Consider the following 72,089-nt stretch of genomic DNA (forward strand, 5'->3'; position numbering starts at 1 on the left):
AGGTGGTTGGTTTTGAGGTACGAAGCAGAGAGCCGTGAACCTGCGGGCAGATATCGGAGGATAAACAGCAGCGGGAGGGTGCCTGGCCATGGGGATCCTACACCGCCTGTGAGTGACAGCCTCGTGTGCTGCAGACAGGGCACAGACTCACAGACCGGTAGCTTCGGGGAAAGGACTTTAGGGCAGCCCCCAGGGTGGAAACGCAGAGCTGCGGGGTCATGCCTGCGAACTGCACCCCCCAGGATGGAAACCCGGAGTGGAGGGGTCGCCCCTGTGAACTGCAGCCCCCGGGGTGGAAACCCCTAGCGGCAGAGTCGTTCGCACGTGAACTGGGAGCGGCTGGCGGTTTTAGAAGCACAAAGGGCAGAGATGTGCCCCGACCTGGAGGCAGGACTGGGAGCGCTGCGGAGGGGCGCACAACCCAGGGCGCTGCAGTTTATAGCAGCACGGACAGAAACGGAGATGGTATGGCCTGGAGAGCTCACTGAAAAACAGACAGGTCTCTCTGCTCTGAGGCAGAGGATTGGAAATGGTCTCTTCTGCTCTGACGCGCGGAAGAGATGCGGAAAGCCGCCACAGAACAAAAGCCCCCAAAACTGATTCCCACTGAGCCCATCCCCGCCACAGGGGTGCAGGGCAACTCCACCCAAACAGGGTTGCCTGAGTCACAGCATGGCAGGCACCTCTTGCAGAAGACAGGCTGGGAAAACAAGAGGCCAGCAACCCTAAGGTCCCAAGAAAACAGGTGCATCTTGCTTGGGTTCTGGTCAATAATTTGGACTCTATACATTCCCTCAAACACCAAACAACAGAATGACTAGTTAAAACAGAAAAGACTCAGAGATTATGACTTATGCTGCAGATTTACAAATGGATGCAGATATAACCAAGATGTCGGAGATGGAATTCAGGCTAGCAATTGTGAAGACAATGGCTAGAATGGAGAAATCAATTAATGGCAACACAGAGTCTCTAAGGGCAGAAATAAAAGATGAATTTGCAGAACTTAAAAATACTATCAGTGAGATCCAATCCAATCTAGATAATCTAACAGCTAGGGAAACTGAGACAGAAGAGAGAATAAGTGCCCTGGAAGACAATATAATAGATAAAAAGGGAAAAGAGGAGACCAGGGAAAAAGAACTCAGAATCCATGAAAATAGAATCAGAGAAATAAGTGACACCATGAAGCATTCCAATGTCAGAATAATTGGAATCCCAAAGGGAGTGGAGAGAGAGAGAGAGGACTAGAAGATGTATTTGAGCAAATCATAGCTGAGAACTTCCCTAATCTGGGGAATGAAACAAACATTGGTGTCCTAGAGGCAGAGAGGACCCCTCCCAAGATCAAGGAAAACAGGCCAACACCCCAGCATGTAATAGTAAAACTTGCAAATCTTAGAACCAAGGAAACCATCTTAAGGGCAGTTAGGGGGAAGAGATTCCTTATGTACAGAGGGAGGAACATCAGAATAACGTCAGACCTATCCACAGAGACCTGGCAAGCCAGAGAGGCCTGGCAAGACATATTCAGGGTACAAAATGAGAAGAACATGCAGCCAAGAATGCTTTATCTGGCAAGGCTTTCATTTAGAATGGATGGAGAGATGCAGAGCTTCCATGACCGGCAGAAGCTGAAAGAATATGTGACCACTAAGCTGACCCTGCAAGAAATATTAAGGGGGGTTCTATAAAAGGAGAAAGACCCAAGAGTGATCTACAACAGAAATTTACAGGGACAATCTATAAAAACAACGTCTTCACAGGCAACATGATGACAATTAATTCATATCTTTCAATAATCACTCTCAACGTGAATGGCCTAAACACTCCCATAAAACGACACAGGATTGCAGATTGGATAAAAAGACAGGACCCATCCATATGCTGTCTACAAGAGACTCATTTTGAACCTAAAGATACATCCAGACTGATAGTGAAGGGATGGAGATCCATCTTCCATGCCAGTGGACCTCAAAAGAAAGCTGGGATAGCAATTCTTATATCAGACAAATTAGACTTTAAACTAAAGTCTGTAATGAGAGACAGAGAAGGACACTATATCATTCTTAAAGGGTCTATCCAACAAGAAGATCTAACAATTGTAAATATCTATGCCCCCAACATGGAAGCAGCCATCTACATAAGCCAGCTGTTAACTAAAATAGTCATATTGATAACAATACGTTAATTGTAGGAGACCTCAATACTCCACTCTCAGCAATGGACAGATCATCTAAGCAGAAAATCAACAAGGAAACAAGAGCTTTGAATGATACATTGGACCAGATGGACCTCACAGATATTTACAGAACATTCCACCCTAAAACAACAGAATACTCATTCTTCTCGAGCACACATGGAACTTTCTCCAGAATAGACCACATACTGGGTCACAAATCAGGTCTCAACCGATACCAAAAGATTGAGATTATTCCCTGCATATTCTCAGACCACAATGCTCTAAAACTGGAACTCAATCACAAGAAAAAATTTGGCAGAAATTCAAACACTTGGAAGCTAAAGACCACTCTGCTCAAGAATGTTTGGGTCAACCAGGAAATCAAAGAAGAACTTAAACAATTCATGGAAATCAATGAGAACAGAAACATATTTGTCCAAAACCTATGGGATACTGCAAAGGCGGTCCTAAGGGGGACATACATAGCCATCCAAGCCTCACTCAAAAAAATAGAAAAATCCCAAATTCACCAACTAACTCTACACCTTAAAGAACTAGAGAAAAAGCAACAAACGACACCTAAGCCATGCATTAGAAGAGAAATAATTAAAATTAGAGCAGAAATCAATGAATTAGAAACCAGAAACACAGTAGTTCAGACCAATGAAACTAGAAGTTGGTTCTTTGAAAGAATTAATAAGATTGATAAACCACCGGCCAGACTTATCCAAAAAAAAAAGAAAAAGGACCCAAATTAATAAAATTACGAATGAAAGGGGAGAGATCATGACTAACACCAAGGAAATAGAAACAATTATTAGAAATTATTATCAACAACAACAACAAAAAATTATTATCAACAACTATATGCCAATAAACTGAGCAATCTGGATGAAATGGAGGCCTTCCTGGGAACTTATAAGCTGCCAAGACTGAAACAGGAAGAAATTGACAACCTGAATAGGCCAATAACCAGTAACGAGATTGAAGCAGTGATCAAAAACCTCCCAAAAAACAAGAGTCCAGGGCCTGACGGTTTCCCTGGGGAATTCTACCAAACATTCAAAGAAGAAATAATACCTATTCTACTGAAGCTGTTTCAAAAAATAGAAACAGAAGGAAAACATCAAACTCATTCTATGAGGCCAGCATTAGCTTAATCCCCAAACCAGGCAAAGACCCCATCAAAAAGGAGAATTTCAGACTGATATCCCTGATGAATATGGATTCCAAAATCCTCAACAAAATCCTAGCTAATAGGATCCAACAATACATTAAAAAGATCATCCACCACGACCAAGTGGGATTTATCCCCGGGATGCAAGGGTGGTTCAACATTCGCAAATCAATCAATGTGATAGAACACATTAATAAGAAGAGGGAGAAGAACCATATGGTCCTCTCAATTGATGCAGAAAAAGCATTTTTCAAAATACAACATCCTTTCCTGATTAAAACTCTCCAGAGTATAGGGAGAGAGGGAACATTCCTCAAGTTCATAAAATCCATCTATGAAAAACCCATAGCAAATATCATCCTCAATGGGGAAAAGCTGAGAGCCTTTCCCTTAAGATCAGGAACCGTCAAGGGTGCCCTCTCTCACCACTGTTGTTCAACATAGTACTAGAAGTCCTAGCAATAGCAATCAGACTACAAAAAGAAATAAAAGGTATTCAAATTGGCAAAGAAGAGGTCAAACTCTCTCTTTTCACAGACGACATGATACTTTATGTGGAAAACCCAAAAGACTCTACCCCCAAATTACTAGAACTCATCCAGCAATTCAGTAATGTGTCAGGATACAAAATCAATGCACAGAAATCAGTGCACAGAAATCTTATACACTAACAACACAACTGTAGAAAGAGAAATTAGAGAAACGATTCCATTTACAATAGCACCAAAAACCATAAGATACCTTGGAATAAACCTAACCAAAGAGGTAAAGGATCTATACTCTAGGAACTACAGAACACTCATGAAAGAAATTGAAGAAAACACAAAAAGATGGAAAAACATTCCATGCTCATGGATCGGAAGAATAAACATTGTTAAAATGTCTATGCTACCCAGAGCAATCTATACCTTCAATGCCATCGCAATCAAAATTCCAATGACATTTTTCAAAGTGCTGGAACAAACAATCCTAAAATCTGTATGGAATCAGAAAAGACCCCGAATTGCCAAGGAAATGATGAAAAAGAAAAACAAAGCTGGGGGTATCATGTTGCCTGATTTCAAGCTATATTACAAAGCTGTGATCACCAAGACAGCATGGTACTGGCACAAAAACAGATATACAGACCAATAGAACAGAATAGAGAACCCAGATATGGACCCTCAACTCTATGGTCAAATAATCTTTGACAAAGCAGGAAAGAACATGCAATGGAAAAAAAACAGTCTCTTCAATAAATGGTGCTGGGAAAATTGGACAGCCACATGCAGAAGAATGAAACTCAACCATTCTCTAACACCATTCACAAAGATAAACTCAAAGTGGATGAAAGACCTTAATGTGAGAGAGGAATCCATCAAAATCCTAGAGGAGAACATAGGCAGTAACCTCTTTGACCTCAGCCGCAGCAACTTCTTTCAAGATACATCTCCAACAGCTAGGGAAACAAAAGCAAAAATGAACTTTTGGGACTTCATCAAGATAAAAAGCTTCTGCACAGCAAAGGAAACAGTCAACAAAACAAAGAGGCAACCCCCAGAATGGGAGAAGATATTCGCAAATGACACTACAGATAAAGGGCTGGTATCCAAAATCTATAAAGAACTTCTCAAACTCAACACCCAAAAAACAAATAATCAAGTCAAAAAGTGGGCAGAAGATATGAAAAGACACTTCTCTGAAGAAGACATACAAATGGCTAACAGACACATGAAAAAATGTTCATCATCATTAGCCATCAGGGAAATCCAAATCAAAACCACACTGAGATACCACCTTACACCAGTTAGAATGGCAAAAATGGACAGGGAAAGAAACAACAAATGTTGGAGAGGTTGTGGAGAAAGGGGAACCCTCTTCCACTGTTGGTGGGAATGCAAGTTGGTACAGCCACTTTGGAAAACAGTGTGGAGTGCCTCAAAAAATTAAAAATAGAGCTACCCTATGACCCAGCAATTGCACTACTGGGTATTTACCCCAAAGACACAGATGTAGTGAAAAGAAGGGCCATATGCACCCCAATGTTCATAGCAGCAACGTCCGCGATAGCCAAACTGTGGAAAGAGCCGAGATGCCCTTCAACAGATGAATGGTTAAAGAAGATATGGTCCATATATACAATGGAATATTACTCAGCCATCAGAAAAGATGAATACCCAACTTTTACATCAACATGGATGGGACTGGAGGAGATTATACTAAGTGAAATAAGTCAAGCAGAGAAAATCAATTATCATATGGTTTCACTTATTTGTAGAACATAAGGAATAACATGGAGGACATTAAGAGAAGGAAGGGAAAAATGGGGGGGGGGATTGGAGGGAGAGATGAACCATGAGAGACTATGGACCTGAGAAACAAACAGGGTTTTAGAGGGGAGGAGGGAGGGGGGATTGGTTAGCCCAATGATGGGTATTAAGGAGGGCACGCACTGCATGGAGCACTGGGTGTTTTACGAAAACAATGGATCGTGGATCACTACATCAAAAACTAATGATGTATTTATTGTATGGTGACTAACATAACATAATAAAATTTAAAAAAAAAAAGAAAAGAAAAATGACAACTGTATGTATATATGCAGGTGTGTATATACACTAAATACACCCACGTATATATGTTACACGTTCAATTTATGAGAGAAAATTGCAGAAGTCATGGCTAGACACATTTTTATGGCTTTTGAAAAGGGATTTCATTTTATTTTATAAGTCTGGCACCACCATTGAAGTAATTAAAGCACTAAAGCAACCTGATCAGATTTTTAAGTTATAAAGATTACTCTGGAATCAGAGTAGAGAATGGCTTGGAATGGACAAGACTGGAGAACATTCTATCAGTTGTAAGTCTTGAGAAGAATCCATTTGAGATAAGTGTCTAAACTATAGCAATACCGGTAGAGATAAAGAATGAGAGCAAGTATTCAAGAGATACTTAAATGCAATTGCTGTATCCTACTTCTCCCTAGCCAGTAAGTCCCAATGTGTGAGATTCTTTTGGCTCACCTGAAGTAGTGTTCCCAAATAGACTATACTCAAATCCAAAGGTTTATGAGGAGTGCACATGGTGATTAAATATGTAAATTAAATGTAACTGTTAATTTTAGAGTCTTAGGTAGAAGCTACTTTTCCTGTTGAGACTTAAAGATAAGAGAATCTCAATTAAACCAAAGTTTGTCTTTTTTTATCACTTCCTTCAGCATAATCAAACATGTTATTAAACCCAGTTTATATTCTGGCTCCTGTAAGGAGTGAGAAGGCTGAGTGAGCAGGAAATATATTAAGTATATTTCACATCATACCTGAGACTACCTTTCTTTGCAATATTCTGGTTGTACCTCTTACTATAACAGACATTACCAAGGTTTTAGCTTATTCAAGTTTTTTTGTTTTTTTGTTTTTTGTTTTTTAAGAGATCTTGTTTCTCCCTTCAATTCAGCTTCCATTAGAATCCTATCTATCAAACGGGTCTGAAATCCAAAGCATACCATGTTCAAATTATTTTTCATTAGGCTCTGAGTCCCAAATACATTAATAAATAGACTCAGTTTATGTTTTACTTTTCATGTCATGTAAGTTAATAAGCTACAAAATTTGAAAGACTAGTTGGTCCAGAATAGCTTGAGAACCTCTTAAAAAGGCAATGTTTTCTAACTTCACATGCTGGCCTACCAAACTACGTTGGCCTGTCAAAATACTATTAACATGGATTTAAAAATGGGATTTTGAAAATACTATTAAGTTTACTTCCATTAAAACCAAGAAAGTAAAATCTTAGTAAATTCTGTTTTGGGATAAAAGTAAGATATTTAAATTTAAAAAATTAAAAATAAATAAAAAGTGGGTAAGAATTGAGTAGGATTCCCATATTTTTGGCTTGGGTGATTAGGTGGATGGTCAATCATCAAAAAAGGCAATAAAGGCATAGATCTGACAAGGTTTTAAAAAATATTTGCTTTTAGAAACCCTTGAGATTTCTCTTATATTAGTTATATGTACCTCCCATCTCCTCGAGACAGATTTAAAGACATGGGTTTTGTCATTTACAAACCCTTTTGATACAGGCTTCAAAGCTGTATCATCCTTATCTTTTGGGGATAGAAGTCAACCCAAATCAAATGTCAACGAGCTAGTTAGTGTACACTTAAAATTAGAAACCAGATATTTTCCCTTCTACCATTGGTATTTTGCTTCTATTAACTTTCAAAGTAATTTATTTCACACATTTTTCTCATTTGCTTCTTCTATAATAGAACTTCTAATTGTCCTCTCTCATGTCCTCTTCTTTTTGAGAAGACCTAATGTGTGTAAAATTAAGAGAAGAAATGGATAAAGTGCAGGAAGAACACACATTAAAGATATTCAACCCCACAGACTGCATGAACTCTTTAAGTTCTGTCTGTTGGTCACAGGAAATGCTGTGAAATATCCATTATTTTGAATCTCATACTATAAATTGTACTTTACTTGTCTCTATACTCACAATTTCTTTGTATAATAATTTTCTTGTAATATTGAATTAATGCAATTTGTTAAGAGTTCCATATTTATTTTTAGATTTATTGATACTCTGACAAAATCCTAATTATGGGCCATCTGAGAGAATAAAAGAGGTTCACGAACTTCATTTTACTAGACATATATTTAGAAAGGCAGACTTTTTCTATGTAATTTCCTAATATAGAATTGGAAATAATAACTGTCAGGCCACCATCTGTCTCTCACCTTCCTCTGGCAGTTGCTGTTCCAGGCATGATCTCACTCTTGGAAAGTAGTTCCTGGAAACCATCACATGCAAAAAACTGGCAAAAAAGAGACAGTGCACTCACACCTGATAGAACAGAGGAGCCAGTTTTTAAGAAGAGTCTATGTATATATTTTATCTCAGTGTCTAGACTAATAAAATTAGGTGAGGGCTAGCAAAAATTGTGGTTATTTGAAAGCTATCGCCAAGACATCTGGAAATTTAATAGACGTTCCAGAGGTCTTTGACCAAATACTACCTTTTTTAACTATAGAAAGACTATCATGACCTTTCCTAAATGATGTATTAGGCTGGCCTTTGGCAATAAAATATTAGGGCTGTTGTGCAGGGACCTCACTCATTTCTATAGAGACGCACAATACCTGGCTGCTGCTTCCTCCCTCAAGCTTCAGATAATGAAAAGCACATTGCACACCGCTTGAACAAATTTAAAACAGAACAAAGCAGTAGAGATGGCATCACATGTGCCTTTGATTGCATTTTACATTTTTTCAACTAGGGCCTGATGTTCGCTCTTTTTACTTTAACACCTCTGAACATGATGTTTATGTCTTTTTTTTTTAATGATTAGCAATTCTTAACTTGCATTATATAATAAAAGAGAAAAGAAATACTCAGGTGTAAGGTTAAACATTCTCTTTCTGCTAAATCCATTGTAAATCACTGCAACATCTAAATGTTAGAGTTCAAACGAATACATCGACTGACCTTAAAGTCCATGTTTCTGATCCTCAAAACGGACATTTGAATTTTATAAATCTCATATTTCACAAGTTTGTCTGTATAGTAAAATTGGTTTTGGAGGATGCCAATAAATATAGGGAAATCAAATTTGTTGTTTCTCTGATAGGATGCATTCTTGACTCAGTTGTAAGAGTGGTTTTGGGGCCGGGAAAATGAGAGAAGAAATAGTTTTTAAAACTATATTTTCACAAGATTTACAATTTAAATTACTCAGATAATGCCTATTAATTAATCCTATGTGCAGGGCAAGAAAGTTCTTATTACCCGCATTCTATTGACAAGGAACCTGAGGTTTAGTCAAGAAATTTCCCAAGGTGGGTGCCTGGGTGGCTCAGTTGGTTAAGCGTCTGCCTTCGGCTCAGGTCATGATCCCGGAGTCCTGGGATTGAGTCCCGCATCGGGCTCCCTGCTCCAGAGAGCCTGCTTCTCCCTCTCCCACTCCCCCTGCTTGTGTTCCCTCTCTCGCTGTGTCTCTCTCTGTCAAATAAATAAAATCTTTAAAAAAAAAAAAAAGAAAAAGAAATTTCCCAAGGTTATTCTTAGTGTTAAGTGGCAACACAAAAAGTATCACAAAAGCCTTCTGACTCCTCACCTAGGTTTTCTTTCTTTTTAATATAAAATGTATTTATGTATACAGTAGTTCCCCCTTATCCACGGGGAATATGTTCCAGGACCCCCAGGGGCTGCCTGAAACTGCAGATGCAGATAGTTCCAAACCCTACGTATACTGTGTTTTTTCCTATCCATACATACATATGATGAAGTTTGATTTATATATTAGGCACAGTAAACGAAGAATAATAACTAATAATAAAATAGAACAATTACAACAATATACTATAATAAAAGCCCTATAAACGTGGCCTCTGTCTCTTTCAAAATTTCTCATCATACTGTACCCACCCTTCTTCTTGTGATAATGTGAGATGATAAAATGCTCATGTGATGAGATAAAATGAGAATGACATAGACATTGTGACACAAAGTTAGGCTACTATTGACTTTTTGACCATACATCACAAGGAGGATTATCTTCTTTCATTTGGGCCCATGGTTGATCTTGGGTAACTTGAGACCACGTGAAGCGAAACCACAGAGAAGGGGCAACTGCTGTTATTTACACATGTGAAATAAACCTATTTTTAGGGTATGGTATGGTAAATTTTGACAACTGGCTATGTGGTTGAACCACCATAGCCATCAAGATTATAGAATATTATATTACCTCAGAGTTTTGTTGTTGCTCCTTCCTAGACCACACTCTCCACTCCAGGCTCTAGGCAGCCACTGAACTATTTTCTATTTTTTTTTATAACTATAATCTTTTATAAGGTTACATTTTTTTTCTAGAGCTTTATATTTGCTATGTGCTCTTTTACGACTGGTTTCTTTCACTCAGGATAATGTTTTTATAGCATGTATCAGTAGTTTATTCCATTTTAACACTGAGCAGTATTCCACAGGATATGCCATAGTTCGCTTACCCATCATTCAACTGTCAATGGATGTTTGGATGTGTACAAACTTTGTGTGGATATTCCTCTTTCATTTCCTTTGAGAAAAGACTAAAAGTAGAATGTTTCCCAGGTTGTATCATTTTATATCCTCACAAATAATGTATGAGAGCTCCAGCTGAGTGTGAACATGATCTGTCACTTGCTTCTAGGTCCCAGGTTTGTATTAATTACCAATTCTGTGTAACAATATGACTACAGATTTAAAACATCTTAAAACACACCTTTATTTTCTTCCTTTCCTTCTGTGAGTCAGGAGTCCAGGCATGGTTTAGACTGGTCTTTGGGCTCTACAATCTTATATAATATATCACATAATCCTGTAAAGGTAACCCCATACATTCCACCATCTTTGATGTATTCTCAAGTCAGTATTTTTAAATTTAGCTATAACGGTGAGTGTGAAACAGTATTACAATGTGATTTTAGCTTACATTTTATGTTATTTTAGTTATGAATTTTACTTTCATGTACATTATAACTTCAAAATTCATGGTTACTATTTTTGCTTTTGACATTCAACTGTCTTTATAAGCATATAAAAATAGTAAAAATGCATTTGATATTCTTCTGTATCTTAACTATTTTTGGAACTCTACATTTCTCTGTGTGGATCCAAATTTCTACCTGGTATCATATTCTTTATGACAGAAGAACTTGCCTTAGCATTTCTTGTAGTGAGGATGTGCTAATAAAGAATACTTTTTACCTTTTATTTCTCTGAAAATCTTCTCTGAAAACATCTTTATTCCTTTTTAATTTTCTGGAAGATATTTTTGCTGTATATATCTAAAATTATGGGGGGGTTGAGTACTTTAAAAACCCACCTCCCTTGTTTTCTGGGTTACATGTTTCCTGGTGGGAATTCTGCTGTGTTTATATTTACACTGCTATAGTAATATAACATTTTTTCTCTCACTACTTTTAAGATTTTTCTTTATCATTTGTATTTAGCAAGTTGATTTTGATGTTTTTTGGTATTGTTTTATTTGTATTTATCCTGCTCATAATTCACTGAGCTTTTGTATCAGTAAGTTTATAATTTTCACAACATTTGGGAGTCATTTGTTTACTATTTCTTCAAGTAATTTTTCCTACCTCTTTTCTTTCTGGGATTCACATTATATTTACATTACTTTTTTTTTATGTTTTCCCAGAAAACGCTATGACTCTATCAATTTACTATCAGTCTTTATTTTTCTCTGATCTCTTCATTTTGGATGGTTTCTACTCCTATGCCTTCAAGTTCAAGAATCATTTCTTCTGCAGTATTTCAATTAGCTATTAATTTCATCCAGTCAAATTTTTATTTCAGATTTTTAACTCAAAAATTCTATTTGTTTCTTTTTAATTTTTTCTTCTTTTTACTGCTTTTTACTGTTTGTTTTTTTCTTTGAGCATATTAAGTATATCTAAAACATTAGTTTTTTTAAAGATTTTATTTATTTATTTGACAGAGAGAGCACAAGCAGGGGGAGGAGCAGAAGGAGAGGGAGAAGCAGGCCCTCCACTGAGCAGAGGGCTGGCCCTGGGGCTGGGATCATGACCTGAGCTGAAGGCAGACACCTAACAAACTGAGCCACCCAGGTGCCCCTAAAACATTAGTTTTAATGTTCTTATTTACAAATACATCATCTCTGTCATTTCTGTGTCTGTTTCTACAGACTGAATATTTTCTTACAATTCTGGGTCACATTTCTTCCTTCTTTACATGTCTGGTAATTTTTAGATTACATACTTGACCTCATAAATTTTATGCTACTGAGTGCTAGATCTTGTTTATTCTTTTAAAAAGTTTTGGATTTTGCTCTGGCAGGCAATAAAGTGGCTTGCAGATCTGTTTTTATCTTTTAGAGGTTTGCTTTTTCGTCATTCCCCCCCCCCATTTATTGGAGTATTTATTCAGATTTAATGTAAGATCTGCTATCATTGGGCTTATATTCATTATGTTACTCTTCATTTCCTCTTTGAACCAATTTTTTAAGGTTTTAAAAGGGCAGATCTTTAGTCTTCTTTTTGGTTTAAGCCCCACTAAGGCAGGTCCTCTTGGAGGTCTGTGCTGAAAGCCCCTTGTCACCAACAGTATCTCTCACTCTGGCTGGTGAAAACAGGAATGATTCTTGTTCCTGTGTGAGCTCTGGATAATTTTCTCTTCAGTGGGCCCTGGTAATTGTTCTTTCCCTGGAACTACTTTTTGAAGTTGCACTCTACACTCATGTAGAATGGTATTCAAAGACTCAACAGCAATTTCTATGGAGATTTTTGGAACTCTTTCTGTCGAAAGATTTCTCTTCTTGGTACTCTGTCCCCACAAATTCTAGCTGTTTCAGCCTCCTTGAACTCTAATCTATGTCTCATACAATTCATGAGAAAAGTGGGCTCTATCTGGGTTCCTTTCTCTGTGTCAGAGTACAAAAAGTTACTCCAGCCAGTAAGCTAATAAGATTTAATAATTCAACTGTTGCTCCATGTTGGGCTCCCTGCTCAGTGGAGAGTCTGCTTCTCCCTTTCCCTCTGCACTCCCCTCACTTGTGCTCACTTTCTTTCTCTTTGTCTCAAATAAATAAATAAAATTAAAAAAGAAAAATCTCAATTGTTTTCCTTCTCTTAGGAATCACAAGTATGCACTGCCTATTGTCCCATGTTTGAAAACCATTATTCCACATTTCTCCAGTTTTCTATTTGTTGACAACCTGAGGATCGTTCCAGGCTTTACTACTCCTTTGTGACTGGAATTCGTCCTGAATTGTTTCAGTCAGAGGCAGTGGGGTATCCTGGTAAAGCACACAGCCTCTAGAAGGAAGTGGCACACAGTTCAATATCAGCTATTAATTATGTGAGTTTGAACAATTAATTGTTTTCTGTACCTCAATTTGTTCATCTGTAAAATAAGTATGGTAATAATGGTGCCTACTTCATGGTTCATTGCTATGATTAAGTGAGTCCATATGTGCCAAGCTCTTAGAAAAGCCAGCGCATGTAATAAGCACTTATGTAATCACTTTTATTACACAAGCTACTCCATACATCCTTTGACCTAGATTCCCAAAGTGATTGTGTCTTTCAAAGAGAATTGAATCTACAAGAATTGACAATAAACTTCATACTGCAGTTATGCCTGAGGGAGGGCTAGAAGAAATTGTGGTAATGATCAAAGAGAACTTCAACATTTATCTGTAATGTTTTGATCATTCATAAGGAGACTACATTTTATGTTAAATGTATAGCTAAAAGTGCTTTTAAAAAAGCAACAATATTTCTTTATGGTAGATACTGCTAACTGACTACCAAACTCTATATTCTTATCTTCTTTTCTGTTCAAACATTAAAATTTTATTCCCTAGCTTCTCCTATTATTAGAATAACCATATGACTAAGTTCTAACCAATGAACTTTAACTGAGAGTTTCACACCTTAATTTTGGGCATGGCCAGTAAAAATGTCCTACACATGCTCTTTTATGACCATGATTTTCTCAACTTATGGCTCGCAGGAAGAATGATGACCCTCAGATTGGCGTTAGATATGTCATGTGGGAAAGATGATTAATTCTCCTCAGTCCAGATTCCTTGAAGGAGGACCATTTGGACAATTTGTTTCTACAAATATTAATTTTAATTTTCTGCAAGTAGTTTCCAAGTTAGGAGGGGAGTCCATGGCCATCTGACCCAAAGTTTTGTTCTTTAAATTACTTATTTAATTGATTTACCTAAAAACAACAGGGAAAATGTATAAGAAAGCAGAATTGGCTCCAGGTATAGAAATTATTTTCTAAAATGAGACCAGAAAAAACTACTGAATATGGTCAACATTTCTGGAAGTTTCTAAAAAAAACCAGAATAATCAAGGAAGTTATAGAGGGTACTGTGATACTAAATAAAAGGTACCAGAAGAGGATTAATCTTTAGGATTCTGTAACTATATATTCAAGTCACTCAGACTTGAAGCACCAATATCCCGTCAAAGTACCAATATAACTTGAGAGCAGATGATCTATATTTTTACAAGGAATCAAATTAAAAGAAATTTTTATTTGGCATCATAGGTGGAAAAGAGAGTATTGATCCCTATGCTCCCTGAACTATGTTCCAGGTAGTAAAACATGTAGCTTCACCTTAAAGAGGCAGATTATGGGGCGCCTGGGTGGCTCAGTCATTAAGCATCTGCCTTCGGCTCAGGTCATGATCCCAGGGTCCTGGGATCGAGCTCCGTGGGGAGCCTGCTTCTCCCTCTCCCGCTCCCCCTGCTTGTGTTCCTGCTCTCGCTATCTCTCTCTCTCTGTCAAATGAATAAATAAAATCTTTAAAAAAATAAATAAATAAAGAGGCAGATTAGGACCTGGGTTTTAGGTAGACTCATCTAAAGATCTATCACCAACCACTAAGCTTTCACAATTTACCAAGACATCCTTAATTCTCTCATTTGAAAAACAGAGGCTAATGAGGGCTTTATCATTTAGAAGATAAATGTAAAAACAAACAAACAAAAAGAGTGTACCTATACCTTCAACACCCTTTTTAAGCTGGCACCACATAGGATTCTAGAAGGCCAAGTATCCTCACATGAAGAAAAATCTGGGTTGATATTATATGCATATTTCAAATGATCTACAATTTTGCAAAAGCCTGATGTCTCTTCACAGAGCACAGTGAAAGTGATGTTTCATACGGTTTCTCAATATATTTCCTTTACTGTATTTGATCCAAAAAAATGGTACTTTAGGGGCGCCTGGGTGGCTCAGTTGTTAAGCATCTGCCTTCGGCTCAGGTCATCCCAGGGTCCTGGGATCAAGCCCCATATCGGGCTCCTGGCTCAGCAAGGAGCCTGCTTCTCCCTCTCCCTCTCCCTCTGCCTCTCCCCCTGCTGATGCTCTCTCTCTCTCTCTCTGTATCTCTGTGTCTCAAATGAATAAATAAAATCTTTAATAAAAAATAGTACTTTAATTCAAGGGCATATATTTTTTGTAGGTCTTAAGAGAACTAAGGTAGTGTTTGGTGACTTCACACTGAGGGGTACTTCTCACAAAAATCATGGCCCTATCTGGTAGATCCTGTTAATGAAGAGTTTATTTGAAAAAAAAAAAAAATCTGTAGTCTCAACTACAGAGTCACTCTGTTGTTTCGATTATATTGTTAAACTCCAAAAACAAGAACCGCATTTGTTCTAATGTTCTTGATCCTCTTGGTATTTGGCAAAATGTCAAGGGCATCAAAAACATTCATATAACTTTCATGTTGTTGCTCTTTATTTCCTCACATACAGATTTCACTGAGAGCAAAATATTTTGAGGATTATTCTGTTGTCATCCCTCTTTATGTATAAATTTAAGGTCCTTAAATTCAGCAGTGCTCAAAGGATAGCCTGCTACAAATCCCCAACTGCTTTAAAATCTCAGTTGCATATATTTTTCAGTTTACTGTTTGACACAAGTTCAATAATCACAATATAAGCATGTCTTTTACTAGAACAACAAAATATCTCTGCTGGACAAAAATTCTTCTATTATTAGAGATGGACAGGAAGATTAGCATATTAATAAGGGAGATTTAAAACTTTGTTAAAAAACAACATTGCTTTTCATTTCTCATATACAAATAATGCGTTTCCCTATTGGATTCTTGCAATCAATTGATTGACACTATAGAAGATAAGAAGTTGAATATCTGAAGACAGAATATTATCATAAAATTTATAAGAACACAAAGTAGAATTCAATAATTGATTTAAAGCCCTTAAAGCAGAAGGATCATAGGGAGAAAAAAGAAGTGTGTTCTTATCTGTGTTTTAGAGTTTTAAAATGGATGTGCTTGTTCCAAAAACAACTTTTCAATTTCCACAGCATTTCAAAATACCATCAAGGCCAGAAAAATTGAAATGTTAAGAAGACATACCTTTTGTGGGTTTGAAAAGAGCTATTCCTTAAAGAAGAAATATGTGGAGTAATAAAATCAAAATTTTATTCACACAAAAATTGCCAAAAATTAACCCATGGTGTTTTTTAATGCAATATTGTAAAATTTGTTAAAATCATGATAATCACAGTGTTATTTGCCCATGAAAATCAGCATCAATAGAAACTGACAAACAGGGGTGCCTGGGTGGCTTAGGTGTTAAGCATCTGCCTTCAGCTCAGGTCATGATCCCAGGGTCCTGGGATCGAGCCCCACATTGGGCTCTCTGCTCAGCCTGCTTCTCCCTCTCCCACTCCCCCTGCTTATGTTCCCTCCCTTTCTGTCTCTCTCTCTCTCTGTCAAATAAATTAATAAAATTTAAAAAAAAGAAAGAAATTGACAAACATTGAATATTTCCACCTTTAGGGTCTCCTTGACATCTATTTAAAAAGCTTATTTTTATAAAATGAATCTAAAGTTTGATTCTGGTTTTAGATCCATATACTCAGCCACCCACAGAATAAAACCAAAGTTGTTTATATATCAAATCAATTAGGAAATGGCTCCATTTTCTTTCTGTCATTTATTTATCAGTTTGACTGTGAACCTCTGTGTTTTTGCTACATAAAAGTTATGAGGAAACATTATGCATTAATAAATGAAAACAATTATTCTGTAGATCAGTAATTTATTATGAACTTACAGTAGAAAGTTATGTCATATACATGGAAGTCATTCTTATTGTTAACGTTTATTTTTACCTGAGAATTGGATAACATAATTTAAAGGACGACTATACAGGAAATTTTGGTCTAATATTGTTGACTATAGTTAATTTGTAGCTGTCTACTACCACTGATGCTTCCCTTCTGTTGTACAGAAGTTTAAGCATCTGACTCTTGGTTTCAGCTCAGGTCATGATGTTAGGTTCTAAGATAGAGCCCCGCATCCAGCTCCATGCTCAGCAGAGAGTCTGCTTGAGATTCTCCCTCTCCCTGCCCCACTGTCCATCCCCCTGCTTGCACTCACTCGCATGTGCTCTCTCTAGCTCTCTCTCTCAAATAAATAAATGAATAAAATCTTTTAAAAAACAAAAAGAAGTTTTGCTTGGAAATTAGCTGTCAAGCTAGGAACTACACTTCCCAGGACCCTTGCGTTTGTGTGCTCTCACAGGTGACTTATTTTTGCCAATTGAATATGAATGGAAGTGATGCGTTTCACTTCCTTTCCCAAGCTTGAAAGAAACAGGTGTTCTTTCTCCATGCTCTTTTTTTTTCCCCCCCTCTGGAGGCAAATGACGTCAAGAGTGTATGGAAAAGTGAAGCCATCAGAAGAAAGAAGCATCTCTACAAATCACTAAATGGAGAAAGTCGCCTGCTAACCAGGAATCTCTGTTTGAGACAGCTGAATGAGCAATAAATAAATTCCTTTTTTTGTTCAGGCCAGGAAGCACTATTCTTATTTCAGTCTCCAGCTATTTGTTACGGCAGCTAGAGTTACCATAAATAATACAGTCCTGTTACAATAGTTGAAAACCCTGACGTATTATGTTAATTTTCTATCTATCTGGTAAAAGAGGTCATCTGCAGGAAGATTTTCAATGGAATAAGAGATCAACTTGGCTCTAACACTTGTCACTAGCTAATTTCCAGAATTCAACCAATTTCCAGAGATCAACCTGGATCTAGCACTTATCACTAGAATTGATTTGCCTCCTCTACCTACCGAGGTAGACATTTCTCCTTGCATACTGACTACTCCAAACATCCTTCTATATACCTTCTTTGTTGAGGATGTTTCCTCATAAGGGAAAACACTTAATTGGTGAAGAATTAAGAATTAAGATCCCCTGTTAGAACTTCCAAGGCTACAAAGCCTTGTATGGAATGGGAGAAAGCAGTCCTGTTACCTGGAACTTCATTTGACTATGTGTAATAGCCTAAAAATCATACCATAAACAAAAATGGTTATTATGATCTCATGTATAAGGACATTCAGAGTTATATGTCAAAATAACATGGCTTCTCAAGGAAGTCATCAAAGGCCAAAGAACCTCTCTCCATGTGCTCAGCCAGCTTTGTCTTGCGATTGTTATATGATTGCCCCACAGACAGATACAAGGGCATTCCAAAGAAAAAGGAAGAAAAAAGTGAGAGCCAAAAGATATATCCCCTACTGACTTTATGCCTTTATTAGGATGACAACAATAACTTTTCTGGAAACTTACCTGCTAAACTTCTGCTTAAATCCTATTAGCTAGGACTGAGTCACATGGCTACTTCTAGCTGCAAAAGAGACTAAAGAAGCAGCTACAGGGACGATCTAGAGAATATCAGCTTTGCTAGCACTTTCACATGTATCACCTCCATTCCAAAGCTCATAAAAAGAAGGACTTTAATATGCAAGCTTATTGGATATATGCATATCTCAATATATTCTTTAAGCTAAAGTATATACTTTTTAAGATGTATATACCAAAATACATATATATGTGTATACACACACACACACACACACACACACACACACACATATATATATATGGTAATGTATAAATGTGGAGGTAATTTTGAATTAGAATCCAAACACAACTTGGGAACTATGGAAATCACGTGTAGACATTTTAATAAGCACACTGAAAATTAATAAAGGGAATCCATAATTTAAAAGATGTATCTCACATATTGTTGATCCTAAAGATCCTGTGTTAACACATCTTTAAAAGCTGTTTCTTAATAACACTTTTAAATAGGATGTGATATTCCAAACATTTTAGATCCTAACATAGTAGTGTGTTATGTGTACTTACACACTCATATATACATGTGCATATATAGGCATTTTACTGTGTCTTAATTACCGTTAAGATACTGGTTGGGTTTTAAAATGCAGTACATTTTATGCAGAACATTTTGTTTTAGCAACAGATTACTGATATTTAGTGGAACTGGCTTTCTTACCTTTTTAAACTCCGTATATTACCACACTGAGTAAAATCTGGTTTCTATTAAAAAGTAGGGGCAAAGGGATATTGAGTATGTAACTAGTAGTGTAGACTACACAAACCACATGAAGTCTTAATATTTCAAAAGAAATTTCATATGGGACATTTAAAATTGCATAAGAAAGATAATTCCAATCAACAACCCAGAAATCATTGATTTTCTCAGTTTTGTAATGACATTGAGATAAAATGTTGTGGATTATTTAATCATAAATATGTTTTAAAATTGTGGAACCCAATCAGTGCAGTGGCATAAAAGTCTAAACTGCTCATAAGCAACAGTGTCTCATTTATATTGACCCAGATGGCTGGTCATAGGTATTGTGTACTTGAAATGATTTCAAGTTGATGTGCCTCTGAGTTACTCTAATGAGAATTGAAGACAAGGAAGAATACAGCTTCACATATTCACAGCATTTTAGATGCCAGCCCAGTATTAATTCATTCTATCTTTGACAGCACTTACCATGTGAGTCACATAAGTAATAATAGCCAACATTAATGCCAAACATTATACGTTTTCTTTGATCCTCACAGCAGTTGTACAATCCACTTATTCTTATCCATGTCATATACTTCAAAAGGTTACATTCCTTGCCCCGGTTCACAGAGCAGAGGGTACAGCTCTTATGTCATAAATACAGGTATCAAACCCTGTCCTTCTGTATGACTAAAAAATTATAAAAAATGATAGAATCTGTCTCCACTAAATTCACAGCCTGGGAGAGGTGGTAAGATGTAGTGAGGGCAAAGAAAGTGATACATGGCAGAAAACCTACTTCTGTATAAAGTTTGCTTTGAAAGCACTTAGAAATTTAGTTTTAGAAATCTTGAGTCCTTGGTTGCTTTTTTATTTCAGAGTTATGAAAGGAATCTGGCATGGAGTTTGATTTGTGGAAATATTAAATAGTTTTTTTTTAATTTCAAAACATATGTGAACAAAAAATTTAAATAAATAAGCATTAGTTGATATAGGGCCTTTTTTGATAACTCATATGGATATAATAAATATTATTTCTGAAAATAAGTTTTTAAAAGCAGATTTTTTCTGAAAATAAGTAACTTCTTGGGGTGGTTTTCCTCAGTGATCAGATCTGCATGACCAATCTTTTAAGAAGTAGAAGGAAAAATATAGGTCTAAAAACGAGAAAATAAATAAAGAAAAAAAGGTCTACCAATGAAAGTTAAAAACCAAAACTGAACAAGACATGTTTAAATGAGGACTTCTTGATTTTTACTCAAGACACATAAATACATCTGGGCATGGAATCTGACCCTATAATCCCTCAAGGTGTCTTCAAGCTCCATGTTCTATGTGCAAGTTCCCCAGTCTCCCAATTGATTCCATTTTCGTTTACAATAAGGATTGGCCAACAATTATTAAAGCTATTAATTATATGCATTTTCCTTGTGGTGTTATTAATCATTTGCCTTTGAAACACAAATAATTGAGGACCCAGGAGTGCCCATTAAAAACTAGTAAAAGAGGCGAGGGTTCTGGGATACAGGCAGCCTGAAGATAGTTCCCTTCTCCTGACCTCCAACGCCAAGCTGTCACTCCTGATTAAAGCTGAAACTGGGATGTATGAGCAGCTGAGTGCAGGAAAAGGATGGCCTTTAGTGGATTCCAGTAGAGAGGCCTGGAGTAGTTTTTTCCTGATGGGTGGGTTAAATTTCTACAGAACCAGTTGGACACCTCAGAAAAATATAAAAAAATAATTCTCAAAAAAAGTCAAAATAGTGAATCACATATCAATTTAAAATAAGCATGTGTTGGGGTGCCTGGGAGGCTTAGTCAATAAAGGGTCTGACTCAGTTTCCACTCAGGTCATGATCTCAGAGTCCTGAGATCGAGCCCTACTTCAGCTAATAGTCTCTCTCTCCCTCTCCCTCTGCCCCTCCCTCCCTCCCCGCCCAAATAAATAAATAAATAAATAAGCATGTGTTAAAAGTTTTATTTAATTAATCATTATTACTTTTTAGCTAGTAACAAAAACAGAAAAATGTCATGTGGTTAAAAATAGAACTCAAAGTAGCACGCATTTATAGTCAAATAAGGAATGCTGAAATGAATTTAACAAAGAAATGAAAAACTGGCAAAACTAGTCAATATTCTCAGGGCAATAATTAAATACATTCCATCAGATGCAATTTGCATTTCTATGAATAGAATTTTTTTTTGCATTATTTCCAGTTTTCTATAAATTAACATCTATCTCTGTAGAGTTACAGAACAGCCCTCTCAAAGACAAACCAGAGATGACCCAGATGGAAAATGCTTGTCAGGGTACCTTCTACATTTCAAAGTCTTTCACAATTTTTACTTATGAGGAGTAAATACAAACAAACCTGAAAGGGACAAAAATAAAGTATTTTGGAATGGACCAACACAAATTTAAATAAAATCCTTAAAAGAGGTGAAATATAATAAAGTGGAAATTCTAATAATATTTTAAAACTGACAGTATGGAACCACTCATGGAGATAAAGGACTGGGGTGTATGGGGGCAGATTTAGTAACTCTCCAAAGTTCTCCTTGGGAGAAAGGGCAGGCAGGGTAGGAGATGTAAGAAGTGAACATATTCTTAGGGCATCTGGGTGGCTCAGTTGGTTAAGCGACTGCCTTCGGCTCAGGTCATGATCCTGGAGTCCTGGGATCAAGTCCCGCATCAGGCTCCCTGCTCGACAGGGAGTCTGCTTCTCCCTCTGACCCTCCTCCCTCTCATGCTCTCTGTCTCTCATTCTCTCTGTCTCAAATAAATAAATAAAATCTTTAAAAAAAATTAAAAAAATTAAAAAAATTTAAAAAAAAGAAGTGAACATATTCTAAAAATCTCATCCTATAGAATTGGGAGCAAATTAGGAAGAATGGGACATCTTGAGAAAATACAAATATCTCAGTGGAGTAGTTGCTATTTTCTGAGTCATAGTAGAAACATGTATTTTGGATACCGAGAATAAGGACAAAGAAAAAATTCAAAGCTGCACACATTGATAGTCATTCTAATCTTTCCCTATGACTTTACTCAGACCCCCATGTAGTCATCTATTGTCATCGGTAGCCTGAGCTCTAACTTACTGATAAAGAATCTTTAGACTAAAGGCGGAATGTAGAGCTTGATTTCTTTTATGAGAAACATCTGTCCTTAAGTGCCTTATCATGAGGCTAGGGGTTTTTGGTTTTGGAGTTTTTGTTTGGTTTGTTTGGGTTTTGGCTGAGATTTTACAAATTGTTCTGACATGAAGAAAATGAATAAAGTATGGTTGTCATATCAGATCTTGATGTTGTGTACCTTCTGCTTACAACTCACACCAACTGGTCTCCAGGTAATTTTAGGAGTTAGGTCTCAGGAAGTGAAACTAATCAGGGAATCAGAGAGATAGTCTCACGAAAGAGACAAAGTGAGTTTGCTGGATATACATGTGAGATTCGGGAAACAAGCTAAGAAAAACTCAAGGAATATAAATGATGGCTTTAAGTTTGCAGCTAATGCAAACTGCTATAATTTGAATATAGCTTCTGCCAGTTAAAAGATGCCAATATTGAGTGCTATGGCATTTAACATCAGGGAAATGAGACTCAGGCACAGATGGGTTTTCAGGCTTCAAGGGAACAAATCCTTAAATTTAAATAACTGTGAGAATAATTACATAGTTTTGTTGCAAGTTACAAGGAACACATTACATTCTTTCAAATAGAGCTCTTTGTCTGCTATAATTACACCTTCTAGAAGAGTGTTGCAAAAAATACTGAAGCATATCTTGCTCAATCAGCATTATCATCATCAACATTGAAGTTTATTTATTAATGTTCTCATGCATGCTTCTGTGAGAGAAACTATTCCAAGCAACCCAAATAAGAGCTCTTAGTGTTTAAAAATTATCATGTAATTATAAAACTTAATATATAAATTTTTAAACAATGAGAATGACCACAATTGATATAAATTATTTAACATACTTATGTAATGTATGTTATATATTATTTATATGACAATGCTAGCAATCAACACATATTGGCCCTGATATTTTTCTGTCTTTATTTCACAAGGACTGGGTCAGTCTAGGTGTTTACTTTCTCTGGGAAAACGTTGAGCATGCAGAGGCATCTGGAACCCAGATGTGTGGTCAAGCACTGAATTTCATTCAGTTCCTGAGTAAGGGGAGGGGAAATGTCCTCTGAAACTGAAAAATTGGAATAGGATCCTCCACAACATTTTCATATAAAGAGATTCCCTCTCCTCTCAACTGGAAGTCAAGTAAAATATCTCCTTAAGTATTTTTGTTTTGTTTTGTTTTGAACAATTCTATTTTAAAGAAAATACCTGATCTTTAATCTTCTCAAAGGACAAAGAAGAAGAATAAAGACTAGGCAGACAGATCCAGTGAAGGAACCCCCAAAGTGTATGGAAATGTGCTCAGAGCTGTTTGGGTAAGAAATTCCAAGATCCCAGAACCTGTGGTGGATGTCTAGGAGACAGGAAAAGGTGATATCCCTGTGGGTATTCCCCAGGGCCATGCAGACTCCTCAGCCTCTAAAGTAGTTTATAGCCAGTGAACCTCCAAAATGTGGGGCTCAGAGAAGGGACCCTCTTACAGAGTCTATGGTTGGTAGTGTTTAACTACAGTTCCTATTGGATTCAATAGGCTCTTTGCAAAAAAAAAAAAAAAAAAAATATATATATATATATATATATATATATATATATATATATATATATATATATATATATATATATAAATGCAACTCCTGATCCTGATACACGAAGAAACGGTGTAGCCAGAACAGCTCCCAGAACTGGGTTCTGCCAAACCTATGAAGGTGTAAGGTCATGCAGACCCAGTAGCAGTTAGTCCCAACATAGCAGCTGTACGTGTGGGGTCATGTACACATGGGATCATGTACACGTGGGGTCATGCACAAACCATAAAGCACAAGAAAGCTGCATAAGCAAATGCCCCAAACCCTTTCTAACCACTATTCACTACACCAGTGAAAAGACAGTACCTCCCCTCAGTTCACATTTATGGCCATATGGGATGTCCTTAAAAAGCAAATAATGAGGGCCTACCAGTCTGAGCTGGATTAAGGAATGAGTTGGCTTGGTATGTGATTACAAATCTAGAACGGACTGTGGGTGCACTATGGCCTCCTGCCTCCAGGGTGACTCTGAAAGGCAACAGTGAAGAGAAATCCTCCCAATGGGAGGGGCTTTTATCATTTCACCTGGTCATCCACTTTGTAGAAAGACAAGTAGCCTCGAGGAAAAATATATTTTGATTCAAAGGTAGGCCTTAATGGCCTGGCTAGTTGGACAGGGGCCTGGTAGAAGATCAGAATATCGAGGCAAGAAAATTGTGGAAGACACATGAGGATGGACATATGTCTGTGGACATGGAATGCAAAGACTTTGGATCACTGACCAGAGGGCAGCCACGACTGAAGAGGTGTAAACCACCAAGTAAATAGAAGGACCGGCCCAGTTAACATCGCCCTGCTTATATCATAGCAGCTCCGGTGTTGGCACAAGGGGCATATCATGGAGTAGCCAGGGTGGCAGGAATGGAAGCTATGCACTGAGTTCAACCTCTATCTCTCCCCAGTCTTGCTCCCCTCACTCCTTCACCACTGTTGCTGGCAGCATTCCTCAGTGAACTCCCTGCAACCAAATCTCCATCACAGAGACAGTCTCTTGGGTAACCTGGACCAACAGAATGCTCTTCTGTTCTCTTTTCCTCCATCTCTCCGTTTCTCCCTCCCTCACTTTCCTTTCTTTCTTCTTTTTGTGTATGGGACAACATCTCTAGACTTTGAGGAGTGGAAGCCTACTGGGAAATGTTTAGTCTGTATCTAGCGATTTAATGACCTCTATTGCTTGGTGACGCCATGCCGTGGAGAAAAATTTTATTCTGTTAGGGCAGGACTGGGCAAAATTTTTCTGTAAAGGCCCAGGTTGTAATATTTTAGACTTTGCGGACCACACAGTCTCTATTATAACTACTCAATTCTGCCATTTTAGTGCAAAAGTAGCCATGGATAATATGCAAACAGATAAGCCTGGCTGTGTTAAAATAAAGGCTTGTCTATAAAAAGAGGTAGTAGGACGGATTAGGCTGATTAACCACAGACTCATTTTAAAGCACTAGAGATAGAGGGGGAGTGTAAGTGCCTAGTGGAGGCTGGTGGCAGGAGTGGATCCAGCATTTAAGATCCAGATTCTGGATATTTCTGTACATATCAGTAGGAAAAACTTTCTTGGTTCCCTCCTCTCTCTCAAGAACTCAAAATCATCAAACAAAAAGCAAACAAAGCAAAAAAGTCATGCTCTCTTGACTTCTTATTTTTATTGCCCTGATTTGAGGTTGCTGTGTCTCAATAGCCAACATCTCTTCCTGTTGTAGGGAATTTCAACACTCTTCTAATATGGTGGAGACTGACTTAGAACTACCCAATTCCACCATTGATCAACATGCAGAGACTAAGAACCCAGTATCGTCAAAATAATGAATATGCCAATAGAAAGAACAGCAGTTGAGGAAAGAAAAGGTCATGTCCCGTCAGATAGTCTGGCTTTGCTTTATTTCTTTTAAATTTTTTGAATGGCTAGTACATTTATATGGTTCCAAGTCCAGAAAACGTAATCAGGTACATTGTAAAAAAAATCCCTCTACCACCTTTTTCCCTTTCTGTCTGATTATCTTCCCCACACCCTACTAGGCAACCACTGAATGTGTCCCTTGTATGTTTCTTTATTTTGATCATGTTTTAATTAGTTTGGCTATTGTACTTTGTATTCGCTATTTCTAAGGTAATGAGATTTTCATTCTTCTCATTGCTATTCATTTTAAATTTACAATTTGGAAGTTTCTTTTTCACTTACTCTAACAAGGGATTCTAATGTGAAATGAAAACTAAATAAACTAAATAAACACCTGTTCAACCAAAACACACATGTTAGAAGTAAAATTTTAACTTTTTATATTCATAAGTCATATCTACATGAAGATAGAAAGATCACTTGATTGTCTCTGATTTGGGGGGAAAAATGACTTAGCTCCGATATACAGAGAGCCTAGCTGAGAAAACCCTATGTGACTGAATAATTACAGATAGCTGTAGAGTTATGCGTTCAAGAGACAAGTTTACACACTAAGGTGAAATGAATCAAGGCAAACAATGGGAAAGAAGAAAGGGAGTGGGTCAAAGTGACTTTCCAGATGGTGGGAGAACACAGAAGGTGTGGGTCTCCCTGAGCACTGAACTCAAGTCTAGGCAGCAGTCAAGAAAGTAATTGCCATGTACAATGTCTTTAGTTAAAGAAATCTTTGAAAGGGAAGAAAATCATGCCAGTTACCATCATTGTAGTGTGAGATCAACCCAAGATCTACAGACTTTAGGATAGCTATGTAATGGAGTGTAGAATGGTTTTGTTTATACTACATTTTCTAAAAGCAGTTAATTTATTTACTGCATGGAAAACAATCCAAGTTAAATAAATGATAGTTGATAAATATTATTTGTATCTCTCTTGGGTTTTAAAGTTATCTGATCCAAATCGCTATTTTAAATACCCCCAAATTATACTCTAGTTCTGAGAAAATAAAATAAGAATAAATTGAACGGACTAAAAAAATGGCAGTTTTCAAGAAAGCCTATAATGGGGCTTACCTTTTCCAGGACCCAACTCTTAGATCTTAACATCAATCAGGATTTGCCCTGGTGAGTTGATGATAGAGGTGATTAGCTTGATTGGGAAATCCAGGCAGGCATTGACCAAGACTAGAAGAGAAAAATGTGTGCACCATATTATAGTCAAGAAAATATGAAGCAGTCTGATGATGGAATGAACTAAATTAAGGTGGTCAGGGTTTTTTGGTTTTGTTCTTTCAAGCATAAATGAGTTAGTTACAGGGATATCTACAATGTGTCCTCTCTCCATGCAGGTTTGGCTAGGAGTAGGTTAGGGGACTCACTTAGCAGTCAATCAATAAGAAAAGAGCATATCAATGATAAAATTCTATATGTGAAAATTGTATTATATATTATTATAAATACATATAGATTTGACTATGAGATTTTAAAAAAATATATCTGATTTCTCTTTCATGCTCTATACATTTCCTACATTAAAAATAGAAAAGAATGATAAATTATTTCAAGATTAAAGCATACCATCTGAATTTGCTTTCATTCTTATTCCTTGAATCAAGTTGATTCATTGTCCTATCCTCAGAAATACCAATTGATTGGCACTTGCAGAGGGTAAAGAATTTTGAAAATAATCTTAAGAGTTTCACTTCGTTCATATGTGACAATTCAGGAAAAAGTTACACAGCATCTCTACACCATTCATGTAATTCCACGGACCTGATAACACAAAAATTTCACACTAAGTCCTATTATCAAAAAAGATGAGTTGGCTTTCTGAAACTGATTAATAGATCTTTCTTTTCTGGAAGGTACTGTGTATTTGGAGATTAGATAATAAATCAAACCTTCTTTAATTTCTGGTCTTGATGACACACAATTGGATTTGAAGGGAATTTCCACAGATTTTAAATATGTTGGGGGAAAAAGAAATCCTGACTCAACTTTTTCTTTATCACATCATCTCATGTTCTTCTACACTTTTCCTGAAGATAAACTGTTTGGGGCCAGGTTGAATTACTGTAAATGCCTCCCCAAAATGCAATTTTAGTGAAACATATTCCCTTCCCAGCTAGCACTGACACATTCTGGGCCCGCTTGTTTCCCTGCCAGCTTTCTCTTTCCTTCCTTCCCTCTAATGGGGTTGCTGTGGGTGCCATAAATTCTTAGCTTTACTAGTAAAACTGTCTCCGTATTAAGCTGTGCAATAAACTAGTCAATTAACTTCCTTTAAATATAATTGATATAAATGGCAATTCAAACAACAAACACGAGGATACATGGTCCATCTAATATATAATATTGTGCTCCAAATATTTCTATAGATTTGCACTAACACTAATAAAATTATGTAGCCAAAGTCATATATGCCATATTAACAGTATGTCCTTTCTTAATAGAGAAATGTATAGTCTAATGCACCTTCTATAAAAGGCTATGAGGTGAGTTCAAAATATAAGAAAACGAGATAATTTAATGTATTATGACATCCTCAGGTTTTGTTTTGTTTTGTTTTTTATGAGGTGAGTAAGGCTAAAAACAAAATAAGTAAATAACTGGTATGAAAATATTTCAAGTCAAACTCTTTAAGGCTAGGATATTCACTTAATTCTAGAAAATGTTCTCTAGTCACACAAATTTGAAAATGTTTATGAACTCTCTTTTCAGCTCGCTATACTAAATTAACATTGGTTTGATGTTTTTGAACTGTTCCTGGCGAAATTCATGATTTGGATGAAGACACTGCAGTAGATGTCTCAAGGCAAGTGGAATTTGCATCTGTATCTCTGTAACATTGTTAAAATTTTCTACACATTAATATTTCATTATAAAAATTGATCCATACATTTCAAAAGAACTCTAAATATCAGGAAATAGTCTACTATCTCAAATAAATATTATTTTTGAATATGCTTATAGGTGAAAATTAAAATTAATCTTCTATAGTGTATATTGAGCTGGTCATCCTTTCTAATTACCCAAACACCCATCCTAATGGAACTCTATTCTCCAACGTAATCTTTTTTTTTTTTTTTTTGAGAGAGAGAGCACGCACACATGCAAGCGGAGGTGAGGGGCAGAGAGAGAGGGTGAGAATCTCAAGCAGATTCTCCGAGGAGTGCAGAGCCCTTCTCTGGGCTCAACTCAGGGCTCAATCTCACCATCCTGATATCATGACCTGAGCCACAATCAAGTGTCAGACGTTTAACTGATTGAGCCACCCAGAGGCCTCTCCAACTTAACCTTTTTTTTTTTTCTCAGCTCTTAATTTTTTATTTTATTTTTTTAATTTTATTTTATTATGTTATGTTAATCACCACACATTTCATCATTAGTTTTTGATGTAGTGTTCCATGATTCATTGTTTGCATATAACACCCATTGCTGCATTCAATACGTGCCCTCTTTAATACCCATCACCAGGCTAACCCATCCCCCCACCCCCCCCCCTAGAACCCTCAGTTTGTTTTTCAGAGTCCATCCTCTCTCATGGTTCATCTCCCCCTCCAATATCTCCCCCTTCATTCTTCCCTTCCTGCTATCTTCTTCTTTTTTTCTTTTAACATATAATGTATTATTTGTTTCAGAGGTACAGGTCTGTGATTCAACAGTCTTACACAATTCACAGTGCTCACCATAGCACATACCTTCTCCAATATCCATCACCCAGCCACCCCCCCATCACTCCAGCAACCCTCAGTTTGTTTCCTAAGATTAAGAATTCCTCATATCAGTGAGATCATATGATACATGTCTTTCTCTGATTGACTTATTTCGCCTAGCATAATACCCTCTAGTTCCATCCACGTCTTTACAAATGGCAAGATTCCATTTTTTTATGGCTACTTAATATTCCATTATATATATATACCACATCTTCTTTATCCATTCATCTGTCGATGGACATCTTGGCTCTTTCCACAGTTTGGCTATTGTGGACATTGCTGCTATAAACAATGGTGTGCACGTACCCCTTCGGATCACTACATTTGTATCTTTGGGGTAAATACCAGGTATTGCAATTGCTGGGTCATAGGGTAGCTCTATTTTCAACTTTTTGAGGAACCTCCATACTGTTTTCCAGAGTGGCTGCACCAGCTTGCATTCCCACCAACAGGAATAAATCTAACCAAAGAGACAAAGAATCTGTACTCAGAAACTATAAAATACTCATGAAAGAAATTGAGGAAGACACAAAGAAATGGAAAAACTCCATGCTCATGGATTGGAAGAACAAATATTGTGAAGATGTCAATGCTACCTAGAGCAATCTACACATTTAATGCAATCCCCATCAAAATACCCTCCACTTTTTTCAAAGAAATGGAACAAATAATCCTAAAATTTGTATGGAACCAGAAAAGACCCCGAATAGCCAGGGGAATGTTGAAAAAGAAAAGCAAAGCTGGTGGCATCACAATTCCAGGTTTCAAGCTCTATTACAAAGCTGTAATCATCAAGAAAGTATGGTACTGGCACAAAAAACAGACACATAGATCAATGGAACAGAATAGAGAGCCCGGAAATGGACTCTCAACTCTATGGTTAACTAACCTTCAACAAAGCAAGAAAGAATGTCCAATGGAAAAAAGACAGTCTCTTCAATAAATGGTGTTGGGAAAATTGGACAGCCACATGCAGAAGAATGAAACTGGACCATTTTCTTACACCGCACACAAAATGGACTCAAAATGGTTGAAAGACCTAAATGTGAGACAGGAGTCCATCAAAATCCTAGAGGAGAACATAGGCAGCAACCTCTTTGACCTCAGCCACAGCACCTTCTTCCTAGAAACATCTCCAAAGGCAAGGGAAGCAAGGGCAAAAATGAACTATTGGGACTTCATCAAGATAAAAAGCTTTTGTACAGCAAAAGAAACAGTCAACAAAACCAAAAGACAACCGACAGAATGGGAGAAGATATTTGCAAATGACATATCAGATAAAGGGCTAGTATCCAAAATCTATAAAGAACTTCTTAAACTCAACACCCAAAGAACAAATGATCCAATCAAGAAATGGGCAGAAGACATGAACAGATATTTTTCCAAAGAAGACATCCAAATGGCCAACAGACACATGAAAAAGTGCTCAACATCGCTTGAGATAGGGAAATCCAAATCAAAACCTCAATGAGATACCACCTCATCCCAGTCAGAATGGCTAAAATTAACAAGTCAGGAAACGACAGGTGTTGGCGAGGATGTGGAGAAAGGGGAACTCTCCAACTTAATCTTAACGGCAGTTTCTCAACTATAAATAAGGATTTTTGTGAGGATTAAATGAGTTAACAAATATAGTGTGTATATTGGTATTTGATATCTAGTCTGAATTAAATAAATGTTTTGAAATCAATCTTAATTTTCTTTTTCCAACTTATTTGAGCTACTGCTCCCTTCATTTGTTTTTTCAAAGACATCTTTTATCTTCCAAACCACCTAAGCTTGAAACATTCAAGTTATTCCTAAATTGAAAAGACACCTTAACTCTTCCTGCTTCTTTGTAACCATAATAAGCTATTATATCTTGCATTTTTCCATAGGATACTGTCTACGATATGTATGTAGCTGGGAAGTGCAGGCATGGTCTTACTAAAGAATTGGACTTTCCACACTTGGGAATTTGTCAAGTGAGTATGTCAGTGGTGGAGAAAGCTTTAGTTGCTCTCTATGGTTAACATGCTACTAAAAATATTTAGCAGACCTCTATATTTAGGTGTTTTCTTTTCCAAAGACACTAAAATTCAGGTATAATTTTGTAGAAAACAGTAATATACAAAATCCTAGTAAAAAGATATTATAATATCAAGTTCTGTATAACTTCATATTCAAATAGTCTAAGACCACACATACTATTAATTTCTTACTAACACAGAAACAAATTTCTTTTTTTTTTTAAAGATTTTATTTATTTATTTGAGACAGAGAGAATGAAAGAGAGAGAGCACATGAGAGGGGGGAGGGTCAGAGGGAGAAGCAGGCTCCCTGCCGAGCAGGGAGCCCGATGCGGGACTCGATCCAGGGACTCCAGGATCATGACCTGAGCCGAAAGCAGTCGCTTAACCAACTGAGCTACCCAGGCGCCCCACAGAAACAAATTTCTTAAGGAATCCTTGTAGTGATGTCATTCACAGAACTCAAGACACCTTTCATGTTGGTAACTTGCCAGTTCATGTACAATTAGTTAAAAATAGCCTCTTATATTCTAGTGACTCCCACAGGGAAACTCCCACTCTCTTTCATGTTCTCTATTTTTTTTAAAGATTTTATTCAGAGAGAGAGAAGGAGGGAGAGGGAGAGAGAATCTGAAGTACATTTGCACTGAGCACAGAGCCCGATGTGGGGCTTGAGCCCACAACTGTGAGATCATGACCTGAGCCAAAACCAAGAGTCAGACCCTTAACAGACTGAGCCACCCAGGTTCTCCTGTATTTTTTTTTAAAGATTTTATTTATTTATTTGAGAGAGAGAAAGTTCACAAGCAGGGGAGGGGCAGAGGGATAGGGAGAAGTAGAACCCCCAGCTGAGCAGGGAGCCTGACTTGGAGCTTGATCTCAGGACCCTGGGATCATGACCTGAGCCAAAGGCAGACACTTAACCAACTGAGCCACCCAGGTACCCCTTCATGTTCTGTATTTCAGGACTTTTCACTTCTTGACACCTATTAACTACTAAGACCTACTACTACTAAGACCGTCTTGAAGCAGTATGTTTTTCCATTTCTTTCATTTTATGTCACATTTACCTCAGAGTAGTTTGAATTGTCTTATTTTCCTAATTGATAGTCTGGAGTGTGATCCCTACTGACAAAAGGGAAAGAAGGGCAAGGATAAGTCTGTGTTCCCCCTTAGCCCCCAACTCCTGCCCATTCATCAGTTTCCCATCTTCTTCATCTCTTTCCAGAAGATAATCCATGGCTCCATTTTAAAGTCTAAAGACAAAATGCCCAACTGATTATTTAAATCACAATTTACTATTGAAATACAAATGAGTCTTATTATAGGTATCTATGTCTATAAAGAATATTAATATCAACTTAGTGCATCTTTGCCTTTTCGCTAATGCTTATGAGGAAAGGAAATGGTATGTATTAGGAAGAAAAAGGATAAACATCAAAAGGCAAGAATAGAGGATGGAAACATTTAATTAATTAATTATTTTTTATTAATTGCAAAAGAGTAAATATTCCCAAACCTATATATTCTTATACACTTGCTTTAGAAACTAGAGAAGTTTAGACATATGGAGATTTCATTTTGTCCCACCTTGGGCCAAGAAATCAATGGAATTTATGAATGTCAATCATAAATAACTAGGATAACCACATAATTTGAATCCAAAACAGGACATTTTTGAAGGGAGGGGGGGCTGTGGTATAAGTCTTAAAATTAAGGCTCCAAATTACATGCTGCCTTGACATTCAGTGAAATCAGAAAACCTTGGGGTGTCTACCCATGTCTCTTCCCACTCTGCTCCTGTGGATTAGGTCCCTTGGCCATATCTCCCTCCTTCTTCGGGGGAACAGGCACAGTTTCTGCTTATGCCTGGTTTCGGTTCCCTGCCAGCCCACAGAATTTTTCAGTCAATCATATCCTTCCACTGGAACCAGTGAGCACCCACATTCCAGATACTACAAAGACTGCTTCCCACAGTCCCTGATTGTTTACTCAGTTCCCAAGTTCAGAACAGAGTGGTCTTATGCTGCATGTAATATTCTGTTGTGCTGGACTGTGAGTATATGTGACCAACAAATTGCTGTCACTCTTGTCTGTCCAGTGTCAAGTGTCATGTGTTTGGCCATCCCCAGAAGCACAGGGCAGGAATCATCTCTCACCAGTGGTTGAATAGGAACTACTTATAATGACAATAGAAAAATAAGTGTACAATAGAAACCTCCTAAGCGAACTGGGACATATGATCAACCTCGTCAGAACATTTGTCCCTGGGAACTTACACTGACAGGCAGAATAAGGAGGAGCTGGTGGAGAACAAGTTCCCAATCTGTAGTACCAGTCAGAAAGATTGAATCATTTAGACTGCACCAAAAATCACATTTTTGCCTGACTGTTCATTCGTGTATTTATTCACCCATTTAATAATTTCTCTATTCCCTAAAATTATTTTTGATTATATATCATATATTAGATACTTTACTGGAAACTGAAAGTGCAGAAATGAACACATAGATCTTGCCTTTGAAGACTGTTCGATTGAACAAAGAAAGGAAAAGAAAAGTTCTTGCCATGGGAATCTGAAATCCTAAATAGATTTTCCTTAGCACTTTTTAATTGTGATAGTTAGGAGTCTAGAATAGTTCTGTCCAATAGAAATCTGTGTAAGCCACGGAGGTAATTTTACATTTCTTGATAGCCACTTTTTAAAAAGAGGGAAACAAGGAGAAATTATTTTTAATAATACATATTAGTTAACCCAATATATCTGGAATACTATCATTTCAATATTTAATCAATATAAAATTATTAATGAGATATTTTACATTCCACAATTCATATGAAATCTTCAAAGTCTGATACGCATTTTACGTTTATAGCATATCTCAATTCAGGTGCTAAATTTCTGCTGAACTACTTGATCTGCATTTAGATTTTCTTTTGATTGTATTTATTTATTTTTGAGAGAGAGAGGTGGGGGAGGGGCAGAGGGCTAGGGAGAGAGAGAATCTTAAGCAGGCTCCACACCCAGTGCAGAACCTGACATGGGGCTCGATCTCACAACCTTGAGATCACGACCTGAGCAGAAATAGAGTCAGTTAACCAAATGAGCCACCAAGGCACCTCTGCATTTAGATTTTCTAACATTCCCTGTCGAAAAATAGATTCAGATACCCAACACATTCCAAACCTGTGTAAAAGTAACATGATATTTTAACAGTTTTTCTAATAGTTTTGATATTTCTAATAGTTTTATTATTTTTTCTAATACTGAATTGAGTACAATTCATTTTCATTTAATATTGTCCTTCATATTAACAAAATGGTTTGTCTTTTTTAGAATCGATTTAAGCAAAGTGAAAGCACTTCAGCTTCAAAATAAGTCTGTCCAAGTATATTAAATAATTCTTGTGTCAACTCAGTATTATTAACATAGAACCCAAATGGGAATTGCAAACCTGAAAAGCAACTCAAAATTTATTAATATCAATTAAATTTTCCTCAAATGTTTCTTCTAGTGTTTAGAAATTTATATAACACTATTAATTACAATGAAATTTTTTTTGCATTCATGTTAGAAAAATGTGTAATATAATTATTACTGATTTGTATTTATGGAAAATTTCAATTTCAACTGAAGTTTCATACCTGTCCATCAAAGTCACAAATAAGCTTTTCTTTTCCTTAAGGGTTTCAAACTGATCTCATTATAATGCAGTATATATTGGTGAAAAAATGAAAATCACACTCTCAGTTTGTCTTTGATTACTGAATATTTGGCAAACATTCTTTTTGTTTAGGAAAATCCTGAACTGGAGTGATGATACAGTGTATCTTTGTAAAACTCTTTCATAATCAAACCAACAAACATTAGCAACAATACAAGATCATTATACCCATTGTCTTCTATTTCTTTCAACATTTTGTATGTAATGAATGATTCTAACAACTCTATCCATGACAGTGTTTACAGAATCTGCTTCAGGAAACTGGGAATAATTTTTTCACAAATATTTTCAATTTATATCATACCATCGAACCAAACAATAGAGGGAAAATCAATTGTTTACTTTAAAATTTGATTTTTTTACCTCACATAGCCAGACCCTCGTCTACCATGATTGAAAGCAAGTTTTTCATACTAGCAGAACATTTTTCTGTGATGAATATATAGGATTTTTAAATATCTATGCCACTGTTGAATGTTTTAGGCCACAAACTGATAGATTTCTTCATAAATGTGGAAGTCTTTTGAAACAAAATGTGTCCAAAGTATTAATCACGCAATGTCTCATGTCACAAAAATCATCTAAAAATAAAGAAAAATACTTAAAAACTGTATAATGATTGAAAGAAATGATATTTGATATTAATAGAAAATTTCATATTCTAAAGGCAAATGTTCGGTGGCTTAAAGATCTTTAATTTTTTGTAAAATTCTATGTAGTCATTTCTCATAATTTTCTACCAGAATTTCTATAATTGAAAAAATAATTTATTTAACATCTTTGTACCTAAAAGTGGGTTTCTTTTTTTAAAGCAAGTAATCAAACCATATTATAGCTTAACAAAGTATAGCTTGACTCTTATTGAAAACAATTTTTAAATGTTTTGCTAGACATTTAATTCTGATCTTAAGTGACTAATTTTGTTGATTCTTTCTGGCTGTTACCAAATCCATTAGGTATTTGTTGAAATCTATTGTACATTTTATGCTAATTTTTTTACACAACAAACACCTTTTTAATTTTACTCTGTCATGACAAATTGCAATTATTATTCATTGTAAACTTTGCAACATAACTTTTTCTAGTTTCTTTTTCCCTATACGTCTGGCACTAGTACTAGCTTCTGTATTTCTACTCAGTTCTGCACCAATAGTGTACCTGCATTTTTTTAAAAGATTTTATTTATTTGAGAGAGAGTGAGTGTGAGAGAAAGCACAAACGGGGGAAGGGCCAAAGCAGAGGGAGAAGCAGACTCCATGCTGAGCAGAGAGCCAGCTGCCTATTCTGTGTCTTGATTCCGGTACCCTGAGATCATGGTCTGAGCTGAAGGCAGATGCTTAACCAACTGAGCCACCCAGGTGCCCCAAGGTACCTGCATTTTTAATTTAAAACTTTGCCCATGCTTATTCTTTTTAACTAGCAGCATAATTTAATCACATTATAATCAAAATTGTAATTGATTACATTTATAACAGAAAAAAATCATTCAAACTCATTTAATCCATTGACTAAAACCAGACTGGAGATGTGTTTATGTGTAAAAGAGAAATAATGCACACACCTAACACATGCATATTACAATAAAATAATATCTCAGATAATGCAAAAGTAAAGGTAAAATGTAGTCCCATCAGAACAAAGTTTTGTTTAGTGAAAGAATATTTTGTAGTACTAAAGTTTTTATATTTAAATTTTAATTTCAAATAATTAAAATTAAAAATTTAATTCCTCAGTTGCAATAGACACATTTTATTGGACAACATGGATATAAGGACATTTGCATCATTGCAGAATGTTATTTTGGACAGCACTGGTCTAGAGTATAAATAATATATAAATTATAGGTTACCTAGGCTTTTATGGAAGTCCTGGAAACAGAACACCATTAATAATATTATTTCAATGGGAAAATGTACTCCAGTTCCCACACATGTTGTCCATGACTTGAGGATTACCTGGATAATCCATATTTAATAATTTGTATTGGTAAGACTGCTGAATAGAACAGTAATATATATTCAGTCTAGAAAACCTGAATATAAAAATAACTGCACATCCTTTTGGACCATGTTTCATTTAATGATACAATATCATTTTCTCCTGACATCAAACATTAGCAATAATTTTTGAAACACTATCTCATCAGTTAACTTGGATTTGGATTATCTAAAATAAGCCATTAAAATAATTTAATACTCTGGTTTCTCTTCAGATCGTATAAATCTTTCACCTTTTAAAATAACTTGATTTTACAATATTTTCACTCAGAAAACCTGGACAGATTTTGATCATTTCTTCCCTTCCAAACCAACTGTTTCTTCTTTTCTTTTCTTTTTTTTTAAGATTTATTTATTTATTTCAAAGAGAGAAAGAGACAAAGAGAGCAAGAGTGGGAGGGGCAGAGAAAGAGGCAGAGAGAATCTCAAGCAGACTCTGAGCTGGGCACCAAGCCCAATGTGGGCTGCAATCTCAGGACCCTGAGATCATGACCTGAGCCCAAATCAAGAGTAGGATGCTCAACCAACTGTGCCACCTAGGTGCCCCCATAGCAACTTTTTCTAAAAAACAAACAAAAATTAGTTTTTTATTTGTTTGTTTTACTCAGATTCACATTGATTCTTGGGAAGGTCTGGCTTCAATTTGGTTGTGTGTTGACATTTTATAAAACAGATCATCACATTAAGAAGGGTCAGACCTAACAGTTTAGAGTTCTCTCACAAGACAACATTTATTTCCCCTAAATTAGCCTATGCCTTTCAGACCACCAAGCTCCTTGCAATTTCTTAGCAAGATGCTAGACAAACCATGCATTATTTTTCACCACGACATCTCTGCAGGCAAGAGGCAGCCTTTACCTACATGGTTAACCTTTGTCATATTTGAGCAGTTTTGCAAAAGAAAGGGCTTATGGGAAGGGATTAGTTACCACCTCTTGACCTTGGAGAAGGCAGGATGGAGGGGGAATAGAGAGCAGGGTAGGGATGCAAACAGCGGTAACTTCAGCAGCAAAGTGAAATGTAGTGATCTTAAGCCTCTGTTCTCAAGGTTCACCAAATGGTTGTTGTTTTTGCTAGGCAGAGGAGAACCCCAATTTAGGAGCCCTTCTTCAGAGCTGCTTCACCTGCTTACAGTACAAGCCATCATGCACCTTAATATTCTTATGTTCCCACTCTGGCCTTTACTCTTTCAAACACTTCCTCAATTACATCTTGAAATCAACATTTACATGCCCAGGTAAACAAACTACCTTCATCAGAATTTTACCTTCTAGAGTGGCAGATCCAATCTTTTCATTTTTACAGATTTTGTTGTTAGAAGGATAAAACCTTCGGCGCCTTATTATCAATTAGAAAAAAAATTAATTTTTTCTGTTGTTGACAAAACAGTCTAATTCCTTAACAGGTATGTAGTTATGTCCCTTAGCTTTGTCTAAGTGGAATGAGAAAAAGTTGTTTTCCAGGTCACCTTACTTGTATTTTGACACTGAGCAGTAGGTATTTGTCAAAATTAATGATGACCTGAACCTAGAACTATAAATGAAAAGAGGTGGGAGGGCTAACATCATTTTTTAAAATGTAAGGTGTTCAAAAGTTCTGAAAAGCATTGTGGGATTGTACCTTCTCTTGGAATAAAAGGGAATTCATATCTATTTACGTACTCTTGTTTTTCAAAATTGGCATAGTTAGAAATAAGTACAGGGCTATTTTTTTAATGGAAAGAAAGTATATTTAAAGTTTTGACAACTATTAGAACCATGAGACAGTGAAAGACGTTTTGAATGTATAACTGTTCAGTTGCCGCGTACATACCCTGTAACTAGGTGAGTAAAGGTACTTGATAGAGGGACCCATTTTGAGTTAGTCAATCTTATTAGCCTAAACTACAGACAGACATGAAATGGGAATAAATAAGAACTCTCAGGGTCCTGCAATTCCTTTTCCTGAATCATGTTGAAATTTGTAATTAAATCTGTTTCTTACCTGTAAAATCTGAAAGACATGACATATTAGTCCGTTCAGGCTGCCCTAACAAGACCCCATAGATCAGGCGGCTTAAGCACAGAAATTTATTTTCTTCATAGTTCTAGAGGTTGGGAAGTCCAAGACCAGAGGACAAGTATAGTCTGTCTCTGGTGAGAGCCCTCTTCCTGGCTTGCAGATGACCACCTACTTGCTGTGTCCTCGCATGGCAGAGAGAGAGACACAGCAATCTCTCTGGTGTCTCTCTTTATAAAGACATTAATCTCACCATGAGGGGTTTGCCCTCATGACATCATCTAAAATCTAATTATCTCCTAAAGGCCGCATCTCCAAATCCCGTAACACTGAGAATTAAAGCTTTTACACATAAAGGTGAAAGACAAACAATTCAGTCCATAACAGATGACCAAGCTGAACCTGGTATGGTTTCATTCATTTGTTCCATGCACATAAACTCTCACATGTGTGAGTATGTGTCTAAGTCTAAGGAGGTTTTAATGATAGAGGATAATCTGGATCAACAATTTGTTCACTAAATGAAAGAATGCATTGCTACCCATCACTTTCAGCCATCCACACAAATATTTTATCTGTTTGAGTCATTTGGCACTAAAAACTATGAGATTTTAATTTCTAGAATTATACTAAAATAATCTAAAGTAATGTGCAGCGTAAATTGTGTACAATTTACGACTTTGTGCAAGACCAAATGCCTGAATAGATTTTTCACCAGGTGAAAATCTATAGAAACTGCTGGATGTCCCAGGTTTGTAACCTTTTCAGATTACATTCCATCTGAATTATATTCATCTTGTTTGGAGGGCTCTCCTCCCGCACTAAGTTATGTGGCTGAAAAAAGAAGAAATACGGTAGCTCCCCTCATATATGGTTTCCCTTCCTGCAGTTTCAGTTACCTGCCGACCCCGGGGTCTGGAAGCACATGTTTCTCCTCCCGAGTCATCAGAAGATCAGTAGTACCTAAAACTACAGCATAATGCCTACGTCATTCCCCTCACTTCATCTCATCTCATAGGCATTTTATCAACTCATATTATCACAAGAAGGGTGAGTGCAGTACAATAACATATTCTGAAAAGAGAGAGAGCGAGAGACAACATGCACATAACTTTTATTACAATATATTGTTATCATTATTCTTTTTTATTATTAGTTATTGTCATTAATCTCTTAGGTATGTATAGGAAAAAAACATTAGTATAAAGTTTAGTATTATTTATGGTTTCAGGAATCCACCGGGGGTCTTGGAACATATTTCCCATGAATAAGGAAAAACTACCATAAACTAAGTAAATACTAGTATTTTACCCACAGAAACTTCTATTTGGAATATTAAATTTCCTAATAATATTGGTGAATTATTTTCTGCAGTAGCACCTGAAAGTCTTAATTTTTATTTCCAATAGATGCGTTTACTTTTTCTTTTATTTTAGCCATATGTTGTGATACAGATTTCATCATTAGAAACTCTTGGTCTCACTTCTTATTTAAACATTTTTAAAATGTGGAAAATTAATTTTCAAATAATTTAATTACAATTTATGTTGGTTTCTTTACCAGGGTAAATCAACTTCCTTTTTTTCTTAAATTGCTGTGTAATGCTGACCTTTTAATATCTATTCCCTGATTTGCATGTCTTACTACTCTCTTCAAAAATAAAACTTCCATACATGACAGTGGTTCCAAATCAACCAGTGCCTAACCTAATTAAAAAAAAAAAAAAATAGGGGGCGCCTGGGTGGCTCAGTCGGTTAAGCGCTGCCTTCAGCTCAGGTCATGATCCCAGGGTCCTGGGATCGAGCCCTGCATCGGGCTCCCTGCTCCACGGGAAGCCTGCTTCTCCCTCTCCCACTCCCCCTACTTGTGTTCCCTCTCTCGCTGTGTCTCTCTATGTCAAATAAATAAATAAAATCTTAAAAAAAAAAAAATAGTGCTATGAAAAAAGAACACTATTGGAAATATGAATAATCCTTTTAAAGTGAGAAATCTGGTAAGATACTTTGTGAAACTTTCATATTACATGACTTTTGTAGTGTATGATGGCCTGTTTTTGAATATGATATGAAATCAATCATGTGGTTTTGAAAAAAATTAAAAGAATAACAAATTTCTACAGAGTTTATTACTGGGAGAAAGAAATGATAAAAATTACCATATAGTTTAAATCAGGAGTCAACAAACTATGGCTCATGGGTCAAATCCACCTACTGTCTGTTTTTGTATGGCTCATGAGCTAAAAATGGACTTTACATTTTTAAATAGTTGGAAAAAAATCAAAATAATGTATTTTGTGATATGTGAAAATTATACAAAACTCAAGTTTCAGTATCCAAAAGCAAAGTTTTATTGGAACGTAGCAACACTAATTCATTTGAGTATTGTCTATGGCTGCTTTTAAACTACAAGGATAGAATTGAATAGTTGTGAGAGAGACGGCATGGTCCATGAAGTCAAAAATATTTGCTACCTGGTCCTTACCAAAAAGAGTTTGTTGATCCCTGAGTTAAATAAAGACTATGACACATCAGTGTTTTTATTTATAAAAATATGATTCAATAATATATTTTATGATATGAAGTTTAATATACCTATGTTTAGAAACTTATTTGCTCCTACATTTAGAAAAAATGGTTGTTTAAATATGAAAAAAAGAACCATACTTTGCAATATTTCATGTGCATTTTTCTTTCTAGTCTAGTTAACCATGATTATTTTTCCTGGTTATCTGCCAAATTTTCAATTAACATTATTGTCAGTGGATCCAACCAAATTAACTATGGCAAAATGTATTTAGAAACTTTTGCCATGGATGATGTTACAGTATATTGAACAAACTATTTACTAACTCAAATTGGCCATTTAAATAACTAGCAATCAACCATAACAAAACCAATGTTTCTTTAAGTTATTTATATGTAGATTTGTGTCTGAGAAATGTAAAGTAAATGTAATCTTAAATATTGATTGTTAATTTGTTTGATTTCTCCAAAGCATAAAAATAAACACTGGAAAATGCCCCCTTTTACCTTTATTTGAATCTAACTTCTTAGTTTACCGTAAATTATACTTTAAGACATCAGGGCATTCGAATCATAATATTTGCTTGGAAAATGAGAAGATTCTATATATAAATGGAATTAGATTGTTGGTAATATTTTTAAGGACTAGAAACATATTTTCAACTATATCCTACCATAAAGATGTATAATAAGCTGTGAAAATTATGGTCATATTTGCAAAGATTCAAACTTAATGAGGATGTCACAATTAACATGAAAATGGTGGAGAGATAGGAAAAGTAATCTAGGCTGTCTCAACACACCCCATTTTTTCCCTCCAAACTCCTTTATCTGAAAAGAAAGTTCATCTAGGATATTTTATAAAAATGCTTCCTACTTTGCTAACATAGATATAACCACAAAGGGGCTTTGATGTTATCCCTTAGATAGATTTTTACGTGGATTTTGATGTGCATTGAGTCCAGATCAAATGTCAGTCATTTGTGTAGTTCAATAGAATCACTCAGGACTTAACACATGGATCTAAAAAATGAAGTTACTCATTCACTGGATGTACAGATAAAAAGGAAAAAAATTAAAATGAAAAAAACACTGAATAAGCCAGGGTACAAAAATTTCATGTGTCTAAGCATTCTTCCCATTAAGACAGAGCTACTAAAAAGACAGTGTTTAGGTTCCCCCTGGACAATCACACTCCTACCCAAGTCATCTTTCCTGTTCTAAGGTGAACAGAGGAGCAGTGTTGGGTCTCCAGGCACCATCCTAACCAGGATGTGTATAACACGTTAAGAAGACCAACCCCAATCTGACTTAAGACTCAGGTCTTTTACTAACATGGAGCATCTGTCCAGAGTAGAGCCAACTTCTCCCTTCCTGGTCGCTCTTCTTCTAAGGTCGTACTTTCTAGGCTGCAAGCTTACCTTTACTTTGATTACAGCCTCCTTAGATCCAAATAGAGGAGGTATATGTGGGATATGAGTGTGTGTGTGTGTGTGTGTGTGTGTGTGTGTGTGTGTGTGACAGAGAGTTATATCTAATTATTTTTTGTTCAACTTTGCTTCCACTAAGGAAAAGAAGCTTAGTGACTTGGCTGTGTCAGGTTGACCAGTGTGAAGTTATCATCCGACTCATGATATGTCGTGACTAAAAGTAAAAACAGATTATTTGAAGCTTATATAAACTGTATATTTATAAAACCAAATATAAACTTGGTTTTATTTTCAAGAGCAGAAAATCATATTCAAAAGAAAAGTCCCAATTTTTGTTTCCTTCTATTTATCTTTCATAACAAACTACAAGACTAGCTAATCACAAATAATGCAAAATGTCTTCCAAAAAGGAAAGCTGTATATTTGAAAACTATTAGAAAGTACATCCATGTAAAATCAAATAACCAGAACTTTTAGAAATAATTTTAAATAACAGAAATAATACTAAATTTAGAAATAATACTAAATTCAGGCATTCATTTAAACACAATTAATTTAACATGAGAATATTTTAATGTAAAAGATGATTAACTTGAATCTACAAAGAATTTAAAGTTTCTTTTGTAAGATATTCCAAAAATGTTAATCCAGTTCCATTTGTTTTCAAGACTCGTAAACACACATATCAGGCCATTCTCACATTAAAAGAGCTGGGTCCAAGAGCTGCTGAAAATTGTAAAAGTCCTACTTAGGAGCGCATGTGATAGTTTGTCAAATGTCAAAAAACATTTTATCAAAAAGAAAGTAGACAAGGAAACTGACGTTTTAACTTGCCTGCTCTAAATATACTCTGAAATTCATGTAAAATGCAACACAGTCATTTTTGGTTGGTTTGTTTAGCTGACTTAAGAGTTGTCAAAAATCACAGCAGGGTAACATGACTCCTGTATTATGCTATCTTTTAAAAATTGAATTCATGCCTAACACAATATAGTCAGTGAAGCATGTGCAAGTTTAAATAGTACATCTCATTAACAACATCTTGATATTGTGGCCAAAAATAAAAATACTCGTGGGACACTGACTGAATTCTCTTTGTCATCATCCACTCATCTAACATGACCCTCTGGTGGTTTGTTACCATTTGAAAAACAAGTCTGCAAAATGTCAATGTCACCAAATTGTAACAATGGTCTATAATTTTGAAAACTAAGATTGGCATAATCAGCTTATTTTTAAATATTAACTACATATTAAGGTATAAATATATTCCAGGTAAAATGGTCCAATGAATAAAACATCATAATTAAGTAATATTAGGAACATGATCCCTTATGATATCTTCACCTTTCTCTCCTGGTTGACATTTAATTGGAGTTTTTAGGTCACAGCCATAAAAGCTTATTAAAAATGCAAAGCATTCTCATGCATTTTTACAGAGTTTTTAAATGAAGACTATTTTCAAGGACGTGGGAGCTACATTTGCTTTTTTATTGATTTCTAGAGGGTACTCCAAAGTTAAGGGAAGAGTTGGAGGGAGGAAGCAGACCACAGCAAACATATCCCGGGAAGGCTGGAGAGGACTGGCTGAAGAATTACAGTCACCTTGGGTGCCTAAGGCAGACATGCCTAAAGTTATGGGGGAATGAACTTAGAAGAATTTTTAGAGAAATGCATTACAGTACACAGTAATTCAGATATCACAGAAAAGCCAATGTCTGAGAAGGTCATCTAAAACAAGGGTACTTGACAATGGTACTGCATATAACCCAATTATTGCCTGTAAAACACCTGACTGTGGAAAGAAAAATTTAGCAAGTGGTGTAGATGACAATATGCCAGAAAGTCATGGCAGACCAAAGACAAGCTTCCCACTGACATGACTCATCATTCTCATTATCGTGTAATGGCCATATGGGTTATTATTAAATAACCCACTGTCTCAGTCAGCTCAGGCTGCCACAACAAAATACCATAAACTGGATGCCTTAAGCAACAGACATTTATTTTCTGACAGTTTTAGAGGAAGGAAGTCTGAAATGAGGGTGCCAACATGCCCCCTGGTTGGCTTCTGGTGAGATCTCTCTGCTGGTTTGTAGATGTTCACCTTCTTGCTATGTCCTCACATGGTCTTTCCCTGGTGTGTGTGTGTGTGTGTATGTGCGTGTGTGTGAAAACAGGGAGCTCTCTCTTCCTCTTCTTATAAGGCCACCGATCTCATCATGAAGACCCTATACTCACACCTACTCTAACTCTAAATATCCCTCAAAGGACCCATCTCAAAATACCATCATATTGGGGATTAGAGCTTCAACATATGAATTTTAGGGGGACACAAATATTCAGTTCATATAACCCGTGTTTCCTGAAAATGATGCTTATTGATTAAAATTAAATTAGTGAAACCAACATACTAAAATATATTTTTTTTCCAGTTTGTATTTCATGCAAGATATTTACAACTTTCATTTGGCCACTACTAATATAAACGCTGCTATCTATATCAGAGATTTTTAGGATTCTAAATAAAAAACCCTACCTTCAGTAAAAATGTTTAATTGAATTAAATAGTATTATTTAAATTCTTATTGCTAGAGATTTGGTAGAGTATTTTATGATTGTCAGGCATTGTATGATTGCATTAAACTACTACACATATTTGTGTCATATTTAAACAAATCTGCTTTTAAAAATATATGCATTTCGGGGAGCCTGGGTGGCTCAGTCGTTAAGCGTCTGCCTTCGGCTCCGGTCATGATCCCAGGGTCCTGGGATCGAGCCCCGCATCGGGCTCCCTGCTCGGCGGGAAGCCTGCTTCTCCCTCTCCCACTCCCCCTGCCTGTGTTCCCTCTCTAGCTATCTCTCTCTCTGTCAAATAAATAAATAAAATCTTAAAAAAAAAAAAAAAGACCTCAGACATTCAGACTCCCTAAAACTTTCTCTTTGCTCTTTTCTAGGTGTGACCTTCATAGTCATAGCCCAAGATAGAACTTCAGCCATCATATCCGTGTTCCTGTTAGGCAGAAAAAAATTTCCCTTCTTCCCTTCTAGGTTCTTTGGCTGATCTAATAAGTAAATTGACATAATACCTATTTACAGGAGAAAAGACAAATTTAATTACATATGTCCTAGAGCCCCACAAAGACATGAGACTCCCAGGCACTTAGGCAACTGAGGCTTATATGTATTCTGAACTAAGGAAAATTGGGGTAGGCGTCTGTGACTTCAAAGAGGAGGAAGGCGACTGAGTAAGAGCAAATGCCTGCGAAATAAGTGTTTGCCATGCCATGCAGATAAGTCTTTTTGATATAAAAAGTTATCTCTGGGGGCCAATTGGTTAAGCATCCGACTTGGTTGCATTGGTTAAGCATCTGACTTGGTTTCAGCTCAGGTCATGATCTCAGAGTGGTGAAATCAGGCCCCACCTTGGGCTCCATGCTTAGCGTGGCGTCTGCTTGAGATTCTTTCCCCTCCCTCTCCTTTCCCTTCTGCCCCTCCTCCCCTCAAATAAATAAATAAATAAAATCTTAAAAAAAAAAAAGTTATTTTGGTAATAGATCTCTTCCTGGTATAGATCCTCAATCTACATTATTTTAGGCAGTTAAGGGGGAGATAAAAAGCTCTTCCTGAGTCTACTGGGCCCCAACAGTCTTCAGCTTAAAATAATCCACATGCCAAAGTGGCATATTTTGGGCCACCCTACCCAAAAACCCACTTTCCAAATCACAGAATAGAAAAAGAGGAGACAAGAAGCAAAAAGTGACCTCCAAGTATTTCTTTTTATTTTTTAATATTTTATTTATTTACCTGAGAGAGAGCAAGAGTAAGGGAAAGAGAGGGAGAGAGAGAAGCAGGGAGCCTGACGCGGGGCTCGATCCCAGGGCCCTGAAATCATGACCCGAGCCGATGGCAGATGCTTCACCAACTGAGCTACCCAGGAGCGCCCCTCAGGTGTTTTTGAGGGGATGCTCCTAGAAACTACCTCAGATCACTTCCATTATAACCCCAGTGGCTAGAACCCAGTCATCAAGCCTCATCTAAGTAGCAAGACAGGTTGGAAAAATCTACGAAGTCCAGCTCAGCAATCTCATGCTCCTAATTCTGCATAAGACTGCAATTTAGAGTGAGGAAATGATGGTCTTATCAAAAGGACAAAACATTCATTTGTAAATACGGGAAAAGTCATTCTAATCTAGCTGTTCTCCAATATCTCTTGTTTACTTCCAAAGAAAAGAAAACTTTAGCAGAACATTTGGCTTTCAAGAATGAAGACATTTGAATTTAAAAATATTAAACTCCACTTCCTAAATATATCCAAAGAAAGCCTGATAGGAAAAAGAAGTGTCATAGGCTAGTAAGAGCAGTCAACACAGGATCTGATTTAAAAGCTAAATGGGGGGGGCGCCTGGGTGGCTCAGATGGTTGGGCGTCTGCCTTCAGCTCAGGTCATGATCCTGGAGTCCTGGGATCGAGTCCCGCATCGGGCTCCCTGCTCAGCGGGGAGTCTGCTTCTCCCCCTGCTCATGTGCTCTCTCTCTCTCTCCCTTTCTCTCTCTCATTCTCAAATAAGTAAATAAAATCTTTAAAAAAGGATCACCTGGGTGGCTTAGTCAGTTAAGCATCTGCCTTCAGCTCAGGTCATGATCCCGGGGTCCTGGGATCGAGTCCTGCATCGGGCTCCCTGCTCTGCGGGAAGCCTGCTTCTCCCTCTGCTTCTCTCTCTCTCTCTCTGTCTCTCATGAATAAATAAATAAAATCTTTAAAAAAAATTAAAAAAATAAAAAAATAAAAGCTAAATGGGTTTTAACCATGAATAAGCAAATTAAGTATTTTCTTGAATGACTGAAAACTCTATCTATGACAGTCTCACAAATTAATTGGCAACATGGAAGAGTTTTGCTTACTCAAAAACAGAACATAAATTGAGACAGAGGGGGAAAAGTCTCCCCTAAAACAGAAAAGACACAATAGAAAAATCATTCAGAATTCCTAGAAACAGTATATAATTTCACCTGTACTAATAAACAACTGGGATCAAGAAGGGTGAGATTTGTTAGAAAGATGGTACAACTTACTGCTTGTGGATATTGTACTTCACCCCACATGAAATATTTATTCTCCTTAAAGTCACACATGCTACCCATAATTCTGTGAATCTGTTGAATTATTTAGTGAGCATTCAAAATATTCCAGCATGAATCTGACAGGCCTCAGTCTTCTGTTTCTTTACTTTCTTCCCACTTCCATCACACATACCTTTTTACAATAATTGCAAATAATCATCATTTCTCTCTTCATCTACAAGGTAAAGAGATTCACGCCGCCTATTAAGTTGAATAAAATATGTTTTGCTTTTAATTGTTGCTTTAACCAGGTTTTACATTTTATTTTATTTTTTATTTTATTTTATTTTTTTTGTTTTTTTAAAGATTTTATTTATTTATTCATGAGAGACAGAGAGAGAGAAGCAGAGGGAGAAGCAGGCTCCCAAGGAGCAGGGAGCCCGATGTGGGACTCGATCCCAGGACCCTCGGATCATGACCTGAGCCGAAGGCAGATGCTTAACCATCTGAGCCACCCAGGTGCCCCAGGTTTTACATTTTAAATGATTTTGCTATTTTCTCATAGATCAGTCATTTTCATCTCTTTCTGACATCAACAGCAGTGTTCGATTTATTAAAAAATAATGAAGCAATCTTAAAATTTTATACTTTGGAACTATTTCTATGAGAAACTAACATGAGCTCCTGAATCATGTTTTGCAAGGACCTGAGGTTTTAATAGTAGTGACTGCATGAAAACACAATACCAGGTAATAATGCTCTGGGCTTTTTCCTGAGGCAATTTAAAATGAGTACTTTTTTTTTTTTTTTTTTATTCTGCCTGTTGGGTCCAGAATGGCAGTGGGTAAACAGCTGGAACGTTTTATTCTCTCTTATTCTGACAGGGGGCTGACAGTGGCTGCTTACCTCCAAGCAAACTTTTCACTGGGAAACTAAATGAGGTGATGAAGACTTGCTCATCAACACCTTTCAGTCAAGTAGAAAGAGCCTGGCATGCCCTGATGAGCCAAAAGTTGAGTGGGAAAGAGAAGTGTACCTTGGGGAACAACCAAGCAAACAATAATTTCTAACCATCACAACCACCCTGAAATAACAAAAGTAAGCAGATTTCCTTCTAGAAATAAAGGAGATAAAGCAAAACCTATAAATTTTCTAAAAGAAGAAAAGCATTTGCAATTAACTCATTCAACTTTTGCTTTCATTACTTATTTATTAAAGATGATCAAAGAAAGCACACCTACTTTAGAGGATTCTTGTGACAATCAAGTAAGATAAAATGTTAAATTTACTTATGGTAAAGTACTATGCAAATATTAAATTCATGTTATTAAGTTAAGAATATGAGAATAGAAACCTTTTTGCCAACACGATGAACCCAGTAAGAAGTTGAGATTATAGATAGATAGATAGATAGATAGATAGATAGATAGATAGATAAGATTTTATTTATTTATTTGGCACAGAGAGAGACACAGTTAAAGAGGGAACACAATCAGGGGGAGTGGGAGAGGGAGAAGCAGGCTTCCCACGGAGCAGGAACCCCGATGCTGGGCTCGATCCCAGGACCCTGGAATCACGACTTGAGCCACCAGGTGCCCCAGCAGTTGATATATTTTTAAATGATTTCATAGCAAAGAGCCCAATTTGGATGCTTTCCTGAAAATTATGGAAACAGGAAAATTATGTTCCTGTTCCTTGCCTTTGAAAAATCAACCATGCCCTTGTGATATTCATTATAACCTGCTAGAAATACTCCCACTTGACTATCCCTGTAAGTGTGTTTATGTCTCCCTCTGTTTTGTATTTGGGTTCCCAGGCCATACAAAAACTTCTCAAAATCGAGAAATATTGACCCCTGTATCATTTGACTGAAAAGTAGGCATGAAATCAATTCACGTTCTGTCAGTAAAAGCTGTTGCTCTGCAGGCTTCTTTAAACATATATCTTTATTCCAAAATCCAAACACTGTAGCAAAAATATAACTAAGCTATAAATGATGGTCCCCTTCTTCAAGCCTGATGCACTATGGGTTCCAATTAGTGCAGTCTTGATTCAAAGCCAAAGAGAACATCTCTTGTTTCTACAGCAGGAGTATGTTTCTCTTTACCAAAAGACAGTTTTAGTATTAGAAGTGGCTCTTAGTATCTTGCCATTTGCAACGACGTGGATGGAACTGGAGGGTATTATGTTGAGTGAGATAAGTCAAACAGAGAAAGACATGTATCATATGATCTCACTGATATGAGGAATTCTTAATTGCAGGAAACAAACTGAGGGTTGCTGGAGTGGTAGGGGGTGGGAGGGATGGGGTGACTGGGTGATAGACACTGGGGAGGGTATGTGCTCTGGTAAGCGCTGTGAATTGTGCAAGACTGTTGAATCTCAGATCTGTACCTCTGAAACAAATAATGCAATATATGTTAAGAAAAAAAAAAAAGAAGAAGAAGGTAGCGGGAGGGGAAGAATGAAGTGGGAGAAATCGGAGGGGTAGACGAACAATGAGAGACGATGGACTCTGAAAAACAAACAGGATTCTAGAGGGGAGGGGGGTGGGAGGATGGGTTAGCCTGGTGGTGGGTATTGAGGAGGGCACATTCTGCATGGAGCACTGGGTGTTATGCACAAACAATGAATCATGGAACACTTCATCTAAAATTAATGATGTAATGTATGGGGATTAACAGAAGAATTAAAAAATAAATAAATAAATAAATAAATAAATAAATAAATAAATAAATAAAAATAAAAAAAAGAAGTGGCTCTTAGTGATGCGAAGACCACTTTTAAAGCACATCATATTATGCCATTCAGGTAACTAAAGCTCTCACTCCAATGATATTCCATAATTTTTGGCTATAGATAACAGGTATAGGGAAACAGGATTTATGGACTCTCTTTTCTTCCTCTCTTCCTTTTTTCCATGTGATTTTAATGGCCTGTTTATGGTATGCATTGTGTCTAGATAACTTTTCAGAGAACCAATGAGACCCTGGCCCCTTCGGTCCACAGTGACTTTACCCCCATCCATTCTCATCAATCACATTTGACAGCATTTATATCATAACTCATTTGACATTTATTACTTACTAATATATATTATGCTTATATATTAAATATATAAGAAATATGTAAAGTATATTAATAGCCTGACTGTCTAACTAGAATTCTGTTTGTTGAACTAATAATTGATTCAGGGACCTGTTGTAGTTATCTTCACATAGGAGACACTCAGCAAACATTTGTTGGTAAAATCCATGATGCTGATATGTTCAAAAACAAAAAGAAATATATGAATTCCACCAATCAATTAATAAATAAACTAGTATAGTCCATCCATTTTCTACTTAAATTTAAAATAAATATAAAAATACTACATGCACATTTAAGCCTCCTTGAAAATCCAGTTACTAATTTTATTTTCCCCTTAATTAATAACAAAAAAAGACACATAATGTCATTCTATCTACAACTCTTTTAGAAGACTACATAGTTTCGATCTTTCTGCCTTAAGTACATATTAACCAAAAGAATCTAAATCAAAGACAAAGTACTTCTCTTTATATTGAAATGCATTTCAGTGTTGAGATGCAGGCTCAAATATTAACTGCTATATAATAATCTTTCACCTGTACCATTACTAACAATATTTTTAGTGTCTAAGAAGCAAATATTGCTTTATTTCTTTTTCTGTTCCCTCCCTTTCCCCTATAGCCACAAATATAATAGATTAGAAAGTAGCTGATTCTGTCAATTGTCCTTGAGCAAAAAAATTTTGTGAGCAGACAATCCTTCATGAAAAGGCTTTATGGCTTGAAAAGCACCTGATTACTCATCTCTTCACAAAATAACAGATCCCCGTCATGTGTTATCATACCTAAAGCATTACCACTATGGATTAATTGATTTAGTGTATCCATTGCTTTTTCCAGGAATCTCCTATTAGGGAAAACAAATAAAGGTATACTTTTATTCCTTCTATGTTCTCAAAGAAGGTCAACTTTGCCACCTTCATGTGATCCTTAAAACAAATGAATTCACCCTTAACTGTCACACTAGACACCTGCACACCAAGCCTAAGTTAAAAGAGCGAAACATCCAACTGTCCACCGCTGAAATATTCTCCAAACCCAGCTAACAAAAATAATATGTGTTGGAGCTTTTTAGAAGAATTAGAATCTACATAGACACAATTATTTTCAGGGCTCAAATTGAGCCATGAGAAACTGGACCCTATTATATTGGCCCCTCTGGAATTACTCCCTAGTAAGGTGTGTATTTAAAGTAGGCTCTGGATTTCATCAGGAAAAAAAAAAAAAAAAATATATATATATATATATATATATATATATAGCCTATCAGAATTGGTGTCTTCATTTGTTGAAAAAATTTAGAGGACTTCTCTAGGTTTACTTCACATAATTCCATTAAAAACCTAACCAAACAAAAACACATTATTTTAGAATAAATACTAGGAAAGACTTTGTTTCCCCTGAAAAATGATACATGTTTTCCTAAAGGACATGGAGAACTATGTAAACAGTCATTTTTTTCTTACTGCTTTAAAGCTTCCTACATAATCAAAGCCAAATTCTCAGGGCAACAATAACACCTGTATGAAACCTTATGTATTGAATAAAAATGCATTTCGTTTTTCTTTTATGTCACCTTGACAATCTACTCCACTTCATATTTTCTGTAGTGTTGTTCACTGAATGTACCATCAGTAGCCACATATTTTTCTGTAGAATGAAGCATTAAACATTTTTAAAAAGAGACAAAATAGAATTATTCATTTTTTTTTAAGATTTTATTTATTTATTTTTTAGAGAGCGAGCGAGAGAGAAACAGCATGAGAGGGGAGAGGGTCAGAGGGAGAAGCAGGCTCCCCGCTGAGCCGGGAGCCCGATGTGGGACTCGATCCCAGGACTCCGGGACCATGACCTGAGCTGAAGGCAGTCGCTTAACTGTCTGAGCCACCCAGGCGCCCTAGAATTATTCATTTCTTAATAGAAATTATGTGGCCAGTTTTTTGGGGTTTTTTTGGTCTTTTCTCATAAGGATCCAGCATGTAAAGAAATCAGAAAGCAGAGAATGGTGAACGTAGGAAAGGCACTTGGTGAATATAGCTTCCAAGATGGATTCCAATGATGTCCTTTACCTCCTGGTTATTTATGTCCTTGTGCGATATCCTCCGTTCGAGTGTCAGTGGGACCTGTTACCAACTGAATATGGCAAAGATAGCAGGATATCATGTCTGTGATTAAGTTACATAAGATAGTGACTTCTGCCTGGCTAGCAGGCTTTCTCTCTCTTACTGATTACTTATAAGTTGCTGTGTTGGAAAGGCCCATTTAGCCAAGGAACTGAAGGTAGTCTCCAGCTAACAGGCAGCAGGAATTCAAGCCCTCAGCTTCACTACCCTCCAGAAACTGAATCCTATCAACAACCATAAAAGTAAAGTCTGCAGCAGTTCTTTCCTCAGTCAGTTCTTCATGTGAGACCTCTCTACTGGACAATTTTTTTTTTTTTCCTTTCAATCAGATGGGTATTTTAAGCTATCATTTTATCCGTTTTTATGAAATTAATAGTAAGATTATTATTTCATTTTTTAATCATTTGTAAGACTGTAGTTTAGTAGATTGCCATTTTATTATTTTTTTATTTTACTATGTTATGTTAATCACCATACATTACATCATTAGTCTTTTTTGTTTGTTTTTCCTTTTTTTTTTATTTTATTATGTTATGTTAATCACCATACATTCATCATTAGTTTTTGATGTAGTTCATTGTTTGCATATAACACCCAGTGCTCCACTCAGTATGTGCCCTCTTTAATACCCATCACCAGGCTAACCCATCCCCCACTCGCCTCCCCTCCCCTCTAGAACCCTTAGTTTGTTTCTCAGAGTCCATTATCTTTCATGTTCGTCTCCCTCTCCAATTCCCCTCTTTCATTTTTCCCTTCCTGCTATCTTTTTTTTTTTTAACATATAATGTATTATTGTTTCAGAGGTACAGGTCTGTGATTCAACAGTCTTACACAATTCAAAGCACTCACCATAGCACATACCCTCCCCAATGTCTATCACCCAGCCACCCCATCCCTCCCACCCCCTACCACTCCAGCCACCCTCAGTTTGTTTCCTGAGATTAAGAATTCCTCATATCAGTGAGGTCATATGATACATGTCTTTCTCTGATTGACTTATTTCGCTCAGCATAACACCCTCCAGTTCTATCTATGTCATTGCAAATGACAAGATTTCATTCCTTTTGATGGCTGCATAATACTCCATTGTATATATGTACCACATCTTCTTCATCCATTCATCTGTCGATGGACATCTTGGCTCTTTCCACAGTTTGGCTATTGTGGACATTGCTGCTATAAACATCAGCGTGCATGTACCCCTTCTGATCCCTACATTTGTATCTTTGGGGTAAATACCCAGTAGTGCAATTGCTGGGTTGTACGGTAGCTCTATTTTCAACTTTCTGAGGAACCTCCATACTGTTTTCCAGAGTGGCTGCACCAGCTCGCATTCCCACCAACAGTGTAGGAGGGTTCCCCTTCCTCCGCATCCCCGCCAACATCTGTCATTTCCTGACTTGTTAATTTTAGCCATTCTGACTGGTGTGAGGTGGTATCTCATTGAGGTTTTGATTTGGATTTCCCTGATACCAAGCGATGGTGAGCACTTTTTCATGTGTCTGTTGGCCATTTGGTTGTCTTCTTTGGAAAAATGTCTGCTCATGTCTTCTGCCCATTTCTTGATTGGATCATTTGTTCTTTGGGTGTTGAGTTGGATTGCCATTTTAAAAATCATGTTTGTAAATAGGTTATTTTCCATATATCAGCAGGACCTTTGAACACACAGGTAAAAAGGAGATAAAAGCCATTATCTAGTGGTCAGAGAACTGAAGGACAAATGTAAATGAATATGAAATGGATTGATGGTATGCTTTTTTTCTCTCTATTTTTATAGAATTTCCATAAAGCAAATCAAAAAGTTTTTTTTTCTTTTGAATGAAGATACTATCCTATATAAATAATTATATTTTCTTAATGATTAATAAAGTCTTTGAGTCCTAATTCCATCATTGGAAATTATTTCTTTTTTACATTGCAACATAATTGAGGTATGCATCTTGTTAAATCCCTAGGAGGTTAGTTATTTTATTATCCAGTATCATTCATCATATATAACACTGCCAAAAAATGTTTCTGTCCTTTGTTCCCAGAAGCAGCCAAGATTTATTAAACTCTATTCATCCCAGTTAGCCCACTGTGTATCACAGAAATCCTACTTTCTAACTAGTTCATACTTTTTTACTGCTTCTCTCTGACTTCTTCAGTCTTTTTATAACAGACCTCAGATTGCAACGCAGTTAAAATTAATGACTTAGCCAAACATGGCAGACATTTGACTGTGGTGTTCTTTGCTCTCCTTTTCAGCCTCTGTGGGAGATCCGATAACTTCTGTGCTCTAGAAACTTCTAATTGAGCATAAAGAAGGCTAGTAAGTCACTCTAGTGTAGCAAAAGTGATCCAATGTTTTTTTTTTTTTTTCTGCCTAATGATCCTAAAGCACATTCAATATATGTTTTTCATCTGAAATCTTAGCATTGTTCCAGGCATATTTATTGGTATTTGGAATGAACTTGCACAGATCTCCTTTGCTCCATTTCATAGTTTACTTCAATTCCTTTCTCTTTATATAGATCAGTGAAACGCTAGAAGATTTACTATGAGTAAATACTTTAGATGTAGGATTTGTTGGATTTCAATAGCAGGCACCTGCTGATCATATAATTGGGATTATCTACAGTGAAGTTTACAAATTATGTCTCTTTATATAGTCTCAAACCTCATACTCATTTATATCTATATTACCAGTTTGATAGCTGGCAGTTTTCTCTATTTTTATTTATATCCTGCTACTTTCCTAGAAGTGTTTAATTTACTGAATACTCTTATGCAGCCAAATAATAATGAAATAGAAATACACACATTAGACAGATCTTGAGGTTGGGTATACTTACTAAACCCTCCTAGAGGCCTTCCCGGGTTACTTATCCAGCCTCAGTCCTCCAGTTCTTCTCTATCACAGCACCTGTGAGTTTCTTTCCTATCCCTTTTAAATACTGATAATTAAATTAGGGGGAAGTGGGAGAAGAGAAGACTATTACTTAGGTAGATGTTGGTGCCATGAAGACGGTCCCATGGCAGCTGACTCCATTGGAGGGGATTCCATTGAATCAAGCTATTTCCAAGCACCTGGAAAAGAAGTCAGGTAAGCAGGACACAGTGGTGGTGTACGTGGTTTGAGAGATGTCACTGCAGAGCTTGCAAACCACGAACACCACACACCAGCACTGAGACCTCAGTGACACACGCCGCCTGGTGCTCAGATTCAATGCAAGAGCATGGGTGACAATAAAAGACCTTCCGAAGATCACACCCAGAGTCTCCAAGGTTAGTAGTGGAAGGCGAGTCACAACATGGGAGTTAAGATTTTATTTTTTCAAATAGACACTTTGAGACTCACTTGTTCCTACTCTTTCCATTGCAAATATTAAAATATCTTAGGAGGGGCGCCTGGGTGGCTCAGTCGGTTAAGTGACTGCCTTCGGCTCAGGTCATGATCCTGGAGTCCCGGGATCGAGTCCCGCATCGGGCTCCCTGCTCGGCAGGGAGTCTGCTTCTCCCTCTGACCCTCTTCCCTCTCGTGCTCTCTGTCTCTCATTCTCTCTCTCAGATAAATAAATAAAAATCTTTAAAAAAATAATAAAATATCTTAGGAAATAATTAGATTTCATAACTGTGACTTCATGATCAAATTATTTAAGAAGTAATCAGATTTTATAACTGTGACTCCATCATGGCATAAGAAATTAAGAGGCTCGGGCGCCTGGGTGGCTCCGTTGGTTAAGTGACTGCCTTCGGCTCAGGTCATGATCCCGGAGTCCCAGGTTCAAGTCCCACATCGGGCTCCCTGCTCGGCAGGGAGTCTGCTTCTCCCTCTAACCCTAGCCCCTCTTGGGCTCTCTCTCTCACTCTCTCTCTCTCTCAAATAAATAAAATCTTAAAAAAAAAAAGAAATCAAGAGGCTCTAAGGGATAAAGAAAATATACAAATTATGTTTTTGTATCACCTCAAGGCTTTTATCTTCCCTAATCTTTAAGCCCCAAGGAGAGAGCTTAAATTAGAGCTTTAAATTAGAGCATTAAAAAAATCAGGGAGTGGGATAAGTATTATACTTATCATTGTTTGTACACTGACTATATGTCCAAAGCCTGGAAAATACACCTGTCGGGAAAAAAAGGAAAAAAAAAAAAAAAGCTCAACACGTGCTAAGTAAGATCCAGAAGGTCAGGACAGAGAGCAGGGGTGGGAAGCAGCTTGCCGTGCTATATCGTGTCTATGGTTGCAATGCACATATGTCTCTAGACTTCCTATCAGGAAAAAGAAAAAAAAAGACCTAGATTTTTGAGAAATAAAAATAATTGGTAAGAAACAAAAATGCCTTCCAAATAGTTAATTTTATGTAAAATATTCATGGCACAGAATGAGAAAAAATAAATCTTACCCACAGCTTTATTTATTGACCCACAACTGCTTCCATTATTCCTATTTTTCATCCAATTAATCAACATAAAACTAAAGTAAATTGACAATTACTGCACAAGTTTGACTTACATAAAAACAATGTAGGCTAACAAGTAACTATACCAAACTTTTCTTTCATGTAACTATACTAAATAACTATACCAAACAATGATACCAAACCATACTTTGTACTGTTCAAAGAAGTTTTTGAATGAGTGATTTCATCATGTTGACCTCTGAGATCCACAAAATTCAATTAAGCAATGAAAAAGTCCACTATCATGTTATCATAAGACAGTCAGTGACTTAAATAATCCAAAGAGGTCTGGCTTTACCTTTCTTTTTGATTAATGGTTGCACAGAAATAAAGACATTTTTCTTCAAGATTTTTTAGTCAATAAACGCTAAAAAGCTTCCCTTCGTTTTTATAACTATAATGAAAAGTGTGTTTGTAATCGATCTAGTTAAAATGCCAGGCAGTATCGGGTTCTTCTCAAAATGGATAGATGTGAGAACCCTCAGAATTTTTTAATTAGAGTCAATGAAAAAGAAACACAAACACTAAACTATTAATTTAATTTAATACCAATTAAAATATAGGCAGGAGGTTAGCATGAAAGGAAGACAATATGAATCATTCACCCAAATACCAAAGCAATCGTTAACCATTCTGATAATGAATATTACCACTACCACTCTGAGGTGAGACCATGGACTTGCGTGTCAATATCACCCCTTCCGGTCTTGAATAAGGTAAGAGGAGTCAGTGTGGTATTGTGATGAGGAGCGTAAGCTCTGGGGCCACAGGGTCTAGTTTTGACCTCTAGCTCAATCAGCTGTGTTACCTTGGATAATTTAATTGATCTCTCTGTCCCTCGGTTAGCTGTGTTACCTTGGATAATTTAGTTGATCTCTCTGTCCCTCAGTTTTCTTATTTGTACAATAAGGGTAATGGCAGTACATATAAAGCTGTTAAAGGAGTCAACACTTAAAAAGAACAAATCCTACTTCAATAGAGGTAATGATTATTTCTACTGACTTGCCCTTTCTCTTAGCTTGTATATATTGCATGTTCCCAATGAACATGTACCCCCTCTGCACAAAGAAGAAGCATAATTAAAACTCCTTGAATTGTATAAATACAATACTGTAACTCATTGTTGATAGGATTTTCTCTTGTAGAAATAATATTAACATGGTAGTAAAATACCTAACTGATGACTTATCACATGAATAAATACAGTATTACTTACTTTTCTTTAAGTTAATTTTGTAGAGAACCACACCTGCAACACACACACACACACATACACACACCCACCCATTCCCTCTTTGCGGCCACCTATGTAAAGGGAGCGAGAAGGCTTCTGAATCATAATCGGGTCAGCTTTAATACTACAGTGACTTTATTCAATACTTGATAGCTTTGCTTTGAATATTGTATACATGAGCTACGATGCTAGAATTTTAAATTCATAAAATTTTAGTTTCATTTTTCAAAAAAAATATTAGAGTGACATTTGAAAATTATAGAAGCTATAAATTTGAGGGAATTTTATCTAAATATATATGTGACTGAAGTATTAAATTTCTTTTGTCTATTCCAATTAATTTGTCATATCAAGTGTTTACATATGCCAGGGGCGCCTGGGTGGCTCAGTCGTTAAGCGTCTGCCTTCGGCTCAGGTCATGGTCCCAGGGTCCTGGGATCGAGCCCTGCATCAGGCTCCCTGCTCGGCGGCAAGCCTGCTTCTCCCTCTCCTGCTCCCCCTGCTTATGTTCCCTCTTTTGCTGTGTCTCCCTCTGTCAAGTAAATAAATAAAATCTTAAAAAAAAAATTTTTTTTAAGTGTTTACATATTCCAAATTCTTTGGAAAGACAACCTCAGCAAATAACTGTATGTCAAACACTCCTGTTTTGTCCAATAGACTTGAAATTCTTCCTTTTCTTTTTCAGGAAAAGTTGCCGCTTTAGAAGTTTAAAACAAATCACTGACAAATAATAGAGATAAGGATCTCTGAAATTTTTATGAGTCAATGAAAAATATGATTCCATTTAAAAAAATCAATTGACAGACATCTTTTGAAGAATATAGCTACTGCTTAAAACAGGGAATACATACAGTTAAATTCCCTTCTATTCTTATTTCTTCCTGAATTTGAAACAGACTGAAAAATCTATTAACACTTTTTTTTTTAAGAGTGCCCAGCAGCATCTTAATTTTTAAGTAATGGTTGAATAAAAAGTGCAAACATATAAACAATTTAAATCCTAAAGATGGGAACTGCAATTTCTCCCTAACAGTGCAAGTCTTTTCACCAGATTCCTTTCTAAACCTTAACAAAATGCCATCTTTATAATTCTCTCAAACATATGTCGTACTAAAAAACAGATGTCTTGATACTAAAAATACATTTAGAAACTGAGAAATTTCTGAATCTTAAGGATGATACAGTAGAACATATCAGTTACAAAAATGACTTGTACCTTAAAAACAAAAAAAAGGGAAATTAACCATTTTTGTTAAGATATATAATCCCATTTTATTTTATGCAATGAATTTAAATCACTTAAAACAGTAGAAACTCAGTTGCTATTGGTGACCTGCTCAATCTAGAGTAAAACTAGGTTTTTGAACTATTCATCGGGGGGAAGGCAAAAAATATATTTAAAAAATGTTTCAACTATGTAAGACCCATATCTAGACTTTTATTATTAACAAAAAGCACCAGAGGAAAAGAGTTCAAAATACAGGAGCTATGTGGTTGCACATCTGCGATTGCAACCCATTTCATTATATTTTTCCAACATTTTTCTTAGACTTTCAAAAATACATTTTGTATAATTGGGCTTTGCTCAAAAAATGAAAAAAAAGACCCTTATCATTCTCAACTTAAATAAATTCTTCCAGTCCCTATAATTCATTCTCTAAAAATGTGAGAATATTTGTTTCAATTCTTTTCAGGATATGTTGAAATAATCTTTCCTTTTTTCCCTCCCTTCAGCACTAAAATGAAATGTCTTTGCATTATAACATATTTTCTTCTATCAGATTCTCCCTATGCTTTCTATCTTTCCTTCCTTATTCTAATGGTGTGTGACTTATTTGGGTGGGGGGAGTGGGTGAGAGAATGTTCTTTGTTTAGGACTGTTTTCTACCCAGTACTCTACTGCCCTCTAGTGGTTCAGAACTAAACATTTGGAGGCTCCCTCCATCCGGAAAGCAAGACACCATTTTATGCTTCACTAAGAGACAAGGAATATTCCTGCTGAGTTATCATAGTGATTTTGTCTCACCGTGAGAAAACATGGTCTTTGTGTTTAGCTAAATTTTGTATGCTTTTTGTCTGAATTATTTAAAAGTACTTGGATTCTTTTATTACATGCCTTATTCTTCACTACTTTCCATTTTTCTTCCTTCTTTCCTCCCTCTCCTCATCCCTCTCTGTCAACATAATTTTACTTAGTGAAGGAGGACTTGTGAACTGTGGGTAATTAAAATCATAATTATTTATAAAGCTGCTTGTAGTAATTTCAAATTCTTCCTCACAAAAATTTCAATTGGCATATTAAATCTAGACATTACGTTGGACAAAATCTGAGAATGCAGTGCCCTGAGTAAAATTTTGAAGACCATGAGTCACCCCTCTATAAGAAACTCATATTTGTGTTCTGATTATTTCCATAAAAGTAACCAGAAGACCAAAGAGTAAAAATACACCCCATTTTACCAAAGAGAAACTCATATTAAGCTTCTTGTATGGTGTGATTTTTAATAACACTCCCTTTTGTTCTCAAAGTGAAATGATTTGTGTAAAAAATTATATGATCACCCTGATTAGCAACTCTCAAATCCTACTACTTAAATCCCCTAAGAGCAAACATAGTGCTTTCCCTTTTTTACCCTCTGAGCATTAATGACAAGTAGTAAAAATACTAAGACAAAGAGAAAAGCAAATTAGCAAACTGTCACCAACCATGGTCATTTAATTTATGTTTCATTGTTCTGTATTTAAATGTTTGTCCCCAAAACGTTTCTCTAGACTAAGATAAAGGACCCTGGAATTCACACTTTAACAGTATGTAACACAAATCATTACCCTATTATAAGCATTATAAACTTTCATCTATAAAAATCAGTGCTCTATAATAAGCTATATAGATTTTCATCTCCATGCCCTTATTTGTAGTAGGCACGTTTGAGAAGCTGCATGTGAGAAGGATAGGCAGGGGCTAGCACAATGACTTTATATGTTATTATATTTCTGTAATTGCACTGATCTTTCTAAATTCAGGTGACTTGAATTTTACATGAGAGAGCAGGACTATCTCTCACTCAGTACCATGTCATTTGCTCCCAGAAATTGAGTGTCCCCAAATGACTAAGAGTTTAGAACCTCATTTAAAAAACAGAACCTAAGGATTTTGTTTCTTAGGGACACATACCAATTGTGACGTTCTCAATACCATCACCATTTCAGAGTTTATGATGTGTTTACAGAGAAGCCACCCTTACAGGAACCGGAGATCCACAGTTTTCAAGCCTATCTGGTCTCTGCTGCAGAGTAGCATATATGATCTAAAACTGTGACTTCTGAAGGTTTGGGTCCTTTCTTGCTTGAGAGTGACCTGGTGGCACCTATTGTTAGAGCCCATGGATCTAGCTACTTCCTTCTGATCCCAAAAGTCCCATACATCACCTGGTCCTCATTCCCACTCAGGTCTCTGCCTTTTCATGGACTCTCTCGTACATCAAATCCTTCTATTATTTACTGGAAACTTCCAGAGTCCCTTCACCGTTCACTTAAGCCATAAAGAGCTGGGGGTGGGCTTCATCAGTTTAGGCCACCAAATCAAATATTATCCCTTCTCTTCAGAGAATATAAGTATATATATACATATATATATGTATCTTTAACTACAGAGAGGAAGTAAACCACCAATTAGTAAACTGGCATTTGCCTTGCAGATTTTTGTTAGCATGTATGTGGAGCAATGACATTTGTTATTGTAAGCAAATTTAATAGAAAACAAAAAGAAGAAAATGCAAATCGGAGGCCTAAATACAGTTCACAATCCAAATCCACATGGAGACCTTGCCGTTTGGAACAATTAATCAGTTAGAATGTAGAGATGTTGGAATATGAGTTCAGAATCCCTTGGAAGTACATTAACCCTTCATTACCTTTCAGTTACTGACATTTGCATGAGAAGGGAAAACAGGGATTTACGTTCTTACCCAATCAAACCTGACCAAGTTTGATGTCTTTAGATGGACAAACATAAACTATGACAGCCACAAAGTTGAATGTGATTTATTGACTTTGTAGAGGAGAAAGTTCTTCATAAATCCAGTAAATAAATTAATGGAAAGGATGGTGAGTGTGTCAGAACAGGTTTTTGTTTGTGTTTTTTTAACCAAAAGGAACATAAATTTAAGATGTCTCTCAAGTTTTTTGTCTTATCCGGTGTCAGTTTGTCATTAGAACAAACTGTTCTTAGGCTAATCATACTCTTACCCCTTGCAAGGAATTTTTAAGATCAATTTTCTGCTGGTTTCAAAAATCCAGATTCAGAGACTACATTAAAACAACAGCTATCTAACCTGTAAATGAGAGCACATTTTATAGCTTTATATTAAAGAAATAATACATTTATATGCAAGCAGCTATCTAATAAAACTTTGATTTAATGTACACCCATCCACTTGTATTTAAACATTTTAGGGGCGCCTGGGTGGCTCAGTCGGTTAAGCGACTGCCTTCGGCTCAGGTCATGATCCTGGAGTCCCGGGATCGAGTCCCGCATCGGGCTCCCTGCTTGGCGGGGAGTCTGCTTCTCCCTCTGACCCTCCTCCCTCTCATGCTCTCTGTCTCTCATTCTCTCTCTCACAAATAAAAAAAAAAAAAAAATTAAACATTTCATAATTAGCTTTTCAAACTATAAAGTAATACAGACAACAGGGGGCAACCAAGTAAAGCAATAATTATTTGCAAACACCAAAGTCTGTCTTTCTGCCTTTGATAATTTCAGAGCTGAGGTGGCCATTTTGCAACTCTGATGGAAAGGCCCAGAAATGCTGGCTCTGACACATTGAGTCCTGAAGCAGAATTAGGCCCTGCCCATCTCCAGGATTCTTGTTATTTGTGGGAAAAACATAAAATGATTTCTATTTAATCTGCTGTTAGGAGATTTTTCAGTGACTTGCAGCCAAGCCCATTCTTAAATGATACCCAGCTTCAGGGTAACTTAGCAAGATGAAACAGAATTTCCCAACTAGTTGTTATTATCATAAGAACTGGAAATCCATCCAGGTATAGGCTGTAATCCAAAGCCCAGCGGAGAGAGAGCAGTTTGACATCAGGGAAGTATGTCCAGCAGAACCGGGGCTTTGGGCTGAGCAGCCTTCACATCCTCCACAAGGAAAAAAGAAAATAGAAGCAAAAGAAGCCAGAGGTGGGCAGGGTCTCCTCTGGCTCTAGAAGAAAATGCAAAAGTAATTTAGTTATCAGATCTAAAATAAAGGTCAGAGTCAGAGGAAGGAAAGAGTGCTTCATGTGTTTGACCCCAGAAGCTCCTCAAAGCCTTCAAGGACCAGGAGAATGAGGCAATGAGATATAAACCATGGAAACTAGAAATCCTGAACCAGTTTATATACTATGGAATAATCAGTAATATAAAGCATAAGTCCTACTAATTTGAGGTGCAAATAACTAAAAATTGTAGTATTAGCATTAACTTGGTTTAGATTATCAATAGTTTTATTGGTGATCAATGACCAATAATCCATTTTGTCTGTTAGATAAGAGTCATAATTTGAATTTTTTTAAAGATTTTATTTATTCATTTGAGAGAGAGAGAGACAGAGAGATACAGAGAGGAGGAGCAGGGGGAGGGGCAGAGGGAGAGGTTGAGGGGAAGCAGCCTCCCCGCTGAAGCAGGGAGCCTGACACAGGGCTCAATCCCAGGACCCAGAGATCATGACCTGAGCTGAAGTCAGCTGCTTACCCGACTGAGCCATCCAGGCATGCCATCATTTTGAATTTTTGTTTTGTTTGTATTATCTGTGGGGCGGATGGAAGACTTAGACTAACATATAATGCTGTAACACATTCCTTCAGTAATTTTAAATCTTCATATCTTTCCTCACACTGTTGCTTTCTTAGAGATTGGTTTCCTGCTCTACCTTCCACAATATACCCCAATGCTATTTATCTGACATAAATAGATTTCATTCTATTCATTCTTTGAATAATTGTAAATGGACCCCCTAGTTTGTGGTAGAACATGTGGATGGACTTGTGATGACTTTGATATTGCCTCAGCCCTCCCAGAGGGCCCTTTTGCTTTTTCACATGGGGTTCCAGTTGTTCTTCCTAAGGCTTCAGAAAAGAACCTACTACTGTTAACACCTTTAACACCTCTAGCCACCTAACAGCAAAGTAATGGAGATGCTGAGAGGTTTTGTTTTGTTCTGTTTTGTTTTGTTTTGTTTCCAGTGGTATGTTGTGCCACAAACTGAAATTGCAGTGCAAAGTATATAAAACAGCTTACATTCTAGTCTGCCTGGCAGAAGACAAAACAAAACAAGACAGGGAATCATGTGATGGAGAGGCAAGTGCTACAATGTGGGAGCACACAATGGCTCTCTGGGAGTTCATAACTACAGGACCCAACCCAGGTCTGAGGGTTCAGTAATGACTTATGGAAAATATAACATCTAGGCTGATAAAGTACATGTTCATAGATGTCAATCACATCAAAGGGGCTTAAGGGCAGTGAGCTGGGTGGAGGAATCTGTTCATGCAAAGGCTCCTTGGTCGAGAAAGTAGAGTGTTGGGAAAAGTTAAAGATGCAGGAAAGAGGAGCATACTCAAGCTTTCCTCAATCACCGGAAATTTATTATAAATGTAAATGGAGGTGGCGCCTGGGTGGCTCAGTCATTAAGCGTCTGCCTTCAGCTCAGGTCATGATCCCAGGGTCCTGGGATCGAGCCCCGCATCGGGCTCCCTGCTCTGCAGGAGGCCTGCTTCTCCCTCTGCTGCTCCCCTTACTTGTGCTCCCTCTTTCCCTGCCTTTCTCTCTGTCAAATAAATAAATAAAATCTTTTTTAAAAATAAATAAATAAATAAATGTAAGTGGAAAGTGAAAAAGTCAACAAATATTCTTAAGTGTCACAGAGCTAGGTCTCATGAAAAATATATAATGTGGTTTAGAGAGAAGTTCTATTGTAATGTTATAGGTGGAAAATTATTGTGGTTTACAAGAGTGATAGTGGGAAAGAAGAGAAGGGCTTGATTTGAGACTTGTGCAGGGTGACCTCTGGTGGGTTGGATGGGCTAGGAGAAAAGGAACAAAGAGTAAGTCCATAAGTTTAGATTTAAGGAACTGGTGGTTGGTGGTGCCTTTACCTGGGATGGGCAGAATGATGGAGGAGCCCAGTGTGAGATGGAGAATGAGAGACCGTGTACACAGCTTTGGCTGTGTGGTTTTCTTGAGCTGCAGTGTGTTTAACTTGAGCCTCTATTAGCCAGCTATGAGGTGTCTGTGCAGCTATAAATCCATGGTCACTTTGGAAATATAGCTGTAGAGTCTCATGTTTCCTGATTTTGATGATCCAGCAACTCTGCATCTTCTGTTGTTACTTCCTTTAAGGGAGCAGATTTCAACATCTCTCTGCTCTGCTTTATGATACCTGGTTGCTCATGGCTTATTTTGTCCCACGGCTTCTCCTCAACCAATACCTTTTGGTCTCATTCCTTCTTCTCTCCATACTGTCTGTTGACTCATTCTGAAGGTCCTTATTTTAATGCTTTGAATGTAGTTTGATTGGTGATGGAATCCCATAAAAAAGAGCCTGTATTGGACAGAGAACTCACAAATGTCAGCCTCATCAGTAGCCGCCTTTATTTCAAGACTTGATCTCTGGTTCAGTCACAGATACCCATGGGGGTGCAGTTAGATGGTGGAGTACATGGTAACCCATGAGAAACCATTAGCTGCTGTTTATTCAGAGCTGTAAGACACGTGAGTGCCAACTGCTATGCATATCAGTACAGTTAAATCCTATCACCCATCTCAAAGAGTCTTCCTTTTGCCCTCATGTTCCTAAGGAAAAATCACCTTTCCTCACTTTCTCCTCTAAACACAATAACATTTGATTGGAACTCGTTTAGTCTCAGCTTTATCTGAAGACACAAGACAACTGATTTCCAGTTTTCTTATGAGATTCCAGTAGTTAGCCAGAGAGAATGCATCACACACATCAGAGAGCTACAAGTTCCCTAAGAGAAGTAAAGTAAGCTGCAAATACCTCACAGGCCCACACTACAAATGCCAGCTTATGATAATGTTAACTAAATAAGAACTTCCCTGCTCTTTCTTCTGTCTTCCATCCTATCCCTACCCAGTGTCAAACACTGAAAGGGTTAGAAATGGCACTGTGGGGATGGGGGATCATAGGGGAAGGATTAAAAATAGAAAAGAAGCCCAATGTGGCATCTTTCTCACCAAAGGAAGCCAACCTATAATAGGCCTGAACTGGTAAAGTGGAATTATTTTATCTCTAAACAAAATTTAAAGTTTTGATTATTAATTAATAATAATGGGCATAATAACTACTCACTGAGGGATTCTTATTAATGAAAATGAGTTGGAAACTATGTCTTAATTTTCACCCAGTTGAAAGACAGGCCCCCTTAAATAAATATAAAGGAAGACAAAAATAAAGTTTTATGATAACATCCCATGAGTCCTGTTTGTTCAACACAACAGATACATCTGTTTTAGCCCTGATCATAGTCAGCCTTGATTTAGTATGCTCTTGTCTCTCTCTCTCTCTCTCTCTCTCTCTCTCTCTCTCTCTCTATATATATATATATATATATTTCTTTTTCTCCCTGTATTATATTTTACTTATTTATTTATTTATTTATTTGAGAGAGAGCAAGTGAGCAAGTGGGGTGGGGAGTGGGGAGGAGAGGGGGCGGTGCAGAGGGAGAGAAAATCTCAAGCAGATTCCCCGCTGAACATGGAGCCCAATGCAGGGCTCAATCCTGCAACCCTGAGATCATGACCTGAGCCAAAACCAAGAGTTGGATGTTTAACTAAGGGATCCAGGCATCCCTTCCTTCCTATATTTTAAACTCCTTGAGAGCACAAAGCTGCTACCATGTTTCCTATTTTACTAAGAAAACAGAAGCAGCTAAAAGAGTATCCACATATTCCCATCTCCCCATCTTTTCATTGAATTTCAGCTAGGTATGTCTAACCCTTCATGTCACCTATTTTGAGAGAAGAATTGTACATGCTCCTTGTGAATGCTAAATCCTGACGTTGTGCTCAAGATGTTGTCACCTCTCTCTGACTGAAGGATGTGACTTCAGCAATTCTTTTCTCCCCTGCTTTATCATTCTGTCTCCTTCTGCTGGATCACTTTCATCAGCATAAAAACACGCATTTGCTTCCTCCTTAATTCTTCCCCTCTTATTCTTGCATGAACCCATGCCAATAAGACTCTTACCCTCTCTGTTAAAATTATCCTTGAAAATGTTACCAAAGAGCTTCCCATTGCTAAATGCAGAGGTCAATACTCAGTCTGCATCTCATATAAGCTGTCAAAAACATTTGTCAGGGCTGATGACTGCCCCTCATGGAAACTCCTCCAGGATGACACACTGGTTTTCCTCCTTCCACACTCACTTCTCCATCTCAGTCTCTTTGGCTACTTTCTCCAGCTCCCCCAAACCTTTCTCTCCTAAGTATACTCCTCCCTGTGGTGATATCATGCAGTCTTAACTATTATGTAAATATGCAATTCCCAAATATTGTATTTCCAGAATAACTCTAGCTCAGACTCTCTCCTCAACTTCAGGTTCATATAACCAACTGCCTACTCTACATTCCCCTTGGAAGTCTAATCATCCTCTCAACATGTTCAAAATCAACTTCCTAATCTTTCCTAAAGCTTGATACACTCATTCCTTCTTCATTACTGTTAATGGCAACATCATCTTTACAGTTGCTCAGGCTCTAAAGCTTGGACTTATTTTTAATTTCCCTCTTGCACATGCCACACTCTTTCAGTAGACAATTTTATAAGAGGCACCCTCATCTATTACAAAGTCTGACCATATCTTACCACTTTCACCCCTACCAAGCGTCAATATCAACTCTTGACTAAATTATGAATAGCTGCACAAGCAATCACCTCCTGCTTCTACGTTTTCTTCTTCTTGGTCTTTTTAAAAATTTTAGGTGAGTCAATTAGAAGAAAGCATTCACAAACTCTTACTTCATTTTTCTTGTTAAAAATTAGCCATGTCATGTCACTCCTCTGCTTAAAACTTTTAATGATTTTCCATATCATCCAGAATGAAAGTTTAAGTTCTTTTAAGTGGTCTGCATGATCTACTTTCCCCTCTTTGATATCATACTGCTAATCTCCTTCTCTCCTACTCTGCTTTAGTTGCCTTAACCATTTTGCTGGACCCTGAATCTGAGGCACCCTCTGGCCTCAGGGCCTTTGCACTTGCTATCTACTTTGCCACAAATGATCTTCCTTCAGATATCCTCATAGCTGGCTCCTTTACCTCCCAGGTTTTTAATCCTATGCACTTTCTCAGAGAAGCCTTCCTTGTTTACTCTATTTGGAATTGACTGGACTGCCTATCCCCTTGCTTGCTCTATTTTTCTCCATAGCACTCCTCCATCTAGCATGCTATACTTACTATTCTTCCATATTGTTTGTCTCTCCACTATAACATGAGCTGCATCAGAGCAGAGATTTTATTAAATGGTCACCTGGGTACTCAGTAGAAGGTCAAACACATGGGTGCACTCAAAAAAAAAAAAAAATATATATATATATATACTCAGATATATATATATATCTGAAAGAGAAATCTATTCATGCCCTTACTCCTACCCCCTTCCCATGCACATATATACAGTTACACGAATGATTCCTAGAAGAGTGTTTTGCATTTAACAGGTGCCCAATGAATGATAGTTGACTTATATATTAAAAGTAACAACATACTGGAAGATATATATTATGTACTTCCTTAATTGAATTAATACTGACATCGTCAGCAAGGTAGCAGGTCAGAATCCAAGAATGACTATGATTTGATTCCTTAGGTTTCTAACTCTCAGAAAGTATTGAAAATTGTGGGAGTTTTATATATCTTTCAAAAATAATAAATCACATAGCATAAATAATAAACTACATAGAATAATGCATTGTATTCATGTCTATCTGGATTTTGTCTATTTTGGTAACCTTTCTGTTTGATTCACTAAGAGGCAATTTAATCATTATTGCACATCACTATGTGGCAAAACCAGGAAAATATCTACCACAAATGTTTTCTTCCGAAGGCTTGCTTGCCAAGGATTTGTAGGCAGTAGATAACTATTCTTACCACATTTTCAAAGAACTCTTAACTCCTTTGTATAGATCTACAGCAGTCAGCTCAACAAAAATATGGAGAGAGAGAGAGAAATGCCTCGTTATTCCTTAAAATTGAAGTTGGGAAGGAAACAAGGCAAAATAATGAGTAAGAGCAATCCATGTGTTCACAACTCCATTTTCTGCTTATCCCCAGAATGATAGCATTTTTACTCCAGATAATCATAGGTCTTTTTACTTTCATATCTTTCTTAGGACTTTTTTTCTTTAAGTTCTACTCTCTACTGATGTATTCATCTGTACAAATACCTAAATGGATGTTCATGCATTATTAAGTCACCTCTCCTATGCTGCTTTTTTTTTTTTTTTTTTTTTTTTTTTTTTATGGTAACAGGTGCTTCTTAAAGACTCAAATATCTAGTACAAAAAAATTGAAAATAAGAGTGTTTGGGGCATATTGTCAGGGAGATGATTGGAAATTTTCTGGGAAGGATCATCTTTCAACCGTCCTTTAATCATTACCTCATATGACATTATCATTAATAAAGCAGGAAAGTGTCTTGTGTATAGCTGCAGGAGAAGAAATAACTCGTAAGAGTCAACCAGAGGGCATTCATTCATTTGTTCGTTTCAGTTAATACCTGAAAGCTCTGTGGTTAAAGTGCTTTAGTGATCAAAAGCATTTTTATATACTTCTTATTTAATCCTCAGAATCATCTAATTTTTGAGGAAAACTATCTTGCATTAACAAATAAGAAAATTGAGACCCCAGGAGTTTACAGAGTTGACTAAAGTCACACAGTTATAGGCAGAATTGTTGATACACAAGTTTGTATATTCTGATGCTGAAAGTATTATCCTTCCCATTATATATACTTCAGCTTAGCATTTCCAATACACTAATGTGGTGAAATATCAAAGATGAGTAACCATGGTCCCTACATTCCAACAATTTATTAAGTTTTTTATTCATAAAAGAGTATGATTTTTTCAAAATCATAGTCAGAATAAATGAAGCAAGACTATTGTGATTAGACATAGAAGAACTTCTTTACCACATAAATTTAACTGAAAAGCTAACAAATAGCAAAGTAACCTTCTTAAGTACATGGAATCTGTCCTTGAAAATCATGAAGAGAAGAATATAGAATTCTTCCTGGAATGAGAATGACATTCACATCCTGGAGTCAAAAAGCTCCCTGTGACGTTTAGAGAGACCTAGTCTTCAACAGTTCTAAGTGTTTTATTAACTTACAATAGCCCCTTTCTGCAAATGCCAGAGCACTTGGCATGCAGGCTCAATAACTCTTTAAGCTGCGGACCAACCCTGTCTAAGATAAAGAGATGTGAAGACTCCATTAAGTAACTCAAGTGAATTCTATAACAAGTCATCTTGCTTTTAGTTCTGTGCTGACCTCTTGTCCTTTGACTAACAAGGAGACAATGTCCTTATTCTTCATCCACTTATGGATACCAACCATAGAAATGGGTCCTTGTCTCATTTTCATTTCCTATAAGGCTGGAGAGGAGGCTTGTTTTTGTCCATCCTCTCAGAAATTGGAGTCTCCTTTCTCAACTCCAGCTGACCACTGGGATCCTATTGTCAGTTTTCACTCTTTCTGGAAACTACTGCCTCCCTGCCTTTGTCTTTACCTAAGGAAAGCCTGAAGGACTTTTAGCACAGGACTTGGCACAGTAGGTATTATAGGTTTTGAAAAGGGGTATACAAC

Source organism: Mirounga angustirostris, unplaced genomic scaffold (genome assembly GCF_029215605.1).
Source record: "Mirounga angustirostris isolate CCGP_5_RB_7025 unplaced genomic scaffold, mMirAng1.0.hap1 SCAF_2, whole genome shotgun sequence".
Lineage (NCBI taxonomy): Eukaryota > Metazoa > Chordata > Mammalia > Carnivora > Phocidae > Mirounga > Mirounga angustirostris.